This window comes from Brassica napus, chromosome A9, assembly GCF_020379485.1.
Source record: "Brassica napus cultivar Da-Ae chromosome A9, Da-Ae, whole genome shotgun sequence".
NCBI lineage: Eukaryota > Viridiplantae > Streptophyta > Magnoliopsida > Brassicales > Brassicaceae > Brassica > Brassica napus.
The window spans coordinates 12406643-12478731 of NC_063442.1; the positions used below are offsets into that span (position 1 = coordinate 12406643).

General features: G+C 33.2%; 4 protein-coding genes across 5 annotated transcripts; 2 read left to right on the forward strand and 2 right to left on the reverse strand.

Annotated features, from left to right (window-relative positions):
* The first annotated feature begins 5581 nt into the window (after nucleotides 1-5581).
* Nucleotides 5582-7265, forward strand: LOC125577876 (UDP-rhamnose/UDP-galactose transporter 3-like). The gene is made up of 4 exons (XM_048739956.1): nucleotides 5582-5926; nucleotides 6001-6386; nucleotides 6457-6618; nucleotides 6694-7265. The coding sequence occupies exons 1-4, from the start codon at nucleotides 5785-5787 to the stop codon at nucleotides 7060-7062; spliced, it is 1059 nt and encodes a 352-aa protein (XP_048595913.1). The 5' UTR covers nucleotides 5582-5784; the 3' UTR covers nucleotides 7063-7265.
* A 350-nt stretch (nucleotides 7266-7615) lies between these two features.
* On the forward strand, nucleotides 7616-9851 carry LOC125577875 (60S ribosomal protein L3-1-like). The gene is made up of 5 exons (XM_048739955.1): nucleotides 7616-7780; nucleotides 7897-7991; nucleotides 8479-8589; nucleotides 8674-9388; nucleotides 9463-9851. Exons 1-5 carry the CDS (start codon nucleotides 7671-7673, stop codon nucleotides 9725-9727), a joined length of 1296 nt encoding a protein of 431 aa, XP_048595912.1. The 5' UTR covers nucleotides 7616-7670; the 3' UTR covers nucleotides 9728-9851.
* A 268-nt stretch (nucleotides 9852-10119) lies between these two features.
* On the reverse strand, nucleotides 10120-13171 carry LOC125577877 (GDSL esterase/lipase At5g03610-like). Of its 2 annotated transcripts, none has more exons than XM_048739958.1 (6): nucleotides 13018-13171; nucleotides 12724-12927; nucleotides 12037-12323; nucleotides 11573-11706; nucleotides 10573-10739; nucleotides 10120-10491 (listed from the first exon to the last, which is right to left on the reverse strand). In XM_048739958.1, exons 1-6 carry the CDS (start codon nucleotides 13079-13081, stop codon nucleotides 10316-10318), a joined length of 1032 nt encoding a protein of 343 aa, XP_048595915.1. In that variant the 5' UTR covers nucleotides 13082-13171; the 3' UTR covers nucleotides 10120-10315. The 2 variants fall into 2 exon arrangements, with proteins under 2 accessions (XP_048595915.1, XP_048595914.1); XM_048739957.1 differs by having other exon boundaries at nucleotides 10573-10743; nucleotides 11577-11706; nucleotides 13018-13170.
* A 13794-nt stretch (nucleotides 13172-26965) lies between these two features.
* Nucleotides 26966-29505, reverse strand: LOC125578054. Its single transcript, XM_048740338.1, has 4 exons — nucleotides 28957-29505; nucleotides 28660-28905; nucleotides 27987-28508; nucleotides 26966-27733 (listed from the first exon to the last, which is right to left on the reverse strand). Exons 1-4 carry the CDS (start codon nucleotides 29503-29505, stop codon nucleotides 27326-27328), a joined length of 1725 nt encoding a protein of 574 aa, XP_048596295.1. The 3' UTR covers nucleotides 26966-27325.
* Nucleotides 29506-72089: the final 42584 nt, after the last annotated feature.

Here is a 72089-nt window from a genome sequence, read left to right on the forward strand (position 1 = left end):
TTACCAACAATTCAGCTTTCATCCCATGTAATTTATTGTCTAACCAGATATATATTAGATTAGCTGTCCAACAAATTGGCATTTCGACGAGTACATATACATAAACATTATTAGTATGTTCATTTAATCTATACTAATAAAAGGGACCTTTTGAGGCTCCATAGAGCGTCCACATCAGCAAAAAAAACTTCTCTCGAAAGATGACACGTGGCATAAAATATAGTTTTACATTTTAATATTACAAATATTACAAATTTTTGAAAATTATAAATAATATGTAAACATACAACACAAAAAATAGAAAAACTACACTAAACATATGTAAGATTACCATTTTTCACTTAAAAAAAAGACGGCTTATCTCCATAATGTAACATTACCGTTTTATAAAAAAAAAACAAAAAACATTATATATAATTTCAAAAATAATAAATATATGTAAACATACAACATAAAAAAAAGAAATACTACATTAAACATATGTAAGATTACTATTTTACATTTTTATTTAAAAATAATAATATGTAAACATACAACATAAAAAATGGAAAAACTACATTAATTAAACAATGTAAGATTGCCATTTTTCACTAAAAAAAAAGACGGCTTATCTCCATAATGTAATATTACTATTTTGTAAAAAAAATATTATATATAATTTTGAAAATAATAAATAATATGTAAACATACAACATAAAAAATGGAAATACTACATTAAACATATGTAAGATTACCATTTTACATTTAAAAATAACAATAATATGTAAACACACAACATAAAAAAAATAGAAAAATTACATTAAACATATGTAAGATTACAATTTTCACTAAAAAAACGGCTTATCTCCATAATGTAACATTACCATTATATAAAAAAAAGAAAAAAAACATAAATATAACTATTTGACTATTTGTCCAAGTTCTTCTATTAAACATTGCCGCTTTACACTAAAAATGGAAAAATACATTAAGATTTAAACATCTATCTTAAAATATAAAATATATAAATTAACTAAATATAAAGTATAAGAAAGAGAAATACTCAATATATAGAAAAATAAATAATAAGTAAATATTATAAATATACAAATTATATATACAATAATAAGTAAATGCACAATTTATAAAAAATGGAAAGAGTATATTAAATATTAAACATCTATCTTAAAATGTAAAATATAGATATTAAGTAAATAGAAAGTATAAGAAAAAGAAATACACAACTTAAAAACAATGGAAAAAGTATATTAAGATTTAAGCATCCATCTTAAAATGTAAAATATAGATATTACGCAAATAGAAAGTATAAGAAAAGGAAATACACAATTTAAAAAATGGACAAAGTACATTAGTATTTAAACATCTATCTTAAAATGTAAATCTATCTTAAAATATAAAATTATTAGTAAATAGAAAGTATAAGAAATAGAAATACACAATATAAAAAAATAAGTAAATATATAATATAAGTAAATACCCAATTTAAAAAATGGAAAATTACAAAGTTTTAAAAATATATCTTAAAATTTAAAATATAGATATTACATAAATAGAAAGTATAACAAATGAAAATATACAATTTTTAAAAAATGAAAAACGTACATTAAGATTTAAACATCTATATTAAAATGTAAAATAGAGATATTAAGTAAATAAAAAGTACAAGAAATAGAAATACATATACAGGAAAATAAATAATAAGTAAATAATAAGTAAATAATGTAAATATATAATATATGAATTATATATATAATAATAAGTAAATACACAACAACATTTAAAAAATGGAAAAGTTCATTAAGCATTAATCATCTATCTTAAAATGTAAAATATATAATATAAGGAAATACACAATTTAAAAAAATGGAAAATGTACATTAAGATTTAAATATCTATTTTAAAATATAAAATATAGATATTACGTAAAAAAAATAAGAAATGGAAATAAACATTTTAAAAAATGGAAAAAATATATTAAGATTTAAACATCTATCTTAAAATGGTAATAAATTATATAAAAATGGAAATACCACATTAAAAAAAAATATAGTTTTACATCAAGAAAGTCCCTATAAAACTCATTATACCATCAACGTCAACCTCACACTATCAAGGAAAGCTTCAAAACACTCGAGCAAAAAAATGGTTCCACCATTAACCCTTGCCGTCCCAAAAACTTTTAATGACCTTGAAAGAGATTTTTTATAAGAACGAACTTTTTATTAGGTGGATTCATTGTTGGAAACCCCGCAATTTCCAAAGGGCAAACTTATTCAGGGAATTGAATTGTTTTTCATAGACTCAAAGGTATTCTTACAAATTTAAATTAATCTAATCCATAATTTTATTGTTAATATTCATACTAACTCTTTCATGATCAAACCATTACAGTTAATATCCATTCAAGCGTTTATCCCAGAACACTTCCTTCCTCGCCGAATCCGGTATTAGTTCATGTTGGTTTAGTATTGTTTTTGGTTTATTAACCGGTTTAGGATAGTCCTATTGTAAATATAATTTAACTTGATTTAGCATATATTATGCTTAAAATAACTTAAATTAAATAATAGTAATTATGCTTAAAATATAATTGTAGAGAGTTTTCAAATATAGTTTACAGAATATTATAGGTGATGAATTTACTTTATTAAATTCATTTATTACTTCAAACTAAGTTTTTTTTTAAGCATACTGAGTTATAAATATCAATGATGGATTGATGAGTATAACATGAAGACAAAAATATAATTATTTGATTTTCAAGATAAGAAATTCAGCTTTTATTCAGTTACTCAATATATAACATCTTAAATTATTTTTTAAAACATACACATAATTTATATATATAGATTAATCTTCCAAACTTAAACTATTATATTATATATGAATAATGTTTTTAAATAAAAATAATTTCTGATTTAAAAAAAATAAAAACAACAAATGGTTATTTTCAAATAATGGATGTAATTTACATTATACTATCATTTAACAAGTATTAGATACGTTTTGATATATCATTATTTTCTATTTCCAGAAAACAATAAATTGTTAAACATCAATATCATCTAGGTTAAGTATACGAATAAAACAAATTCAAACATCACAAAAAAATATTTACATAAACATTATAATACAATAATTTAATCAAAAAATACAATTCAAAAAGAGAATATTCAAAAGAATAGTTATATACTTAATATTTGAAAATCAAAGATATTTTTGCTAAAATTGTACTTACCTGGCCAAGGAGATCGACCATCTTTTTACGAATCGATCGATTGTTGAGCATGTGATCGATCCGAAAATACTCTGCAGTTTAATTAAATATCTAAAACATTTATTCCAACACTCAACAGATAGTTTTGCTAAATATGATAATTAGATAGCCAAAAAAATTACAAAAAAATATTTAAATAGTAAAAATATGTTAATTGAACGTGTTAAAATTTAAAATAAATTTTAATTATGACATGCATCTTAAGATTTATAAAAATATATATATCATAACCTATATATAAATAATTTAACAACTTAAATTAGAAAAAAAATAAAAATCCCGGGCGTAGCCCGGGTTAATCCCTAGTATGTCATAGCTATGATTTGATTTCTTATGATATCAATTTCAAATCATGAGTTAACTTTGTCGTATATTTAGCATAACCAGCTATCTTATGAAAGTTATATGATATATGCAACAACTTGTACAGTAAAACAATTTCATTACATGGTAATAGATTACATCATTGGTGACAAGAAAGTTTAACAAGCCAAAAGGTAAAGCAAACCATGCTAAACTTTTTTATAACCGGCTTTGTAAAAATCATCCCTTATCTATTACAAGAAAGTTTCATTGCTACAACAAGTTTCCATATTTTCTAAGGCTGATATATGGCTAAAATTTGAGTTTCATCATGCTTTTAAAGTTTGGGAATGCTTATCTTACGAAAGTTAAATGGTATAAGCAACGACTTGACAATAAAACAATTTCATTGCATGATAATATATTACATCATTGGTTACAAGAAAGTTTAACAAGCCAAAAAAAAAGCAAACAATGCTAAAATTTCTTATAACCGGTTCTGTAAAAGTGATCCCTCATCGGTCACAAGAAAATAAAGCTTATCAACCCAAAAATAAACTTAACCAGGCTAAAGTTATCTGTAACCGAAGACTACACACAAAAGATATTCTTGTGTAAACTTAACTATATACATATCACCATAGAAAAGCTAAGTCAATTTTTGGATTTAGAAATCTACACACCCACCATCGGTCCCACTCTCTTCAGAAGACTTCTTTTTGCTCCATCAGTTGGGTTGTTTCCAATGTTTAGCCCAAGGCTATAACAAGTAGTTCGTCCTCTCATCTTCTTAACAGTAGGCGAGGTTACCCCCCTCCGCCGGAGCCACCACCATCTCCATACTCTCCACTAGGTTGGCTAACGGTGAAAGAAGGAGGTCCATGTACAAAAATCAGCGAGGCTTCACAGTTTCCATTCCATATTTCCTCGGTCTACCTCTTCTCTTCTTCACCTGCTCACTTCCATGTTCATGTTCAAGCCGCCAGCTGAGCTTTGTTGGTACTGCTGTGGTGGCGGCGACTCTGATCTTGTGAGCTTGTATGTTACTGATGCAAATCCTATAGTTGGATTCTTTTTTGCTGGGGCACCGAATGTGTCAGATACTGAGTGGAAAAGGTTTCGCTTGCAGGAAAACACAATCCATTCTTTTTCAAAGAAAAATATTTTCAAATCTAATCCAAAATCTTTGCCAAATCTTTATTGTACGTAGACACATTTCTAAAGATACTAATTGTACTTACCCTACACTCTGAAACAGAAAACTGACTATAACAGAGGGGTAGTTTCGACAATTACATTGCCCCACTTCACTAACCTTTTTGCATGTTTCACTGTTTTGGTTAGTTCACTAATTCCACTATTTTTCTTTGTTTTTGAGCAAATTATCCCTATGTTTTAACTATGTAATCTCAAGTTGCTTGAGTAAGAATATTTTAACTCGATCAAAAAAAAAATATTTGTGTGATCGTCACCTGTTCTCCCCTCTTTGAGAGAGAAGAAAAATCAAGAGTAATGACTTATTGGCTGCTTAAACAAAATGTTTGACTTTGACTTTGCGTAATGCCAAATTAACGGTAGCAAAAAAAAAAAAAGTGGTTCCTTAGCTTGTGAGCGCCTGCCTAATAAGTTGCCGGTCAACAAGCACTACTGTTTGTGTCATTTTCTCCTTCATTTCTATTGTGTCATTTTCTACAGAACTAGTAGATTGTTTCATAGTAATCTATTTATTGTTGGTTGTTTTATTTTATTTTAGTTATGCAGACCATCTATTTTGATAGAATAGTTTTGTTCTATGCAAAAAGAAAAAAATGAATAGCCGAAAATTAGCTAAAACATCATTTGTGAAATAATTTTATATAGTTACATATATTTCTCTTCATAAAATGATTTTACCCCTATTACATATACATATATTTCTCTTCATAAAATGATTTTACCCCTGTTACATATTGTACTGTTGATTCCCGTAAAGACGTAGCTATTAATTAAATCTACTTTAAAGAGTTTATTTTTGTAGGGAAGTAAGATGTTTATGGAACGTGAAGAATCGTAGAAAGAGGGAGAGAAAGAAGTTGAGTGTCCTATAAAGCGTGAATCAAAACCGCTTTAACCATCTCTCTCTCGTCTCGGAGGATCTAAAACCTGCATTTGATTTCATTCCACCGACGGAGTCATCTGGATCTGAATCAGGTTTGACTAAAGAGATGGCGGCGGAGAACGAGCAGCAGCGAAAGTCTTCATCGGTCTCCGACATGGGAGCTTGGGCAATGAATGTGATCAGCTCCGTTGGGATCATCATGGCCAATAAGCAGCTCATGTCTTCCTCTGGTTTCTCCTTCAGCTTCGGTTCGTCTCCTCTCCCTCTCTCTCTCTTATTATCATTGATTTGAGATCTGATATTGATTACTCCTCTCACTCAGCAACCACTCTCACCGGATTCCACTTCGCTCTAACCGCATTGGTCGGTTTCGTCTCAAACGCGACGGGGCTCTCCGCATCCAAACACGTCCCTCTCTGGGAGCTCATTTGGTTCTCCGTCGTCGCTAACGTCTCCATAGCCGCCATGAACTTCAGCCTCATGCTCAACTCCGTCGGCTTTTACCAGATCTCGAAGCTGAGCATGATCCCCGTCGTCTGCGTCATGGAGTGGATCCTCCACAGCAAACGCTACTCCAGAGAAGTGAAAGTGGCCGTTGTGGTTGTTGTTGTTGGTGTTGGGATTTGCACTGTCACTGATGTCAAAGTTAACGCCAAAGGCTTTATATGCGCGTGTGTTGCCATTTTCTCCTCGTCTTTGCAGCAGATTGTAAGTGTCATCATCTTCTTGAATTGGTCTTTTAAGATCCGGAATCTGATCTATTGTGTGCTTGTGCCAGTTAATAGGTTCCTTGCAGAAGAAATATTCGATTGGATCTTTCGAGCTGTTGAGTAAAACAGCGCCGATTCAAGCTCTTTCGCTGCTTGTTGCTGGTCCTTTTGTTGATTATCTCCTCAGTGGAAAGTTCATCTTGAACTACAATATGTCTTCTGGCTGCTTTGTAAGCTTCTTCTATCTCTGGTTCGTTTTATTTATTGCTATTCATTTGTCTAATTTATTCTCAACCATTTGCAAGGTATTCATCCTTCTCTCATGTGCCTTAGCTGTGTTCTGCAACATAAGCCAGTACCTTTGCATCGGGCGATTTTCAGCGGTATCGTTCCAGGTTATAGGTCACATGAAGACTGTGTGTATCTTGACACTGGGGTGGCTCCTGTTTGATTCTGCAATGACTTTCAAAAACGTGTCCGGCATGTTCGTTGCGATTGTTGGGATGGTGATCTATAGCTGGGCCATGGAGCTGGAGAAACGGTCTAATCTTGCGGCAAAGGCTTTGAACAGTGTGAAACACAGCTTGACTGAAGAAGAGTTTCAACTTTTGAAGGAAGGTGTAGAAACTACACAGTCCAAAGATGTCGAACTTGGCGGTTACACAAAAGCGTAGTAAGAGATGGATAGTAAAACATAGTTTTCTGGTACACTTTCTTCTGTGTTAATGTTAAAGTTGTATTGTTTTGTGTTATTTAAAACCAAAGGGTGGTGGTCGAATAAAAGCAAAGATCAAATCCTCCCATAAAGGATCATAGGAGATTAGTTCTACGCTTCGAACCAATGGCTCTTTCTTATAAAAAAACATGTTTTGTGTTATTTATATATTTACCCAATTCCATGGAAATTAACTTCAGTCGTCACATGTTATTGTCTTACAGAACACTCAAAGAATTTATTCTACTCTTCCGTCCTCTCATATATTTAGTCTTGCCTTCTAGAAAGTATTTGTAACTCAATGTGAATTGGTCTTTCAAGTTTTGGTGTTTAGCTGGATGGATTACAGTATACTTAAGTGCAATCACAAAAGCATTTAATTCATCATTTCATGACTTCACCAATAAAATTGCAATTCGTGTGATCTTTTATCATACCAATAAATTCTCATCTAACCTCCATAATTCTCCTCAAACACGAAGAAGATGGTTGATATACAGAAGAACAATGATTTACAGGAGATGGGCTTTTGAGGCCCAATAAGAAAAACTGGTTTCATATTTTAAAATGTCCAAAACATTTAGGGTTTTACATCAGACATATAAAAGGATATTAGGGCTTCTCTATTCCACTTCTCTAGCAGTGAGCTTCAGCCGCAGGACTTATCGCATCTTCAGGTTCTTCCCTCTTCTTCTTCTTTCACGTTCTCTCCTCTTTTACGTCAGTTACGATTTGTATTCCGGTAGAATCTACAGTTTGTTCTTTCTGAGTTTGATTTCGAATTTAATGGTAGGAGGAAGAAAATGTCTCACAGGAAGTTTGAGCACCCAAGGCACGGGTCACTTGGTTTCCTTCCTAGGAAGAGAGCTAACCGTCACAGAGGAAAAGGTATTTCATTTTTATTCAAATGCTTACGTTGGTTTCTTTCAGACGAAACATATCATTTGTTTTGTAGTTTTGCGCTTGTGTTTTATTTACAACTTCGATGGTGTAATTAAAATGTATACTTTGGTTATTTTGATGGAACACGTGCTTAGTTTTCTTGAGTTGCGTCTGAGTGTCTTCAAATTTAGATTCAGCATTATTTGAAAATGAAATGCATACTTGGGTATCTATAATATCGAACTTAAGATGCGTTTTTGAGTTACGATTTTATTTTCTCTAGTTTAGACACAATATCATTGAATATGGTAATCTAGAAAATTGAAAGTTTAATCTGGTTATCTAGTTCACATTTGCATGATGTCCGAGTCTGTGTTATAAGAATGATTGCTTGAATATCTTGTGAGAGCAAGATTTGCTCTGTTTTCTAGAGTTACTTTGGAGTTTTCTCTCTTCTTTTAATTATAAACGAATGATGTATTTGAATCAACAGTGAAGGCCTTCCCAAAGGATGACCAAACCAAGCCTTGCAAGTTCACAGCCTTCATGGGATACAAGGCTGGTATGACCCACATTGTTAGAGATGTCGAGAAGCCCGGATCCAGTAAGTGCCTCTCATTCATTTAAATGTTATTCTTCATTTCCATTTTCAATATAGATAATCTAATGATCATCTTTGCTTGTGTAGAGCTTCACAAGAAGGAGACCTGTGAGGCTGTTACCATCATCGAGACCCCCGCTATGGTGGTCGTCGGTGTCGTTGCCTACGTCAAGACTCCCCGAGGCCTAAGATCCTTGAACACCGTCTGGGCACAGCACTTGAGCGAGGAGGTCAGGAGAAGGTTCTACAAGAACTGGGCCAAGTCCAAGAAGAAGGCCTTCACCGGGTACGCCAAGCAGTACGAGACCGAGGAAGGCAAGAAGAGCATCCAGTCCCAGCTCGAGAAGATGAAGAAGTACGGAACCGTCATCCGCGTTCTGGCCCACACTCAGATCAGGAAGATGAAGGGGTTGAAGCAGAAGAAGGCTCACATGATGGAGATCCAGATCAACGGTGGCACCATCGCCCAGAAGGTCGACTTTGCCTACAGCTTCTTCGAGAAGCAGATTCCCATCGACGCTGTTTTCCAGAAGGATGAGATGATTGATGTGATTGGTGTGACCAAGGGTAAGGGGTACGAAGGTGTTGTTACCCGTTGGGGTGTGACTAGGCTTCCACGTAAGACTCACAGGGGTCTGCGTAAGGTTGCTTGTATTGGTGCGTGGCATCCGGCTAGAGTGTCCTACACTGTTGCCAGAGCCGGTCAGAACGGTTACCATCACCGTACCGAGCTGAACAAGAAGATTTACAGGTTGGGCAAGGTTGGTCAGGAGACGCACACTGCCATGACTGAATACGACAGGTCAGTAGAGTTTCTCTCTCTTATATCCTGTTTAGGTTTTATGTAACTGATGACGTTTGTTGTGGCTATGATAGGACTGAGAAGGATGTGACTCCAATGGGTGGATTCGCGCACTATGGTGTGGTGAAGGATGACTACTTGATGATTAAGGGATGCTGCATGGGTCCAAAGAAGAGGGTTGTGACTCTTAGACAGTCGTTGCTCACTCAGACTTCCCGTCTTGCCATGGAGCAGATCAACCTCAAGTTTATCGACACTTCCTCTAAGATGGGACATGGCAAGTTCCAGACTACCCAGGAGAAGAACAAGTTTTACGGTCGTGCCTCTGCCAAGGCTTAAACAATTTGTCTTTCTTTTTTCTCTTTCCAGTTTGTATTCGCTCTTTCTTCAGAAAAGTCTTGAAAAGTACTCTTTTGAACAATTCGTTGCAATTTTGTGTTTTAGTTATTTTGAGAGTTTGAAAAATGATGTTTCTTCCCCTATTTTTTTTTAATTCTCATTTTATAGTTTTGATAGTGAGTTCGGATAAGTTTGATTCTGCAAATTGAGGATCATATGAATGAACCAATCTATATCATTGAATTAAGAAATACTGAACGTATTTTTTTTGTCTGCTATTGGTAGGTGTTGGACGTATTTTTTGGTCTGCATAATTTTCTTTGGTTGTACTATATTATTAGCCAAAGGTCTTTTATTCGTTCACACAAGAGACCGAGAGATGCCACACAATGCATTACAAATCTGTACGTTTTATTAGCCAAAGGTCTTTTTTTTCGTTCACACAAGACACCGAGAGATGCCACACAATACATTACAAATACGTTTTATAGTCAAAGGTCTTTATTCGTTCATACAATAGACCTAGAGTTGCTGGCACACAATACAATTTAAAATACGTTTTATTATTTTCGATCCCGAGAAGTGTTTTTACGCTTTAGGCATCAAAGCTGCGGTGATGTTGTGTCTTAAAACCTTGTAAACCGATTTCCATCCTTCTTGGGTAGGGTGAATTCCGTCCCAGAAGAAAGCAGACTTACGATCATCACATACTTTACCATCATCCCCGAGACATGGTATGGAAATGTTTTGAAACGTCGGAATCCCTGCATTTCCATTATATATATTAAAGATGAAAATGTTAAACTTTGGGGGAGTATGAAACTGCTTTTGTTGACTTTTGTTACCTGGGATTCCTCCTGTGTTGTTGAAGATAGCCAAGAAGGTATTGTAGTAATCTATGATGGTAAAAGCCGAATGATTGTTCTCCTTATTAAGCTTGGCGACTGATTTCTGCAACAAAGCGTTGTGGTATTCTACCAGATCCTGTACAATGCCTGCGACACTGGTGTAGTTTGTGTTGGAACTCGTTTTTGACAAAGTGGTGTGGACCATTTTTTCGATGGGTTTTTCGACGGAGACGTCTGTCGGAAAGACCGGAATTTGGGCACGATGCAATCGTCACCGTGAACACTATGCGTTAGTGTATTTGTTGGTCAAAATCGGAGTTGTGTTGAATGAGAAATGGAGGTCCAAAGTGAGTGATGTATAAAGTTTTAAATTTGGCTAAGTATAAAAGATTTAGCAAATGGATCACTTTGGATATTTGGGTTAGAGTTTAAATTTAAATTTGTTAATGAGACATTATGTCAATTAACTTATTTAGTTAATTTTATTCTTGATAAACCCAAGCAAAGTATTTTTAAGTTTGATGACTTGGTCAAAGTCACAATATTACTTTGCAAACTAACGTACGAGATCTTGGAAATCAATTCCATAATAATAATTGATATGTACGTTAGTTGACTCCTTTTATTTGCATAACGTGTACTTTCTCTTCAAGTTATAAAAAGAGATCACTTGTGCAGTTTTCATTACACGGCAAAATAACAATTCTCCATTTTTTTTTTTCTCTGATTTGTTCTTTTGAGTCTGAGAGTATACACAAAACTAGTTTCGCCAGGCTTCTGATAGAGTGACGCAAATCAGAAGATTTTTGCAGTTGTATCTTGGGACTCATTACGTTATCAAACCGTCGCACTACGGGACGTATTTTGAGTTAAGGAAAGAGATAATATCTCGCCTCTGCAGTTGTATCATTCTTTTCTTAATCTTTGGTATACTTTTATCAATTTTATTCTTTACAATATTCAGCTCTCCGTAGTTTATGTAATACGGTCTTATCAGTTTGCTAACGCGGGGATGTACCAGAGTGGTGTCAATGATGGTATTGCTATCTTCTTCACTCCCAAGGTGTGGATTCTCCTCAAATTCACCTCGGTTTGATTCACAACTTTCCTGATGAATGGTTTGAACGCCCCCTGAGAAATGCAATAGAGTTAAAAATTTAAATAACTATACCACCCAGACTGATCATGGTGCACTGGTTAAAGCTATTAGCCAAGGACGAAGACCAGTTTTCAGTTTAATTCTCATACTAAACCAGTACAAAATTGATATATCGACTGCATTCTAGCTTTTTTTTTTGTTCAAAGTCATTCGGTTATAAAAATAATTGTATAACTAAAAATCGAACAAGAAGTATATATAATTATAACTGTATTTTTAATACTGTTTGCTATATTTTTTTTTTTGGAGAAAAACTGTTTACTAATCTTACTAGATAGCTTTTTTGTTCAAGTTAATCTTACATATAATCCGATAGGATCATTAGGATATGCGCGAACGAGAGTAATGTAGTCGTTGCCAGCAACGCTAACGAGAGCGACGGACGAAGAAAGGTCGGACGGAGGAGAGTAGACATTGCCGAGGAGTTGCTCGAAGTAATTGATCTGAGCGGTCATGTTAGGATAATTAACATAAGTATCGAACACTCCTGTTCCTCCATAAGCAAAACTCATTCCGTATTGTAACCTTGTCTTATCCACGTCATCTTTCTTGGCGTAGGTCACAGGTAATTTTATCCTTAGCAATTGGGCTGTATGGAGGAAACATGAGTCTCATTACAAATATGGAATAACGATGATCAGTCAAATTAACACATTAATGAATTTTAAAAGAGAAATAGGAAATCGTGTTGTCAAACAAATTCAACATGTATCTAACTCATTAAAAATATAAATATGCATGGAAGACAGTAAGAGGCTTGAATAAGAAAATTGTTATTCGGGAAACCTCCAAACACACATTTAAATTTGAAACAAAGTATGTATTTTCGCTTGACAAGTTTTTCATACGCCGTTGAAGTGGATTTCCTAACTAAAACTAGAGTCTTCAACTGTCAATAATATTTTTCATCTGAAGTTAATGAAGACAATGTTTAAGTGTTACGCTCCAAATTGAAAAAAAATAAAGAAGCTTAAATAATAGAGAGGTACCTAGAAAATCGGTGGAGATGTGGCCGTCTGAGAACCTGCCAGAGGGTTTACCCGGATAAGTGATACCGTAAGGGAATGCCCATGCCCCCTTATCAGTAGTCTTTGTGTTTCCAGTATCGACGTAAGAATCTCCAAACACAAACAATTTATTTCGACCGGAAAACGGATCTTTCTGATTTAAACTCTCAGCTACAACGACATCTCCTGCAAAAAAAAGAGTGATATATAAGAAAATGTAGTCATATGGATTTTAAAGAATCAGTTGCAATGATAACTATATACAATTTTAGTTACCAAAGAGAAGAGAAGAAAAAATAAACAGTAACAGCGAGGCCAAGAGTTTCATTATGGAATTCATTTTATTGTTTAGAGAGACAATGTGGGTGAGATGGGGGATAAAGGAGTGAAACTTGGATGACTGAAATTGAAGTGTGGTCTTTCTTATTTATAGACCTGCAAACCCGATAATATATTACCAATTTACCATATCCAAATATGTATCCATAGTTCCCTAATATCTTTTAAAATGAAGGGTGGATTGAGGAAATTGCAATAATTTGATCCAAAATTAATAATCTTAATTGGAATTACAAAACAGTACGAATGGTTTGATGATATAAAATTTTAACCATAAGGTATATTACTAATAATTTACATCAGTTTTTTTTGCTAAATCTGATAACTAGACCGACATAAATATTTTAATCAGACAAAAAGTTATGAAATTTAATAGTTAAATCAATATTTAATTTATTCGATCTAATTAAATGGTGGTACAGATTAAAGTTAATGATTTATAACTTGCATTTTTAGAGATTGTTCTATCAAATATTTAAAACGTGTGAGAGTAGAGAGAATATGGTCAAAATGACATATTAGTCCATTAGAATATGAAAAGTTGAAAATATTAAAAACGAACCTCAACTATTGTGAGACGGGTTACAAAATGGATTCAGTCTATTTCAAAAACGAACTAAGAACAATGCGAGACCGAAACCTAATAGACGGATTACACCAAAGTTCTAAAAATCGTTCTAGTGTCATAGACAAACCAATTTTCCTAATTTTCAATGTGTACCGATTTAGACGATTCAAATCGGTTAAAACTGTTCTAATTCAGTTAGAAGCAATCTAAATCAATCTAAATATGTTAAATTAAGAAATAGTGTCAGTATAAATCCACAAAATTGTTTGATTTGTTTTGTATATATAGTTTTGATAATTTATCACAATAATTTTATAATTAAACTCAAAGACTAAAATAGCTCATATAAATATAAAATGTATATAAAATAAATCAATCTCATTAACGCATACACCCCGAATTATCCACCTAGTTGGTAGTTTTCTATAAAACGCCTAGTTACTGCCTAATGATTTCTTGAACATTGGATTACACTATTTTCTTAATATCATTAACCTTTAGGTACATTTAAAGCTTTGTTTGTAAATTCTATTACGAAAACATTAAAGAAAACCAGAAATCATATAATTAAATGGACATATAATTCAATAGATTATATATTTATCAGTATAAAACAAATAAATGTGCAGTACAAACCCTTATGAAAAACCGTTCTTCTAAATTTAAACATCAAAAATTATTTTTAAATTATAACTCAGTTTGAACCTAGTAATACAATTAGCAACAGTATGATTAGGCCACATGATATAAACTAACCAAAAACTGAACCAGAACTGAATCGAAGAAAAATCCGAGCCGATGTTCACAAATATCTGAACGGTTCATATATCTGTTGAACCAAAAAAAGAAAAATAAATTGAAACATAACAAAAAAACGAATGGATATTAAAATATCTAGAATACAGTTCATATATGTTAAAATATTAATTATATTCAGCATTAAAATTATCAAATATTATACAATATATACTTTTAAACCAAACTAAATGAAATACTGAATTACTAACTTTTTTTTAACTGGAATATTTAAAATTATCTCTATTACCCAAAAGAACCGAATTATCTGAATAATTTGTATGCAAAATTAATGTTAACCGAAATATCCGATAAATTCGGCCAAATCCAAGAAGAAACCGTTCTTCATATTGGTATTTGTTTTTATTATTATATATCTCTTTATATAAATTTTAATTTGAGTATATAATAATAAAAACAAATAAAAAATTATATGAACATATGTTATTTCATAAAATAAAATTATTATAATTCAACTCAACACATATTAAACTTCCTGTGATTATTTTATTATGAGTGAAATATTATTTTGTAAATTATGATATTGCATTATTATTCGAGTTACTTTGTACAAAAATATATAATATTTTTGGAAATTTGTATTAGAAATTATTAAAAAAACACTCTTCGCAAATCTAAAATATGTATTTATTAACATCTCTAATTAACCCTCTCACAAAAATTAATATATGTTGCACATGTCATTGAGATTTATCGTGAGTTATCTAAAAAAATTAGTTCAACATAAAAAGTTTACAAATTGTGCATGTCATTGAGATACAATTTTTTCCATTTTTCATATATATATATAATAGCTATAAACATTGATCTGTCATATTGGTTGTTTTTTCATCAATTTGTATTGATTTGATAGAAAAGACAATATTGAACTTGAAAACACATATTCCACAACACATCTATCACTAATAAAACTAATTTTTTGCTCTTATATGGCTTCTACAACCAATTAAAAAACGTGGCTACGTGGATTAAAAAGACAAGGACGTGTTTGTCAAGTTCTTTGAGAAAAAAATCATTTCATTAATTAATACATGAAAAAGTAGAATAATACAAGAAATTAATTTTAATGGATTCAAAATATATATTAAATAAAATTATAAAATATATTTTTAGTTTACATCTATACTATTAAAATATAAGTCATAACTTCTTCCACTTGTGATATTTTAAAATGAACAATCCTCAATCTTAATCAAATTTTATATAATTTAATCTACATATATTTTATTTAAAATACAAATAAACATTATTTAAGAAAAATCTAATAAAATCTTTTCTGGATCATTTTAAATTTTATTTCCACAAATTGGTTAATTTAAAGTTTAATTATAAAAAATATAATTAGAATTTCAAATTAAAGTAAATTTTTTTATGAACGAATTTTTTTTAGAAATACATTTTATAAAGATCTTAAAAATATTTTTTCAGAAAGAAATATCCATTTCAAATAAAATAAAACTAGGTATTATGCGGGCGTAGTGTTCTTATAAATATTTATCTATTTATAACTATTAAATCAAAACCAACATAATAAATTATTATTTATGTTTTAAAAAACATAAATCAAACACTAAAATTTATATTTTATGATAAAAATGAATATTTTCAGATAAAAACACAACATATTTAGGAATTATCTTATATTTTAAAAATATATTTTATTTTTGAGATTTTTCGTATAGTTACTTATAGTCAATTATCTAATATAACATATAAATAAAATACTATTAATATATATTCATTAGTTTTTATCAAAATATATAAATGGTTATTGTTGTGTTAAATTTTAAAAACATTCACATATTAGAATTATTTTAGAAAATCATTAGCATTTAATTATAAATTGTTTTATATCTAACTATAAATTTTATAATAAAATATTATTTTCAGATAACAACATAATATATCTAAGAATTATCTTATTGTTTTAAAACGTGTTTTTATTTTTGAAAATTTTATTATATTTATTTATAGTCAGTTATCTAATATAATATATAAATATAATATTAATAATAGAAATTCATTTATAATTATTTATATTTTAGATAATTGTTATTGTTATTAATTTTTAGATAATTCTTATTCTTATTGTTATTAATTTTAATCACTTATTTAATCAGATAATTTGTTTTTATTTTTAACTAATTTATTTAATTTATTTATTAAGGGTATAAACTATTTATTATTAATTTTAAACACTTTTTCAGATAGATTTGAAATTCATTTTTATTTTTTGATTAATTTAAATAGTTTATTCATTAAGGTATAAACGATATTAACCGCTTTAACTTTTAACGTGAGAGCTCCATTGTAAAAATTTACTTCACAAATAATAGTATAGATAATTTTTTTATTTAACTTTGTGTATTTCAAGCAATTTTTCAAATAAGATTTTTACTACAAAATTATTTTGCATGTACAATATATTTTAGTTTTTTTTTTGTTGTTTTTAACAATATCTCAAAATATTTCTTCTCTATTATGTATGTCCAATTTAATTTGACTTCCATATACATCTAAAACTTAAAATAAAATTAAAAATTATGTACAATAGTATTGTTACATAATAATGTTCATAAAATAAATTGTGTTACAAAATTTATTGTAATAACAATATAAGCTAACTTAAATATAAGCATTATAGAATTATATAATACATATAAATTTCATTAATCTAGTGATAAATTTTGTTATATCACATTAAAATATTTTAGTATAAGAAGAAAAAACCTGCACGGATGTGCGGTCAGGATCTAGTTTTGATTTTTTTTTTTTTTTTTTTTTTTTTTTTTTTTTTTTTTTTGACATCGAACGACCATTCTATTATTCAAGCTTGAGGTGGTCTGGGTAACCAGACCGGAATAGAACAACCAATGAAAAGTAACTCCCTATGGAAGGATCTAGCATTCTTAGCTAAAAAGTCTGAAAATTGATTTCTCGCTCGTGGAACATGAGTGATGCTAAACTCCGGGAAGCATATCCGTAGCGTCTCTATCTTCTCCAATTCCGTCGCAAAGCTAGGCCACGCATGAGGATCATCTAACATTGCGATCAGCTCCTTATAATCCGTCCCAAAGCGCTGGCATGTTGAGTGCTGTAGCATATTCTCCATTGCCCACCGTAGCGCTTATACTTCCGAATGCAAGGCTGATTCACGTCGAGGAAGATTCTTCATCCCCATGAGCTGAGTATTTCCCGTATTGTCCATCCAAACCCATCCAAGTCCACTGAAGTTGGCAGATGTTGTCCAAGATCCATCCAGCAAGCAAATATTACTCAAGCTTATGACTTGAGGGTTCGCTATATTAGTCTCTTGTACCATAGGTTGTGCCACATCGTTCGCATCAAACCAGGCCTGACATTCACTCTCTGCATAGCGGACTAACATAGTTTACAAATCCCCATTTCGTCGACCATACCTTTCTGATTGGCAATAAGTAAATTATATCTTATGATTTCTTACCTATAAAAGAAGAATCACAACCTATGGTACAACTTATGAAACCAGATCTAGTTTTGATTAAAAGAGAATTATTGAAAATGTTTACATTGGATTATTTATCTCAGAGTTAAATAATACATGAATTTTATCTTTTCACATGAGATTAGTAATATGTGAATGATACAATTATTATGTTACTGTTAATTAAAGTTTTGTCCATGTTATGCTTGAATGCGGTGGACTAAGTTTCCGTGACTTTCACGATTTCAATCTGGCCTTACTCGCGAAACAGATGTGGAGATTTCTCAAATATCCACACTCTCTCCTAGCAAGAATTCTAAAGGGCAGCTACTATAGACATTCGAGTCCAATGATGATTAATTCGGTAAGTAACCCATCGTATGGGTGGAGAAGTATAATCGCAGCCCGGCTGGTCTTACAGCAAGGCCTCAGAAAAAAAAATTGGGAACGGACACGCCACAAAAGTATGGGAAGATCCATGGCTTCCAGTAACTCCAGCGAGACCGGCGAGAGCAAAAATTTACACTGTGATCCGGAACTACGAGTCCACCATCTGATTGACTTCGACTCTAAGACATGGAACTTAGAGATTCTAAACGTGTTTGTCGACGCAACAGACATACCGATGATCACTTCACTAAGGATTAGTAGGACTGGTCGACCTGATAGCTTCTGTTGGGACTTCACAAGTCCGGGTTATACACAGTAAAATCAGGACACGAAGTGGCACATGAGATCAGAACGAGGTCCGCAGTTCCTCTCATCCTCGAACCAAGCACAACAGTACTCATGAAAGCGATCTGGAAGGTGAAAGCTCCACGGAAACTTAAACACTTTCTATGGCAAGCCATTTCGGGATTCCTTGCGACAGCATACCAACTCAAACAACGCCACTGCAGCCAAGACAGCTCGTGCCCCCGCTGCGGAGCCGATGAAGAAACTATCAACCATAATCTGTTCCTCTGCCCTCCTGCACTACAATGCTGGGCATTATCTGCTGTTCCATCCCCTCCGGGAATCTTCCCGTGTCAATCTTTATATGAGAATATAAACTACTTACTACATAGAGCAAAAGAACGAAGAATGGACTCAACGATGCTGGAAGCCTTTCCATGGACAGCTTGGTACATATGGAAGGCACGTAACGAAAAAACTTTCAATGGCAAGGACATAGCACCCGCCGACACCATCCAAGTTGCACAAAAAGAAGCCGAGAGCTGGAAGCTAGCCCAAATAATCACAGAGATTACAGAGACCCAAACAGAAGATCAGCCAGTACAAGCCAAGACACCGCAAACTAGTACTATACAAAAGTGGAGATGCCAAGTAGATGCATCGTGGAAAAGCACAAACGAAGGGACGGGACTGGGCTTTGTGCTCCTGGAGGATGACACACCGACTCTGTTTGGAATGAAAGGAAATATAAAAACAGCATCACCTCTTCACGCAGAAGCAGAAGGTATGTTATGGGCAATGTAAGAACTGCTAACGGCAGGACGGCGTGAGATCCACTTGGAAACAGACTGCGAACAATTGGTGAAACTTGTGCATTTGGAGGAAGAATGGCCGGCTCTGGCCGCTGAACTTGACGAAATCAAAGCTCTCTTCAACGATTTTCTTTGCTGTTCGATTTCATTTATTCCTAGATAAAAAAATGTCTGTGCGGATCACTTCACAAAGGGTGCCCGATCACGTGAAATCAACTCAGATTTTGTAAGTGGTTTTGCTCCCAGTTGGCTAGCTATTGAGGCTGGCCTAGCAGGAGCATGATAAACTAATCTACTCTTTCGTTGCCAAAAAAAAATTGTTTAATTTTCTGTTTTCAATGTTTCAGAATTCTAGAGTTTGATGTCAAGCAAATATTCTTAATATATATCATAGATGGTCAGAATTTTGGGTTGATTAGAAAAAAGGGTAGCCAAATATGATGACGAGTGCTAATCAACCATTACCATTCTTTTGTTTTTCATTTATTCATATAGTTTCCATTGCTTTGAAAGGAAGAAAAACATCTTAGTCATGGTCTACACTTAACATAAGCCCTTATGAACTCTCTAATATTCATTCATTTACGATATTGATTTTTATTCTTATTACTCTTGATATGTTTTCATCTGTTATGTGTAAGGAATCATTTGTTAAATTAACGGTAGTCCCGAGAGGGATTCATGGCTTGTGAAACAGCAATGGTAGAATGGAGATACTTGTGTTTTCTCCATCTAAATTTCTGCTACTTCTAGATCTATAGTAGCTAACAAGAAATTGTGTTTATCTTTGCTTGAACATCCCTTGACTGATCAATTTAAGCTAGTTTATATGAGTTTGAATTCTTAAGGGCAATGAGAATTGAGTTAAGAACTAAAGTGAACGTATCATATAAGTAAAGTATATTTAATCTATTAGTTTATCATTGAGAATCGATTACTTGAATGATTTATGATAGTAAGTCATAACTACTAGCCTATCCTTCGTATATTAATTAAGAAACATTACAACATTGTTTTGTAGCCACGTGTCACTATGAAAATAAAATTTAGAATTTTTAGAAAAATAGGTTGGTCCATCTTAACTTATATTATACTTTTTATTAAACTAACAATTAAATTGATAAATAGTGTAAAAAAAAATTCTCGCATTTTACTTGTCTAATATGATTAACGTATATATGACAATCAATGATTATGAATAATAAATATTTGATAATAATTTTTATATCTTAGCTCTTTTTTATTTAATTTTATATTATTAAAAGATATTAAACAACCACATTAATTATATAATAAAAAAATAATTTTTTTCTTATATGTTATATTTTGAATTTTTAAAACGACTATAAATTGCTAAAACGTTAAATGTCTCATACTAGAACTTTGTGATCAGTAGTTTAACTTTTTTTGGTAATAAAAATATACAAATGATCAGAAATTATATGAATATGAAGTCTCATTTACTAGAATTCATATTATATATTACTATAGCTTAAAATTAAACTATATAACATAGAAAATAATACTTAAATATGATAATTTCTAAATTTGTATCGAAAATGTATTGAAACCTTAATATTTTACTATTGAAATTTGCATTAAAAAAACCGCACATTAGAAATTTTGTGTTTATGTTATGAATATGAATTCTCAATTATAAATATTTATATTAAAATATGATGTATATCTATGTCCATGTCATTGAAATTAAGTTATATACCATATAAAACAAATAAAATATTATTTTGATTTATTTACCAAAAAAATATCATAAATAAACAAGATGTATTGTTTTAATTTATGTTTTTACTCTAATTTAATTATATACATAATATAATACGTAAATAAATACAAATAAATAATAATAGATAAAAATTAGTTTTGTATATAACATTCATCCCGCACAATTAATAACTATTTGTGAATTCCTCCCGTAATCCAACACTTAGTTAACTTATTTTATTGCAATTCATATTTCGGATTCCAAGCAAACCTATCGTACTTATTCTTAGCTTCGTCTTTAGTCGTACAAAGTTGGTGGGTAATACTGGGTTTTATGGATTCGATCCTCAGTGACTACCATTGTCTACTGTATTAGTGCACCATATCCTTGAAATTATTTTGGGTTAGGGAATAAAAAGTAATATCATTCCACACCCATCAATATGCAAAGTGATGCTTTGAATGGCTTCATGCTTTACAAACATGAGATGTTATTTAATTGGGGTTTTTGCAAAATTGACCTACAACTTAAAGTCAAACACAAAACTAACCTCTTTTTTTTTTGAAAATTGGTTTTGCCCTATTCAACCCACAAGTTCATATAATTTACGAAAATGCCATCAATTTTTTTCTTTTTTCGAAAATGACATTTGTACTCTCTCACCCTCATCATCTTCAAGTAATTACAAGATTGCCATTGTCATCAATACCACAACCACCATGAACAACCAATTTGAAGCTCTTAATGCTCCCAAAATCGATTTACCCTTGTTATTTTTTCATTCTTGTGAACTAAACACAACATATCTCTCACTTTCTCTCCACAATGAGCTAAAAAACCCAAGATTTTGATTCTAAAATTTTTATGGTTCATAGAGTCATAGAAGCTAACGATTCTGGGTGGGTTACTTTCGTTTGTGATTCTGTGTGCTTGGAGAAGCCTTATGTATGCTAAGGAACTTATCTCACCAATTTAAGGTATGACATCGAGTTTTTTTCCAGATCTGTTCGTCAGACGACTTACTTGAAAAAAATTAAGTCGTCTACTATTGTAACCTGAGACGACTGAAAGTTAAGTCGTCTACTATTGTTTGGTTTCAAAAAAATTTCCAAAGAACCTAGACGACTTACATTTCAGTCGTCATAGGCTAGTTTTGCATTTGACTGGATAATTTCAGAAGTTTGACTTCCCCAGACGACTTACATTTCAGTCGTCTGGCGAAAATTAAAATAATAATATTTTTTTAAAAGTAAACGACTTACAATTAAGTAGTCATAGGTTAGTTTTGCAATTGAAAAAAAAACTTCAAGATTTAATTATACACAGACGACTTATAATTCAGTCGTCCAGGATTTTTTTCCGAGATTCTGGTCAAACCTGGTAAATACTGGACGACTTACATTTCAGTCGTCTCGTGGACGACTGAATTATAAGTCGTCTGTACATAGTTAAATCTTGAAGTTTTTTTTTTCAATTGCAAAACTAACCTATGACGACTTAACTGTAAGTCGTCTACTTTTTTAAAAATATTATTATTTTAATTTTCACTAGACGACTGAAATGTAAGTCGTCCAAAAAGTCAAACTTCTGAAATAATCCAGTCAAATACAAAACTAACCTCTGACGACTGAAAGTTAAGTCGTCTAGCTTTTTTGGAGTTTTTTTTAACCAAACAATAGTAGACGACTTAACTTTCAGTCGTCCAAAATAACAGATTTCAAAGTCAATTGCAAAAATAACCTCTGCGTTGACCAGACGACGTATAGTTTAGTCGTCTAGACAACTTAGATTGAAGTAATCCGCTTCGATCTTTAATAAACTTTCGTTTTCTATGTTCTAAGTTTGCTAATGTGTTTTATTTTGACTTTTTCAGATGATGTGTCAGTTACATGCAGTGTATGGAGAATGGTTGTTGAAAGTTGGATGTTGGAATTTTGTGGTTGATCATTTCAAAGGAGCGAGAATGTTATTTTTGAATGAAAGTTCGACACATGCTGATCTTGTTGCAATGGCTCAAGAAGATTATAACCTGGACATGAACACAGAGTCTGTGGAGCTAACCTACTCATTATAACAGATGGCTCCAGACCTTCCTCCTATTCATGTTACAAGTGATAGACAAGTTCGGAACTTGCTCGAGATAACTAAAACGCATGAAGTACGTCTTTGTGTATCAAGCTTTAGCAAGATGAGAACGGTTTCAGAGGAAAGGGATGAAGATCATGTGGGGGATGAAGCTGAGGAGGGGGATGAAGCTGAGGACGGGGATGAAGCTGATGTGAGCGATGAAGATGAAGAGGGGGATGAAGCTGAGGAGGGGGATGAAGCTGAGGAGGGGCATGAAGCTGAAGGGGGATAAAGCTGAGGATCATGATGGGGAGGAGGATGCTGACATCCCTGTTGTTGCTGATGCTGAGGATTATAGTGAGTATGGAAAGGTTAAAGATGAGGATGAGGAAGAAGATGATGAAATCTGTTTTGATGATTACAAAGGGGCATATGGTTGTGAAGGAGAAGGATCATCTGCAGACAGAATCTATGTCAACCAGAGTTTTGCTAGTAAGGATGCACTGCTTTCAGAGTTGCGGTTGACAGCGGTGAGGCGTAGGTTCTCCTTCAGAATATTCAAGTCAACGAAAACTCTGTTTGTGGCAACATGTCGTGTTAGTGGTTGTCAATGGAAGGTCCGAGCAAGTGTGAAACATGGGACTAAAACGTTTTGGGTAACCAAGTATTTGGCAACTCATACATGTTCCATCCCAGACAGAATCGCTCAGCGGAAACGTTGTACTCCGAAGTACATTGGTCGACTTTTCATAGATCGAGTTGGAATCATTGATGGGTTGAATCCGCAGCATATCAAAGATGCAATGAAGAACATGTTTGGCATGACACTTGATTACACCACTTCATACAGAGCATTGTTATATGCGCAAGAAATGGTGAGAGGATCAGCGGAAGACGGGTATGAGCGACTGCCTTCATATTTGGAGCAAATCAAGGCAGCAAATCCGGGTTCTATCACAGCTATAGAACTTGATTCTCTGAATAGATTTAAGTATCTATTTCTTGCTTTTGGAGCTTCGATCAGAGGATTTAAGTATCAGAGAAGGGTCATTGTGGTAGATGGGACTCACCTAAGTGGGAAGTATGGGGGTACTATGTTGGTTGCAGCCGCACAAGACGGTAATTTTCAGATATATCCATTGGCTTTTGGGATCGTAGATGGTGAGAATGATGAATCTTGGGAATGGTTTTTCACAAAATTGGCGAGCTGTGTATCTGATGAGTATCCTCTGGTGATAGTCTCCGACAGGCACGCCTCCATTATAAATGCGTGTGAAAAGGTGTTTCCTTGGGCAACCCGAGGAATATGTTATTATCACCTTCAAGAGAATATTGTCAAAAAGTATAAAGGGAAGCATCTCTTGTACTTGGTGAAAGGTGCTGCTTATGCTCATACACTTTACGATTTTGATCGGTACATGGATGAGATACGGAGTGCAAATCCGGATCTTGCTGAGTATCTGGAGGAAGCCGATGTGACCCTATGGTCTAGGGTTCATTGTCAGGGAGACAGGTACAACTTAAAAACGAGCAATATCGCTGAATCAATTAACTCCGCACTGAAGCGAGCAAGAGGATTTCCTATTCAGTTCCTGCTGGAGTTCATAAGGGAGAAGCTAGGAAGGTGGTACTGGAAAAGGAGAGGAGATGCTTTGAGTCTTACAACTCAACATAGTCGGGGTGTTGAACACTTGCTTGCTGTCCGAGAGGAGAACGCGTATACTCTGAGAGTCCAACAAATTGATGGATGGAAGTTCTTTGTGAAAGGTGGCAATAGGGACTGTAATGTTGATCTGGAACTTCAAAAGTGTGATTGTGGTGTCTATCAAGTCGAGAAAATACCTTGCTCTCATGCTATAGCAGCTGGAACAGCAGCTGGTGTGCATATCTCCACACTTGTGTGGCCGGTCTACTCAAAGGATACTTTGTTTGCAGGATACTCAGAGAATATATATCCTTGTGTTGGACAACTTGTTGAGGCACGCACATGCTTTCCTCCGGAAGTAAAGCGTGGTCCGGGGAGACAGAAGAAATCAAGATGGCAATCTTGGTTGGAGCTATCCAGGATGAGAGGACGCAAACCCCGGAAGCAACACAGGGTTTATAGGTGCTCAGTCTGCAAAGAAACTGGCCATAAGCGTCCACAATGTAAGAACTGACGTGGAGACCTTTAAGTAAGTCGTCCAGAAGACCTTTAAGTAAGTCGTCCAACGTCTTAACTAGAATTTTCTTCTGGTTAGTCGTCTAGAAGACCTTTAAGTAAGTCGTCCATAAGAACTTCTGGTTAGTCGTCCAGAAGACCTTTAAGTAAGTCGTCCAGAAGACCTTCTGGTTAGTCGTCCAACGTCTTAACTAGAATTTTCTTCTGGTTAGTCGTCCAGAAGACCTTTAAGTAAGTCGTCCACAATGATTTTCTATGTTTTATGAACTTCTCTGTAGTCGTCCACAATGATTTTCTATGTTTTATGAACTTCTCTGTAGTCGTCCACAATGATTTTCTATGTTTTATGAACTTCTCTGTAGACTCTATGTTATGAATTTATATGTTTTATGAACTTTTCTTTGTAGACCTTCTATGTTAAATCGTCCAAACTAATTCCAACAGTGCATTTAAAAAAGACAAGTTAAACATTACATATTCCGAAAGGTTACTGCACTACGGAATTCTAGTTTGGTACGAGGATAGGTTACAAAAAACATCATCCTATCCTGACCCTGTTAACATCCCCTAATCTACCTAACAACAGTACACAAAAGCATCAAGTTCAAATACAATCGCAACAACACACAATAACACATCCAATATCTAATCATACGTTGCCAGGTTCTCATCATTGTCTTGGTTTTCCCATTCATGGCACATAGGAAGCTCTCGAAATATATCCAGCGCCATCTTCTCCCTGATGGTCTTCCCGTGTTTTTTGTCAAACGCGGTGGAAAATTCTATCCCAAGAGCATGACATTCGATGTACTTCAGAGTGAAGGTGCCACAATCACCAGCTCGGCACTGAGGTACTCCAACGGTTTGTCTCGCATATGTGTATGGCTCCAATGTGTATTGAACCTTTTGTTCGTCAGAGAGCGCGCACTCAACAAGCAGATAAGAGACCATTGTGACAAAATGCTCCATTACCTCATCGAGTTCTTCAGGGCTAATATGAGAGACAATGCTGTCCCAGACGACGATGTGCCTCTTAGGGATCGATATCCATATAGCAATCCAATGCTGGTTCTTGAAGTTCACAGGTGCATAGATATCATCTACATCCACCCCCCAAACCTTCTTAGATTGGCAAAAAGAAGGTATCAAGCCTGCATGATAATTCCACGCCCCACCAGGGAGTCTTCTTCCTAAACCGTTGGCATCAGGAGCGTCGCTCTTAAAATCAGGGTAGGAGGCCCTCCACTGCCGAGAAAATACATGATCAAGAAAGCACATTCTGACGCTCCTGAAATGTTCTGGATGGTTTTGGTACTGTTGCCTCAGTAGATTAATAAAAGCATCCATTTGCTGCATATAAAACAATACAAGTCAAAAAACTACCAGACGACTTACAAACGACTTACAGACGACTTAGAGACGACTTAGAGACGACTTACGTAAGATAACTACCAGACGACTTACAGACGACTTACATACGACTTAGAGACGACTTAGAGACGACTTAGAGAAGACTTAGAGAAGACTTAGAGACGACTTACGTAAGATAACTACCAGACGACTTACAGACGATTTAGAGACGACTTAGAGAAGACTTAGAGACGAGTTACAGACGACTTACGTAAGATAACTACCAGACGACTTACAGACGACTTAGAGACGACTTAGAGAAGACTTAGAGACGAGTTACAGACGACTTACGTAAGATAACTACCAGACGACTTATAGACGACTCACAGACGACTCACAGACGACTTATATAAGAGTAAGAAAATAGCAGAAGACTTACATGGTCGGTCAGCCATTCTAAGGGGGTTCGGAAGACCTGATAAAATCGACTTGGACATCTACGTGGTTTTTTTTTCAGAGGCAGTTTATGAGAACTGCAAACACAAAATGTAAATAATCAAATGGAAGCTTTTTTTAATCAAATATAAATAAGCATATTTTTAACAGCAACTTACGGATCTTTTTGCACCCATGCAGTGAGCTCCTTCGACTTCATCTTGTCATAGGGTGCAAAAGGATCATAGCCTCCGCCAACCTGTTTGTTTGGAATGATCTGTTTGGCAGTGCTGTTTCCCTTAAAAGGAGTTTGCTGTGTGGGAGCAAGCTTCCTTTCTCGCACACTTTTTTTACGGAGATTCACCAAAGCAGTCTCCTTCTTTGTCTGCCTTCTAGCTTCTTCAACGAGTAAATCTGAAGCGGTGGAAACTTGTTTGTCCAATATAAGAAGGCTAGGATCATCACTCGGTAAGTCGTCTGCAGGACTCACAAGACAGAGCTCTCTCGAGGAACTCGGTTCTGTAGTAAGACTCGGTTCTTTGGCTTCCTTCTGTCCTGCTTTCGCCCCATTCACACTTTCACTCTGCAATTTCGAGTTCACAGTGTGTTTAAAAACTATTAACAAAAGCCCTTACAGCAAAGATCAAATTCACACTAGAAACAAAGCACACATGTTCAGAATCAAGGCATACAGTGGTTCATCAAAGTACACTAAAAACAAAGCACACATGTTCATCAAAGCACACAAGAAACAAAGCACATCAGTCCTGACTCTTCCTAACACTTTGCCTAGTGACTCTCTTCTCTGAAATTTTGGGAGAGGTTTTGGTACTAACCCCGGGTTCTTCAACAGGTTTTGGTGGATTTGAAGTGGTTGTAAGTTGACGATCATCAGATGAACCCCCTCTGTTGGTGATTCCCACCTTCTTCTCCACAGCTACCATCCTATCCGCCAGTAACTTGAGCTCCTTAAAGCACGTCCCAAAGCGAAGATTAATGGCATCAGATATGTCCTTCAAGGACTTTTCAATCTGCTGATGCGTCATCCCTTCACTACCCGCCGCAGGTGTCTCAGCAGAAACAGAAGACCTTTTACGAGCTTTCTTCCGAGGTCTGCTACTTTCTTCCTTCACAACACTCTCTGACTTCACGGGACTCACTTCATTCTTCACTGGACTCACTTCCATCTTCACAACCTTGCGAGTACCGGTGACTGGCCAGCATTCCATGGTCCACTCCCATCCAGGATCATTAAACATGACTTTAATTATGTTATCCGCGGCAGGGTCATCTACGTCTCCGTCCCATTTTGGAAACATTTCATCAAAAGCCTTCTGAACGAAGTTCTTCACGATAGTCTGCAATAAATAAAAGATATAAACTTAGTTAAGTTGTCTGAGAAGTATTTTGTTCTCAGACTACTTAAAGTTAAGTCGTCTGAGAAGTATTTTGTTCACAGACGACTTAAAGTTAAGTCGTCTGAGAAGTCTTATGAGTGAAGTTAAGTACCTGTTTATTGATAGCAGCCTTAAAAAAATTGCGTTTTCTTTTGCCACCCTTGTAAGCCAGCAACAGTGGAGACGGTCTGTTTGGTATGGGAGACCCATAATTAGCACCCAATTCTGGCAGAGCATAGTACGCCCACACTTGGAGCACTTGTATGAACCCATCAACAGTGTAACCAGTTTGCGTCAAGTCTTTTGCCTTCAGAGAATCCATCAGCACCTTAAACGCCACTCTCCCCCATGGATAATTCTCAAAATTTTCTAAATCCATCACTAGCCTTGCAAGACTACCTGATGTAGCGGATGAGAACTTTTTCCCTTCGATGTACCCTGCGTAGATGGCAAGGTATCCCAGCCGCATGCGATCAGCCCGAGACCACTCGTCGCAGTTGTAAAATGCTTCTGTTATCTGTTCAATACTTGGCCCAGTATCGATATCAACACGCATCTTCTCCCAGAAAGCAGCCATCTCCGTCGTAACCTCACACCTTGGATTTTCCAGGTCCTTGATGTAATCGCAGTTCAGCCCAGTGAGGTGTTCAAACTCTATCAGTGAAAACCTCACAGGTTGTGAAACGACAAGACTCCAGAGCTCAAACTTCTTCTTGATGTCTAGCTGGAAAGAGAGCATAAAATGTACCAGCCTTGAAGTCCAACCAAAGTCAAGCTCCTTGAATTTGATGAACACTCCTAACTTCGACGCCTTCAGATCCTCATATTCGTCAGCTGTGAGACAATCACATAGAGCTTTAAACAACTTCGTGTCATCAGAATGATACGAAATGCTCCTGATTGCATCAGGCTCTTCTCCTAATGTAAACATCCTCGGCAGGAATTCTGGTAAATCCATTTTAAGGCCTGCAAATAATCACAAACAACCATCTCAAACAACCATCTCAAACACATAGGTTGCGCACTATGCTAAATGCTATAGAAGACTTGCAGACGACTTCCAAGAAGTGAGAAGACTACTCAGACGACTTCCAGGAAGTCGTCTGAGTAGTCTTCTCACTTCCTGGAAGTCGCCTGAGTAATCTTTCAGCAAAAGACTACAACAATCTCAAAATCTTTTAAACAAAAGACGAATGACTTACAGTTGGAGAATATATTGTCCGAGAAGATATGGTCGGAGAAGATGTGGCCCCAAGCCGTTACAGATCTGCAAATCGAAGGGAAAAGAAGAATCAATACTAAAATATTTAGGGTTTTTTCTGGCGGCTAAACGCCTTAATACATGAGAAATAACATACCAGCGGCGGAGTTTGGCAAACGAGATTTCAGATCTGAAAAAAGAAGCGGACGGTCAGTTTAAACTACGAAAATACTCTACGGCATGAAGGAGAAACGAGATTCGTCGTAATCGGAGAGATTACCGGCGAAGATAACGGCGGAACACGACCACGGTAGGGTTTTCGTCTTATCGCCTTCGAAATCGCCGTTGGAGAGAAACAGCGCTAGGGTTTCGTAAAGTTGTGAAATAGTGAAAAAATAGCTTTTATATGTCCGGTAAATGATCCGGTTAGGTTAAAACGTACATTGGTAAAATTAAAGGTTCGGTACGATGTGGACGACTGAAATATACGTCGTCCGTGTAAATTATTCAACAGACGACTGAAATATAAGTCGTCCACACTCTAAACATAACCCCTAAACTTATTTATCTAATTAAACACTTCATAAAATCAAATCAAACTTGAAAAGTGTTTACTATACACAAAAATAAACACATATTGGTGAAAACTAATTTTTGAAAAAAAACATTTTAGTTTTCCAAGATCTAACCCTAACAATACATACAATACTACAACATATGTTTGCCAAACTCCCAAACCAAAGAATATAATGATTCACTACTTCCACTCATCTATCTTCAAAACAAATCAATTTTATCATATCTTAATTTATATCACTTAAAACTGTTTATAATTACTTGATTTTTATTTTTCACGCATCAAAATATTTTTTACAAGATTTATAAATTATTTTTAAAATAAGCTGCTACCAGACGACGGAAACTTCAGTCGTCCAGACGACTGAAACTTCAGTCGTCCAGACGACTTCCAACAATTCAGACGACTCAAACGATTTACTGGGGCTATATTCGTAAAAATGGCTTCTGTTTTTTTTGTTTGGTCACAAGGGGCTGAGCTGTAATTTCACTAAGCTTTTAGGTTAGTTTTGCATTTGATTCAAGTTTGGGTATAGGTTTGAGATTAAAATCAAGTTGTGGGTTAGTTTTGGCAAAAATCCCTATTTAATATCTCTCCAGTCTAGGAATTTTTTCAACGTCATTGCTCTGTTCAAATTTGGATTATTTATATTGAGAGAAGGCTTCCTATAGATAACTGAAATATGTATGTTTCATGGACAATTGAATATTTATATTCCATAGATAATTTTGTACCTATGGAGGTTGACAAAAAAAAAAAAACAATTTGTACCTATGGAAGATATGATATGAATCTCCCGGAATCCTTAAAGTTACGGATAAATAATACATGGTAGAGGAGACGCTCAATTAGCTAAGTCTGATATCGCACCACAACCAGATTCACATCCATGTAATTTGGTTTCAGAGAGATGTTAGTGTCATAATGATGGTTCTTAGAGAAAAAATTGATATTTTCTGGTCTAGGTTGGTTATTGCAGCCAAGAAAGGGCCTATTTCAACCTTATGTGTTGTGAACTTTGTAGTGGTGTGTATTTCATACTAAATTAACCAAAATTGTAAAAATATTACATGAACTTTACGCATTGTGCAGGTTAGAGAGACGTTCCTAGGCGATGTGTGGTGAGGAGCTCAAGCCCAGATTTGGCGTCGAAGGCGAGAATGTACATGGGCATGGGTCCTCTCTTATGGTTAATACCTCATACCCTCTCTCTTTTGCCGTGTGCGCGTTAATGGCGGTGACGAGTACAAACTAAGACATTATCATTGGGAGCCAGATACTCTGGAGGAATCATAGAAAGTTCCAGCATTCGAGGCGACGTGATGAATCTCACCTTCACAAACAATACTTCATGATTTGGGTTTTGATTGGGTGGAACACGCCGAGGACGAAGCAACGGGTTGAGCGAAACTGGATTGTAAGCCTTTAAATTTGATTAATTTTGTTAGAGTCGGTTTGTAATCGTAAACTTTATTCCCATTCCTCGGGTGATATAAATATTATTATATTATATTAAATACAAAAAAAAAATAAAAAAAGGATAAACTATTATGTGTGTTCATATTCTTATTTCTTCTATTATTTATATTAATTATGCATTTCAAGTTTTGATATGAAACCATTTTGGGTGTTACTGATCATGTTAGAAAAAATAATAAAAACTTAATATTTATTAGATACAAATTAGATGCAAATAAAAATACGTCTAAACTACTTACATAATTTAATATTATTTTTATGTGTTGTTAAAAAAAGAATTAATACTATTTTCTAACATTAAAAATTATAGTGTTTTTAATATTTATTAAAAATTACTAAATTTATAAATGTGATAATTACTCCATATGCGTAAATATTTTCAAATATATTACAATATATATTTTAGTTTTGTTATCAACACTTAAAATAATAATGATTTTATAGTAATTTTAGAATAAGATATCTCTCAGTATCTATTTCAAATATATTTATCAACACTTAAAATAAGTAAATAACAAGATCTATTTCTCAACACTTCAAATAACAATATCTATTTTCAAATAATTATTTCAAATGTAGTACAATATATTTTTAATTTTGCTATCAACACTTAAAATAATAATGATTTTATAGTACTTTTTTTGATAAGATAATGGAATTTCAGTGACATGTTTTATTCTAGTATCATATCATCAAATTCATAAATGTTTTTTTATATAGTGCATATTCTCAGATGATTTGATATGATTTTCTTACTAAACATTGTAACGCTAAAAATAATTATTATTTTACTTTAGTAAAAGTAAATATCAAAATTAATTTTGACAACTTTCTTCTTATTAATAAATAATAACCTTATTTATTCTTAAATTATTATAAAGTTACTGACTTTTAATTGGTAGCATGGTCCAATTGTAAGATGCCAAATATGTATATTTCATAATAGTGATATGCCATATGCGAAATGGTCCTATATTGTAAGGATTCAACAAATAACAGTAACCTCATATAGCTATGCAGAAAAAACAGCAAGCACGTGCGTTAGTTGGTAAACAATAATCACATGTTTTATTTAGAAGAGATAAGTATAACTACATGCGTCTTTATATAAAACAAAAAAGGTAATCACAAGTGGACTGAGAAAAATATCCGTAAAATTTCTTTGTTTGTTATCATTTAAATTCGAACAAAAAAATATTTGTATATATGTAACTTTACGAATCAAAAAAAATACTAATATGCAATATTGCATATTCGTAAAAATAAATCAATTAATAAATACTAAAAAGTTAAGAACAAATATCTGATCCGATCTATTACATACACATATATATATATATATATACATATAGTTAAAGTATTATATATAAAATATAATTATTATATTTTATATAAGTTACAATATTTTGATTAAATTAATTATTTTAGTTATTAGAGTTTTTAAAGGTAAATATATTTTTATTTTTCGTATTACAATATTATTTTATTATATTACTATTAACGTTAACGATCAGCCATAAGACGATAATGAATCCTCAGAAAAGTAAACCTAACCTAGATTCAACTACGAAACCAAGCCTCACAGCTCATCAAGAAGGATACCCATCTCTGTTGGGATTGTTAAATCCCATGTCCAACTTTGTATTCTCCGATTAGTACGATATTGTTCACTTTGGGCCTTAGAGGCTGGCCCGCATGAATTTGCTTTTGGTTTCCATCCCAAAAGGCCTCGTACTATTAGAGTTGGACATCTATTTATATATTAGACACTCCTTGTCTAATTTTCCAATGTGGGACTTAGTTTGTCATTTCACATTCTCCCTTTCAAATTAAGGATCACATTCATCTCGTGTCCCACAACTGACTTCCAAGATCTTCTGACTTGATTTCTGCCATACACCTTTCATTCCTAACTCATAGGATACACATTCATCACTCGTTCATCATTCAAAGGGTATTTTGGTCTTCTTGCAGATTTCTCGTCAACCACTCTGATACCAATTGTTGAGATTGTTAAATCCCATGTCCAACTCTATATTCTCCGATTAGTACGATATTGTCCACTTTGGACCTTAGAGGCTGGCCCGCATGGATTTGCTTTTGGTTTCCATCCCAAAAGGCCTCGTACTATTAGAGTTGGACATCTCTTGATATATTAGACATTAGAGTTGGACATCTCTTGATATATTAGACATTCTTTGTCTAATTTTCCAATGTGGGACTTAGTTTGTCATCTCACAATCTCCACCTTCTCGGAAGGTTTAACGCCTCCTTCACCAACCTATCTCCTTCGGACTATATTGGGCGTAACACAACTATGATTACAGAAAACACATTTATCATAAATAACAAAAGAAATGGCCCAACGACCCAGCTCGGAAAACTTGCATAAACAACGCTTAAAACAAAAGGAAACCAGAAGCATCACCGATCTTCATGAACATATACATCTTGTTCCAGTGTCTACTGAACGGAATACTGGGATTAAACCTTCAACGGCTCCTCAACAATTGGATGGCCTTCCCGGAAACGAATATGATAAAACACATTCTTGTTAGCCAAGGGAGTGAAATAATACACATATAATATCTTGTGTATGCCGAGATGTATGCTATGAAACTCGCCCAACACCTGGATGGCAATCAAAGTTTTCCAAGTCAATGTATTAAACTGAAAACAAAAAATAAATAAACAACTTTGACTACCAGACTACCAGAGCAAGCATCTCGTTCGGAATCCTACCTCCAACATAATGATCTAAGATGTCTGCCCTGAAGTAGTCGCTGACGTAGTTGCTGAAGCAGACGTCGTAGTGAGTGGTGAAGACCATGTGGAGTCAAGATGCTGAGCTGGAGTCGTGTAGACTTGGAGAGCAAGGAAGTATCTTGGAGATATGGAAAGAGGAATAAACTTGAGGAGCAAGTTTATGACTTAAAGAAAGAGGAATAAGTGCATTCCAAGAAAAGGAAAGTTGCACTTATTGTTATGGAAGATGTCCATACATGTTGCCTTGGAGACTAGGGTTTCGGGAACATGGAGAATAAGTATAAGATAGCAATAGGGTCGTCTGTAGAGAGATAGAGACACGGAGGCTGATCTTATAGAGAGAGAGAAGCTCTTGGAAGTGTTCTTGGGTCGTGCTGAAGCAGGGACTGAAGTACTTGACGGAGAAGAGACATAAGTGGGTAGCTTAGGAATCTTTCAGTAGCGTGTGTTAGGGTGTTAACACTGACGTGTAAAAGCTGAATTAAGCAGATCTTGTAATAGATTGTTTAAAGGAGATTCTAATAAAAGCTTTGGTGTGCTTGTGTGATTTGTCTCTTGAGTTATCTTCTGCATTACCTATTGTTGTGTCATCTTGCACTAACAAGTGGTATCAGAGCGGGGCACCTAAGTTATCGGTGTAATCCTGAAGGTGAAGATGGACACGATTATTTCTGTGCAGAAGGCGATCGTGTTGAATGCGGACCAGTATGGTCATTGGAAGGCTCGCATGAAGCAAATGATTCGAGCAATCAATGAAGATGTGTGGACAGCTGTGGAGATTGGTTGGGAGGAGCCTACCATACTCACAGGAGGTGAGAAGAAGCCTAAGCCAAAAGAGGATTGGCCAGAGGCAGAACGCAATGCATCAAAATTTAATGCAAAGGCGTTGTCGGTAATTTTTGGAGCTGTTGAAGCAGAGCAGTTTCAGGTAATTCAGGGGAGTACTTCGGCTAAAGAGGCGTGGGAGATCCTGCTGAATTCGTTTGAAGGAGATGAGAGTGTCAAGAGGAGACGTCTAGATCATCTTGGGTCGCAGTTTAAGAATCTCAGGTGGTCTGATAATGATTCTATGGCGAGCTTCAGTGCCAAACTCAGTACTATGGCGCATGAAGCATTTGTACTTGGGAAGAAGTACAAGGAGAAGAAGCTGGTAAAGAAATTACTACGTTGTCTTCCAACAAAGTTTGGAGCTCACAAGGCAGTCTTGCAGATGACTACAAACATGGATGAGCTCAAGTTTGACAAGCTTGTGGGTATGCTGAAGGCACAAGAGATAGAGACAGACAGTAGTTCAGTCTCTACATCAAGCAGTGCGCCAAGGAGTGTGGCGCTTGTAGCTGACAAAGATACTGATAGGTTTCAAAAAATTGAAGAGGACATTGGGATGCTGGTCAGGAATTTTGGTAAGATGAATTCTTCTGGTGGGAGGAATCAGTATGGTCGCCAGGGAGGTGATCGTGACAATGGCAGAAGGAGAGAAAGTCTCAAGTACTATGAGTGTGGAGGCGTTGGTCATATAAGGGCTGACTGTACTGTAGCACATCAAAGAGAACTTAAGTGTTCTGAATGCAGAGGTGTTGGACACACACGGCGTGAATGTCCAAACTCAAAGAAGGGAAAAGGAGTTCCATTGCAGTCGTCTGATGATTCAGACTCTAAAGAAGATGGAAAGGCGATGAAGAATATGGTTGCATTTGGTGCACGCAGGGAGAAATCCAGTGAATCCTCGGATTCAGATGTCAGTACAGACTCTGAGGATTATCAAGTAATGCACAACAAGTGGTTGAATCTCAAGAATGAGAATCTGAGGTTGCAACACGATCTGGTGCAGAGCCGTGAGCAGTATGAAGATCTTGCTGAAGAACTTGCTGCTGTAAATGAGAATTATGAGTCTCTGGAGAAGGAGGTTAGCAAACTGATGGAGGTTGCTACTGATGAACGTGAGAGAGCAATGAGGCTGGAACGTGATTTGGCTGAGAATCGCAAACAGATCAGGATGCTCAACAGTGGATCCAAAGAGTTGGATAAGATACTCTCGATGGGTCAACCAGCCAAGGTGAAGTGGGGCCTGGGATATCGAGGAGCTGAGAGTACTAAGGAAGTACAACATAAGGGGTTGCCACGTTTCGTGCATGGGAGCACATCAGAAAGTGGAGCCAAAGGAGCTTGTCAGGAAGTACGTCGGGACGTACGACAGGGAGTAAGGCAGAAAGTTCTACAGCGCGTAGCTGTGAGTAACAAGCCGAAAGTAGTACATCAGTGCAACAACATGAAGGTCAGACAGGAGGTTCTGAAGCATGGTTGTGCAGCTGGTACAAGGAAGGAGACTGATCGGTGCATCAGCAGCTGTGTCAGGCCAAGCAAGAAGCAGCATCGGATGTGCTGTTGGTTCTGTGGAAAAGTTGGACACAAGAAGGTGGAGTGTTTTGCTCGTGAGAAGAGCAGAAACATGGTCAAGAAGGTGAACAAGACGTTCACTAAGCCCAGGAGGGTTGAAAAGGTGTCTTTAGCCAAAAGTGGCTTACTTGATGAGATCAAGAATGAGACATCAGAAGATGGATGCAGCTCTGTTAGGAGTGATCTTCAAGAAGATCAAGAAGCATCAAGCGTGGAGTCAGGACACGGAATTGTCTGTGACACAAAGGGGAAGGAGATCGAAGTGCGTTAGGAAGTGGTGCGAGATGATCTTCAGGGGTGTGAAATCACTCCAAGACAATAGCAACGAGTGCAGAGGGCACTCGGTGCGGATGGGGAAGGGCTCATGGTCAAGGAGACGACACATGAAGGAAGCCTGGTCCTCAACAGAAGCTGGTCGAAGGGTAGTTCGACAGGTGCGTCAGATCGTGATGCAGTACTTGTTATTCCGCTACAGCAGGGGTTGTGTCATGATTATACATGAAGAAACAGACGGTGGGTCTGTAAGGCTTGACATCTAAGCATCTGTTTTAGCTTAGTATGCAATCAAGCAGGGGGAGAATGGTGATGTTCTGGTATTTAGTATGCATATCTCATGGGGGAGAAAAGCATGGTGTGGTGCACATCTCGTGGGGGAGAAAAGCACATTTGGTGTGGAAGTTTCCAGGTGGGGAACGTGGTTGCAACGTGGTTGCTGAACCAGAAGATTGTTGTGCTTGATCGGCACACAAAGCTAAAAGGGGGAGATTGAAGATGTAAGATGTCTGCCCTGAAGTAGTCGCTGACGTAGTTGCTGAAGCAGACGTCGTAGTGAGTGGTGAAGACCATGTGGAGTCAAGATGCTGAGCTGGAGTCGTGTAGACTTGGAGGGCAAGGGAGTATCTTGGAGATATGGAAAGAGGAATAAACTTGAGGAGCAAGTTTATGACTTAAAGAAAGAGGAATAAGTGCATTCCAAGAAAAGGAAAGTTGCACTTATTGTTATGGAAGATGTCCATACATGTTGCCTTGGAGACTAGGGTTTTGGAAACATGGAGAATAAGTATAAGATAGCTATAGGGTCGTCTGTAGAGAGATAGAGACACGGAGGCTGATCTTATAGAGAGAGAGAAGCTCTTGGAAGTGTTCTTGGGTCGTGCTGAAGCAGGGGCTGAAGTACTTGACGGAGAAGAGACATAAGCGGGTAGCTTAGGAATCTTTCAGTAGCGTGTGTTAGGGTGTTAACACTGACGTGTAAAAGCTGAATTAAGCAGATCTTGTAATAGATTGTTTAAAGGAGATTCTAATAAAAGCTTTGGTGTGCTTGTGTGATTTGTCTCTTGAGTTATCTTCTGCATTACCTATTGTTTTGTCATCTTGCACTAACACAACAAAACCACAAAACAGCGATCTCGTTCGTTCCTCTGTCGGAAGCACGCTCCGACATGGTGGGACTCCGCAAGTCCATCGAAAGAGAGTACTTCCTCTTAATGTTGAGGATCTCATTCTCCCTTATCTCGGAACAGGGACTGATCCCCACGCAAGACAGAGTATGATAGTATATTGGATCTTCTCTCCAACCTTAAACAAGCTGCTGACTATCCACTTGATCAGTCTCTGGGGCATTATCCCATGCCGGGATAGGAGAATTGAAAGAGACTCCCAAAGAGGCGCTTGTGTCTCAAACGGCCACCCACAAAATAAGCAGGCAAGAAGAAAAGCTCGGATATTCTTTCATCTCCACATTTACAAAAATTTATAAAAGAGACTCCTAAATCCTAGAAGAGTGGGATAGACTATTATCCATTTTTGACTATAGAAGCAAGAAGCTAAAATTAGGGTTTACAAACGAATATGTTGTACTTTCTTGTTTGATCAATAAAACACTATCTTTGTTCTATTCTTCTAGCTTTGATACTTTACTTTCTATTTTCACAGTATCACGAAAAATCCTAGTTTATTTTAGCTAAGCGATACCACTTCTAGTGAACTCATTTTCCACATTTATCATTTGACAATATTGTAGTGGTGTTGTTATATTTGTAGTAGCTTTGCTGGAACATATAACAAATCATTCCACTTTGCTCTTGACATATGTACATTGTGAAATAAAGACGATTATTTAACTTGTAGTCCCAAAATATCGGTTCTCTAACCTTAATAATTTTGAAAAAATTGTTTTTTTAGAGCTAAAAAATGATAACTATGTCCATTTAAACTAATCACATATACTTTATGTCTCATTAGGCTAATTATTTTCAAAATGGCAATAATGCCCTTAAAATTGTAATTTTTTGTTTTTTTTTTTGATTTTTTATAAAAAAAATATCGATTTTTTCAAAATATGAAAGTGAATATTCTCAAATATTTTGTTTCCATATTTTTAGGAACTGATTTCTTATCCGTAGAATACAACTAATCTGTAGAAATCAATTTCTACAGGTTTTTAGAATTATAGTAGTATGTAGATTTTGATTTCTACATGTTTTAGATTTACAGTAAATCTGTAGAAGTCGGTTTCTACGTGTTGTAGATTTATATTAATGTGTAGATTTTGATTTCTAAATATTTTAGATCGGTAGGTTAAGCGCGGAATGTGTATTCTAAATATTTTTAGAATAGTTTTATTTACGTAGATCACGTATTCTAAACATTGTAGATTCAATGAAAAAAGTGGATTTTGTTTTCTACTTCATAGAATGTCATTTCTACTTTATTTAGAACATAATCTGAAATTTATGATTTAAACATTTTTGGAGCTGAAGAAAATACTACTAAGTTCATATTTGTATTTTATCAAAAGTTATTATTTTTCCAATTTTTTTTGTTTGTAAAATTATTTATTAAATTTATTTTCAAAAATATTAAAGGGTGTTATAGAAAAAAATGACAAAAAATAGACATTAGTCTAAAGGGACATACTTATCATTTTTTTGCTCTAAAAAAACAATAATTTTTAACTCAATTTTCACCATTATCACAAATTTCTCTACCAACTCATGTGAAGTCCCATCAAATAATGTTATCAACCTTTTACGTTGAACATAAATCAAGAGACATGATACTCTTAGGTTTCGAATGGGAAAAGCAGATCTAGCGTTGCGGATCTAGCGGATCAAGTGGATCGAGTGGAACAAGAGCGGATCTAGCGGTACAAGTGTGGATCGAGCAGATCTAGCGGTACAAGTGTGGATCGAGCAGATCTAGCGGTCAAAAACATATGTTTGAATGGTGAAAGTGGATAAAAAGCTGTCCAAAATACTGTACAAATTTAAAATAATTATTATAAAGTTATTAATACAATTATTTTCATAGTTAAAATAGTTATTTTCTAAATAATTTATAAATGCAATAATATGATTTTTATTTAAAATATAATAGAAATTAACTTAAACATAAATAAAATAATAATTTACGTTGAAACTGTTAAAGCATTGTAGAATATATTGATATTATTATAGTTTATTAAATTATATACTTATCTAAAAGTTTAATATAAAATTATCTGATAAGTTATTACTATAGTAATACTAGTTAGGTATTTGTAAGAAAAACGTTAACTTATATAATGGAATTGATATATATATATATATATATATATATATATATATATATATATATATATATATATATATATATATATATATGATACATTATATGCATTTTATTTCTAATATCGAAAAATTAATAATATTTTAAAATATCTTCAAGATAAACTAATGTAAACATAAATTTTTCAAGTTTATTAAAATAGATATAAAAAAAATATTTCTAATAACTAGTATATATTTAATAAAAAGGAAAACATGAGAAAGAATATATACTTATTATATAAGTATTTTTAAACTATGATAAACTATTTATTTTTTTATAAATAAAATAAATTTAAAATATATGTTGTTAGAGCAGATAATTAATTAAAAGTATTTTATAACTATAACAAATTAAACATATATTTTGTAATTTATGATTTTAAAGGTAGATCCACCTTGTACACTTCAAATGTGAAATGGGATTTACTGTTACTAACGGATCATGTTTTTCTTTCACAAAACTGGACCACCTATGCAACTATTTGAACTGCTTTATTATTTGTCTTATTTTATTAAGAAACACAAGTAAACTGTTTTTATTTTGTGAATGAAAATGAAATTGCGGACGTACCACTTAAGGTGTAGGAACCGTCTTTGGTCTGTTTCCCATTCATAACCTTAGGGTATGAATGAGAGACGAATATAAAAGGGGTTCGTACACCAAGTGGATCTCACGCTCATGAATTCCCATTCATGCAAATTATATAATTTTAGTAAGTGGTTCAAATCTATGCTATTAAAAAGGAATCAGTATTTAAAAATCTAATTATGAAAAGTTGTTGAAATCTTTCATTAGAATGTTATATTTTATATCACTTTAATTAATCAACTCCACATAATATGTTTAATATTTGTGCCAAACTAAAAGATTCTGTGACTAGATTTTGTGCTTATTAACATAAAATAATTATAGTAGCATTTATTTTCAAATACCAGAAAGATAGTGTTTAGATTTAGTTTTTATTGTCAGTTATGATGATCATTTATCCGACCCACATAAAGGCTGATTTACAACATTTATTAACATATTATATGAACCAAACTTTTGTATACACAGAATGTATAACTTTTATGTAAAACATAAAATATAGAAAAATGACAATACTTTAAAGTTTTTTAACTATATTCAAAATATTATGCGTATACACGAAATTGTTTCTAAAAATCTAACATTTTATTTGAAATCTGAAACTTAACCGAAAACCGAACCTGAAACACAAAAGAATAGTTGTGATACCGAAGACATATTCGAAACAGAAAAATATATTTAATATACACAAAACATTTTAGATACTCAGGGTACCGGTTCAGATCTCTGTAAAATCCAAACCTAAACCAACACTGCGGGTCTGAAATGTACCCAATAGATACTTTGCCGTAGACTTGGATCTGAACTGAACATGTATATTCGGATCGGTTTTTATTCGAACTAGAAAAAAATGTTTGGACCTAGGAGAGAGTTACATAACAATATACATACAAAATTTTAAATAAATTAATTCATAAATCATATAATTTTATAAAATTCTATGCTTTGATATAATTCAATATTGTAACATAATAACATACAACAATCATTAACATAATTAAACTTTTGATTGTAAAAAATCCGCGCTTTTGAAGTGCGGATCAATATCTAGTTAAATATTAAATTAATCACAACACTAGTTATGGTTCAAGTGGATCAAAATTTACAAAGAAATTTCCGTGTTCCACTTTGTACAGTATAACCACCAGATATTTGACTTGTTTGCTGTGGTTCTTTTTATTTTATTTTACTATTCCTTTTGGATATTCTTTAGTTTGGAAAAAGTCTGAATATTTAATATCTATTATGTATGTTAGGTTTAAAACTTACAACATAATCCAAATTATAAATTAAAATTGTAATATGCTATATTATTTGTCTCATAATTTTTAACATTTTAAAAAAACTTTTGAATACTTGATAATTGATGTGTTAGTTAATATAAAAAATTAAACACTATTTTAGTAAAATAATAGTCATTTTTATAACCACTCTTAATTATTAAAAATAGCAATATAAATTTTATATAATTAATTAAATTTATATAGTATTTTGAACCGCTTTTTATTCACTTTCACCATTCAAACATATATTTTAGATCGTTAGATCCGCTTGAAGCACACTTGTGTCGCTGGATCCGCTAGATCCACTCTTATTACACAAGATCCGCACACTTGATCCGCTTTTCCCATTCGGAGCTTTAATTAATATTGCTAACTGGACAAGAATTAAGGCTACATTTAGTGATGTCAAAACGATGCAGAGTTACTTAAGTCAGGTTCAGGGAAAATGTTTGTTTTTGTATTTTACCATCGGCTTATTCCTTCTTGCCACATAGAAGTGAAATTTGCTGTTTGTTACATGAGCCTTTGAGTTATGGGTTTCAACGGAACCTTTTTTTGTGGAGACCGGAGATCATAACAAGATGTTGAACTCGATACGAGTTTTTTTTTGGGTAAAATGTTAAAATTATTATACCAAGATTTTAATTTTTGACAGACATTACATGAGATAACTAGTAGCAGAGATAGAGATTCATAAAATAAATTAAACACCAATGCAATTCACAATAACTCTAAAATCTGAAGCAAAGACAAGCAGCCGTAAGCTAAGCAGCGGAGGCCAGCGAGACGTGTTCGGACCAGGGAATGGAAAGGACCGCTAGAATAGACCGGTTGCCATGAGCTACCGAGAGAAAGGCGCCCTCAAACCTTGATGCTACGGCTCCTGCAGCTTCGGGGCGCCAATGAAACACAAACCACTCCAAGAATCGTAAACACAAACTTACAAACAAACCCGAGATTGGTGTACACCGGCGGCACGAGGCAGTGATAACATCTGACGATACCGTCGTTCGGTAAATTGAATCAGAGATTGCCACCTCCAAACCTCAAGACCATGACCGTATACACCCGTTGAACCGAGAGCCCATATAGAGCTAGCGGACCGGACGTCGTCACCACCTCCGGAGCATCCTCCACCGAGAGAGAGAGAGAGAGAGAGAGAGAGAGAGAGAGAGAGAGAGAGAGAGAGAAGAGAGAGAGAGAGAGAGAGAGAGAGAGAGAGAGAGAGAGAGAGAGAGAGAGAGAGAGAGAGAGAGAGAGAGAGAGAGAGAGAGAGAGAGAGAGAGGACTGAATGCCTAACTTTAAACCTGCCTCGAAACAGACTAACCACGCCGCCTCGCATCAGAAAGAGAGTCGTAGTGAGGAAGCACAAAGGAGAACATCAGGGGGCCGTGAGTGCCACACCGCCGGAAACCTCAACTTTGAGGTGAGTTGAGCACACGGCCAAACACACCACCATGCGCCGTCACTGGAGACTCAGAAGAGGAGGAGCACGCCCCACCCTTTGAAGAGACTCCAAATACGAGTTATTATTTCTGAACCTTCTGATGTCTACTTTCTAAATGGCTGCGATGAAGAATCATCGACAATTAAAGCTGAAAGAGAACATGTTGTGCTCCCTTTTTTTAGATCTGTGGTGATTTAGAACATCTCCAATAAAAAATATATAGGTGAATATCTCATTTTAAAATAAATAAATTATCTTTTACAAAATAGAAAATAGAGTGTATAGCAAAATTTTCAAATGAGAACTTATGAAAACCTCATTAAAACCTCTAATGTCATATGTCCATTTATTGCTGACTTATTGATCAAGCCAGAGGATGATATTACCTTAAAGAAGCTGCTGGAATATCCACTTGATCAGTCTCCGGGGCATTATCCCATGTCGGGATAGGAGAATTGAAAGAGACTCCTAAAGAGCCGCTTGTATCTCAAACGGCCACCCACAAAAGAAGCATGGCAAGAAGAAAAGCTCAGATGTTCCTCCATCTCTTCAGGAGCCAAAAGTAAAAACCCGAAGGTGTGTAGCAGGAATCCGACAAGAGACTATATACTGTATGACCCATATAATCGAGCCTAGGATTTGCTGAAGTATCTCCGCCATCCAAAACGGGAAGAGCTGCTCGATATATGCCGCCAAATTAAAGAAAAGATGACAAATTCAAAAATCGAGAATTTAATTCTCAGAATCTAATCTATTAAAACAGAGTCCTATTTTTTATCTACTGGTAACAAGTCATACTAGGACCATCTAAAAAATTACTTAATATGACATATTTCATTATTTATATTAATAATAAAACAAATATAAATATAAATTTATTTTTAAGTATAACAAATTCTGTTGAGAAATAATCTAACAAAATCTTACCAACCTTCTAAATATTTTTATAAAATAACACTTAATTAATTTCGTAAATACTAATATAACTTTATAATTCAATGTTAATTAAAAATTTATTATAAGAAAAGAAAATAAAATTCTATACTATTTTTTATATATTTTAATTATATTATGTATCTAATCTATTAAAACAGAGTCCTATTTTTTATCTACTGGTAACAAGTCATACTAGGACCATCTAAACAATTACTTAATATGACATATTTCATTATTTATATTAATAATAAAACAAATATAAATATAAATTTATTTTTAAGTATAACAAATTCTGTTGAGAAATAATCTAACAAAATCTTACCAACCTTCTAAATATTTTTATAAAATAACACTTAATTAATTTCGTAAATACTAATATAACTTTATAATTCAATGTTAATTAAACATTTATTATAAGAAAAGAAAATAAAATTCTATACTATTTTTTATATATTTTAATTATATTATGTATTATATTAAAATAGAAGTACTATATGAATTAAATATGGGTAAATTTATCTATTTTATTTTTAAAATAGTTTCATTTAAATAAATTATCACTCATCATCAAAATGTATTAAAATTCGTAAACTATATTATATTTTTTAGAAAAATAAACTTATAAACATAAATTCATTAACATAGGTTAAAATTTTATATCTACAACTACATATTATTTTATTTTATTTTTATTTTGAGACTCTCAACAATATATTGTTTAAAAAATAATAATATACAAAAATATAATAGTTTATAACTAACCTTTAGTTCATATACTATTTAAAAATACGTTATTAGAAAACTATGAAATTTTAATTATTCATTCAAAATATTAATGATAAATCAAATTTTAATTATAAATTTAATATTTATATTAATTATAAACATATTCTGAGAGGTGTATAAAAATCTTACCAAAATTTAAATTATTTATATAAAATAATGTATTAATTTAGTAACAAAAAAAATTCGAAAATCATATAATCTCTCACCTCAAATATAGTTGTGTAATTTTTTAAACAATTTTGACAAAATATAAAATTTAAAAAATAAGTATGCAAACTTAAAATGATAATGTTTTAATTTTTTCAAAAGGTTTAATCATAGATAATAAAGAATAACTTCTTGAAATGTAACACGGAAAAATAAACTATGTTATAAAAATTAAAATAATCTAATATTTTGAAGTCTTAATTTAATAAAAAAAAACTTAATATCATAACATCCAAAAAATATTCTAAATCAATAAAATTTACTAAAATAATATGATAGATGCTACCATGTATACAATTTACTAAAATAATAGGTTTATATTCACAAATATAATACTAAAATTAAAATTATATACTTAAAATGTTTATAATAAATCAAAAGTATACATTCATAAAATGAAAAATATCCGCACGAATGTGCGGGTCAAAATCTAGTTTGAATTCACTTCGGCATTGAAATCAGGATTTGCTAATCCCAATGGTAAGATATCGACTACAAAGATTTATAAAAGAGATTCCTAAATCTTAGAAGAGTGGGATATAATATTATCCAACTTTGACTAGAAGCAAGAAGCTAAAATTAGGGTTTACAAATGAATATGTTGTATTATTGTTCGATCAATAAAATACTATCTTTGTTCTATTCTTCTGACTTTGATACTTTACTTTATATTTCCATAGTATCACGAAAAACCCTAGTTTATTTTACCTAAGAGATACCACTTCTAATGAATTCATTTTCCACATTTATCATTTGACAATTTTGTAGTGGTGTTGTTTGTTGACCTAAGCTAAACTTGAGTTATAAGTTAACTCCTAATGAGGTTAGGAGTAAAATAGATTGAGAGTTATCTACAAGATATATTACCTAATGAGTTTAGGATCTTATATGTGCTATATAAGGAGATGCTAATCTTGTGGCATAACTTGTGAGATTACAAGCTTTAGTTTTGAGAATTGTTTCTAGAGCTTTGAGATTAATAAAAGAGTTTGAGTTTGAGTTCTTGATTGTTGAGTTACAATATCAACTTTGGTTTCAAAACGTGGTATCAGAGCTTCTATATTGAAATCAAACCGTTCAAGAAATATAAGAGAGAAACATGGGAGATTTAACGGTGACTACGTTCAAACCAAAGACGAGTGGTCCCTCAGCCATCCAATGTCCTATGCTTACCACCACCAATTACACAGTATGGAGTATGCGTATGAATGTCCTGCTCAAGGTGCATAAGGTTTGGGAATCGATTGATCCAGGAACTGATGATAACGACAAGAGCGATATAGCTCGAGCGTTTCTGTTTCAGTCAATTCCTGAAACCCTAATCCTACAAGTTGGTAACTTAAAGACTGCAAAAGAAGTATGGGATGCGATAAAATCAAGAAACATAGGAGCTGATAGGGTCCAGGAGGCAAGACTTCAAACACTGATGGATGAGTTCAATCGTATGAAGATGAAGGATACAGAAACCATATATGAGTTCTCTGGTAAACTTGCGGAAATATCCTCAAAATCTGAAGCCTTAGGTGAAGTTATTGAAGAATCAAAACTTGTGAATAAGTTTCTAAGCAGTCTTCCAAAGAAGAATTACATTCATATCATAGCTGCGTTAGAAAAAGTCCTTAACCTCAACACAACAAGCTTTGAGGATATTGTGGGAAGGTTAAAGGCTTATGAAGAGAGAACTAAGGTTGAAGAGGAACCAGAGGATCAAGGAAAACTTCTATATGCTAATAGTGAAAATAAAGGACCACAAGATAGCTATGGAAGAGGAAGAGGAGGTCAAGGTGGTCGTTATAACGGAAGAGGAAGAGGACGCTATAATGGTCGTGGTAACTGGACACAAGGAAGAGATGCATCTCGCGTCGTGTGTTATCGTTGCGACAAGACCGGTCATTATGTCTACGATTGTCCCAATAGGTTACTTAAGCTTCAAGAAATACAGGAGAATGAGAGTGATAGCACACACGAAGCTGAGGAGCTGATGATGCATGAGCTAATCTATCTTAATGAGGATAAAGTGATGCCAAGCAAGTTTGAGACACAATCCGGAGCTGATAATATCTGGTACTTAGACAATGGGGCTAGCAATCACATGACTGGTAATGGAAGATACTTTACGAAACTGAACGAGAAGATAAGTGGAAAGGTATGGTTTGGTGATGACTCAAAGATCGACATCACAGGAAAGGGTTCAATTCTAGTCATCGGAAAAGACGGGAAACGGAAAACATTGGCTGATGTTTACTTTATACCGGAATTAAGAAGTAATATAATCAGTCTTGGTCAGGCTACGGAATCAGGTTGTGATGTCAGGATGAGAGACGACTATCTAACCATTCGTGATAAAGAAGGGAATCTGTTAGTCAAGTCTGTAAGATCAAGAAACCGCTTATATAAAATCACAATGGAGGTTGAGAGTACAGAGTGTCTTCAAGTAGAGAAGGTGAGCGACTCGAGCTTATGGCACTCCCGTCTTGGACATGTTGGAATAGACTCTATGAAGGCAATGATGAACAAAGAGATGTTTACTGGTATGCCAAATTCTGGCGTTGAGAAACAAACATGTGCGTCGTGCCTTATGGGGAAACAAACGAGAGCTTCTTTTCCAAAATCAACAGCTTATCACGCCACGAATGTTCTTGAACTACTTCATGGTGATCTCTGTGGACCTATCTCACCATCAACTGCTGGAGGAAGCAGGTATATATTTGTTTTGATTGATGATCATTCGAGATACATGTGGACGATTCTTTTAAAGGAAAAGAGCGAAGCCTTTGATCGTTTTAGACGTTTAAAACGGTTGATTGAGCAAGAGACCAAGGTCTCAATACAGACTCTACGCACAGACAGGGGAGGAGAGTTCACGTCTCAAGAGTTTCAAACTTTTTGTGATGATAATGGAGTAAAACGTCACTTAACAGCTCCATACTCACCACAACAGAATGGGGTTGTGGAGAGATGAAATAGGACGCTAATGGAGATGACCAGGAGTATCATGAAGCATATGAAAATACCAAACTATATGTGTGGAGAAGCTGTGAGACACTCAACCTATTTGATAAATAGGGTTGCTACACGAACGCTGAAAGATATTAGTCCATATGAATGCTTTAAGAAGAAGTAGCCTAATGTGGGACACTTAAGAGTGTTTGGTTGTGTTTGTTATGCAAAGAAGGATACACCACATCTCAAGAAGCTAGAAGATAGGTCACGGGAACTAGTACATCTCGGAGTCGAACCAGGCTCTAAAGCCTACCGCTTATATGATCCTGAGAAACGTAGAATAGTGATCAGCCGAGATGTTATCTTCACTGAGGACAAAGCTTGGAGATGGAATAAAACCAGAGATAATATGTCTGAGGTAAGCTTTGATGTCACGTTACCTGATTTTGGTAAAGAAATAGAGGCTAAGGCTAAAGAAGAGGAAAGCGATGAAGATAAGAAGGAAGAAGATAGTGAAACAGAGGAAACATAGGAGGAAACAGAGGAAGAAACAGAGAGCTTACCGAGAAGATCGACTAGAGTCAGTTCAAAACCGAGCTACTTGGATGATTATGTCCTAATGTCTGAAGTTGTTGAGACAGAGAGACTTCTACTAGCTATTAATGAAGAGCCTTGGGACTGGAGTGAGGCAAAAGGAGAGAAAGTGTGGAGAGATGCGTGTGAGGATGAGATCATATCCATAAAGAAAAATAAGACATGGACGCTTGTAGAGCTTCCTATAGGATGTAAAGCTATAGGATTGAAATGGGTGTTCAAAATAAAGCGCAATGCAGATGGGAGTATAAGTAAATACGAGGCTAGACTTGTAGCCAAGGGTTATGTGCAACGATATGGTGTGGATTTTGAAGAGGTATTTGCTCCGGTTGCAAGAATAGAAACCGTGCGTGTAATCATAGCTTTGGCAGCATCAAATGGTTGGGAGATTCATCATCTTGATGTAAAAACGGCTTTTCTTCATGGAGACTTGGTTGAAGAAGTTTATGTTTCACAACCTGAGGGCTTCAAAGTAAAGGGAAGTGAAGAGAAGGTTTATAGGTTACATAAAGCTCTCTACAGTTTGAAACAAGCACCAAGGGCTTGGAATATTAAGCTAAAGACGATATTAAGGGAGCTAAACTTCAGTAAATGTTCTAAGGAGCCGTCATTGTTTAGGAAAGAAACAAACGCACATCAACTTCTGGTAGCAGTGTATGTGGACGATCTCTTAGTCACTGGTTCGAGTATGGATGTTATACAAGACTTCAAAGCAGAGATGGCGACTAAGTTTGAGATGACTGATCTTGGCCAACTCTCCTACTATCTCGGGATTGAAGTGATTCAATCCAGTGACGGGATTATGTTGAAACAAGAGAGATATGCGGCCAATATCTTAGAGGAGGCAGGGATGCATGAGTGCAATGCAGTTCAGATACCAATGGATCCAGGCTTAAAGCTATCTAAAGCAGAAGAAGAAAAGGATGCTAATGAGAAAGAGTTTAGAAGAAACATCGGGTGTCTATGGTATTTAATTCATACACACCCTGATCTTGCTTATTGCGTAGGTGTTCTGAGTCGATATATGCATCAACCTAAGGAGACACATGCGTTGGCGTTAAAACAAGTACTCAGGTACTTGCGAGGAAGCTGCTCGTTTGGCCTATACTACCGTAAGAATGAGAGAGGTCTTGTGGGATACAGTGACAGCAGCTACAATGTATATCCTGATGATGGTAGAAGCACAACGGGTCACATTTTTTATCTCAATGAGTGTCCGGTCTCTTGGTGTTCGACAAAACAAGAGATTGTAGCTCTCTCGTCTTGTGAGGCCGAGTTCATGGCAGCGACAGAGGCTGCAAAGCAAGCCATCTGGTTACAAGAGCTCCTAGGCGAGATAACAAGTGATTCGAAGAAGGCATTGATCCGTATTGATAACAAGTCAGCAATTGCTTTGACAAAGAATCCGGTCTTTCATGGGAGAAGCAAGCATATACACAAACGATTTCATTTCATTAGAGAATGTGTAGAAGAAGGACTTGTAGCCGTGAATCATGTAGCCAGCAAGGAGCAGAAGGCTGATATCTTAACCAAAGCGCTTGGGAGGTTAAAGTTTAAGGAGATGAGAAGCTTCATTGGAGTTCATGATATGAGAGATAGAGATGTCAAGCTTAAGGGGGAGATTGTTGACCTAAGCTTAACTTGAGTTATAAGTTAACTCCTAATAAGGTTAGGAGTAAAATAGATTGAGAGTTATCTACAAGATATATTACCTAATGAGGGGGAGATTGTTGTACTTTTAGTAGTTTTGTTGGAACATATAACAAATCATTCCACTTTGCTCTTGACATATGTACATTCAGGGGCAAAGCTACACTATAGACTATGGGGCCTGTGCACACTTTCCAATAGATGTTTCTGATTTGAACTCTTAGAGCACATGCAACGCAGGGTCCATAGAAGAAATCCTTAAAAAAAATATTAAAAAATTGATTTTTTTGGTTTTCGTGTCGGATCGGAGCCGAAAACTCCCAAGCTAAGGATTGATCTCAGCTGAGTTTTGTTACTGTATCGCGGGCCCCACGACACGTGGCGGCCTACAATTAATTTTTTTTTAACTAGACGAAAAAATAAAAATAAAATTAATAAAAAATAAAAAAAAAGCATTAGAAATTGAGCCTGGTGAGACTCAGCGTTGCATGTGCTCTTCGCTACAACGATATCTTCTGCCAAAAAAGATATATATAAGAAACTATATTTGTATATAAAAATTATTATATGGGTTTTAAAGATTCAGTTGCAATGATAACAAATATATAATTAGAGTTACCAAAGAGGAGAGAAGAAAAAACAAACAGTAACAGCAAGGCCAAAAGTTTCATTAAGGAATTCATTTTATTGTTTAGAGAGACAATGTGGATGAGATGGGATAAAGGAGTGAAACTTGGATGACTGAAACTGAAGTGTGATCATTCTTATTTATAAACCAGCAAAGTCGATAATTTGAAGATAATCAATTTTAAAGTATATACATTTTAATTCATTGTTATTTATAAAAACCATTGTGCAATATTACCATATCCAGATATGTACCCCTAGATAAAATGAAGGGTGAATTGAGGAAATGACCATAATTTGATCCAAATTAATGATTTTTATTGGAATTACAAAACAGTACGAATTGTTTGATGATATAAATTTTCAATCATATGATATATTACTAATAATGTTACTAATAATTTACATCAGTTTTTTTGACAAATCTGATAACTTTGACTGACATAAATATTTTAATCAGACAAAAGTTATGAATTTAATAAATAATCAAGATTTGATTAATTCGATCAAATGGTGGTACAGATTAAAGTTGTTGGCTTTCACTTGGAAACTGAAATGTTCTCCAAAATTGCGACTTTTTGTTTAGCAAGTAATATCGGGTACTGTATCGGTTGCAAAAAATTTAAAAACACAGGGTATTGACTGTGATATTTGATGTAGTCTTTGTGGGAGAGAACAAAAAATTAATCATGTTCTCTTTGAAAATGGAAGGTACTGTACCAACCTTGTCTTGAAGTTTCGAGTACCATTAAAACCTTGTCATACGAAGTTTTGAAAATAATTCCTTAATTTTCTATGAATCATCCGTGAAACACTATCTACATGGAATAGACGGTACCGTTGCTACCACTTGTGATCGAGTTTGTTCGATTCCCTGTGTTAGTGAATTCTGCGTCTCAGCCAAAAGTAATGACTATGTTTCCGCCAATTGAAGTGTATCTCTGGGATCAATATCTAAGTTGCTGAAAACCTTGGCGTTTTGAGCTTTCCATATGTACCATAGAATCCATACAAATTGATGATCCTCTAATTCCGGAATAACCCTCCAAAACAAATGGTCTATATTTGCAAAAAGTGAGCTAGTAGGAATATAGACCATTTGTTTTGGAGGGTTATTCCGGAATTAGAGGATCATCAATTTGTATGGATTCTATGGTACATATGGAAAGCTCAAAACGCCAAGGTTTTCAGCAACTTAGATATTGATCCCAGAGATACACTTCAATTGGCGGAAACATAGTCATTACTTTTGGCTGAGACGCAGAATTCACTAACACAGGGAATCGAACAAACTCGATCACAAGTGGTGCTCCACAACGGGCACAAATTATATTCCCTTGCAATCCTCTTGCTCTCAAATTTTTCTTTACTGCTATATATCCCGATACCAATTGCTATAAGAAATGTTTCATCTTAGGTGGACATCATACTTTCCAACAAAAAGCTTTTAATGAAACTATTGTTTGTCCAAATTCGGGTACTGTTCTTTTTCTATTTGGATACACTCGTTCTAGTTGATATCCAAATTTAACTGTATATCTTTCATTTTTAGTAAAATGCCATCATCGCGATCCGCTGTCGGAAATCTACTCAACGGAATGCTTTCAATACTTTTTACATCTTCAGGATTCACAGATTCTGAATTACTTGTAAATTACAAGTTCTCGATTTTGCGTTGATGAGTGAATCCACTGTAAGGTCCGGAAGAAGTTTATTATGATTTTTGTTTGCTGGTCTCGGGGCGAGTGGATATGAGTCAATGATCATTCCATACTGAGATAGAAGATCATGATCCCACCCTTTTGATTAGTCTTTTTTCTAACCAGAGATCTAGCAGAGACAATATTACGCCGACCGTACGACGACGAGTATCGGTTCCAGGGGAAGTATCGGTTAATGATGATATATAAGTTTTTTTTTTGTAAGCTACATATCTAAGGTAGATTAAGTGATGGTCAGACAATGATGATATATAAGTTATTACCATATTTTAGAAAACTTACTAAAAACATAAATGTACGCAGATTAAATTGTTCATGTCACAATTAGTTTGATATCATGTTATTTTTAAAAAAAGAATATGTTATTTTCGTGAGAATAAATGTGGTGATAACAAATAAACAATCACTTTAAAAATAATGTATAGGCAATCTATCCAATCTAGGAATCTTTTTAACGTCATTGATATTTTCAAATATTTATATTGAGAAGGTTTCCTATAGATAAATGAATACTGTATGTATATTTCATGGATAATTGAAATAATTATATTCCATAGATAATTTTTTAACTGTGGAAAATAAGATATGAATAGCCTGAAAACGTAAAATATGGGATACATAATACATGATAGGTAGGGGTGAGCAAGGAGAAAATAATAGCATAATTTTAAGTATTTTTGATTTGTTTTGAATTTTATGGATATTCATTTTTGATTTGATTTACTTCAAAATATGGATATCCGGTTTTCCAGACATTTGTAAGAATTTACAGATAATTTGTTCAAAAAAAAAACGAATTTACAGATATTTGTGAATTACCGATATTTATGCATATCTCATAAAATATTTTTCAGTACAAGTAAATTTAGAAAAATATACAAGTTTGTAATCAAAAAATAATATAAAACAAAATTTTAAAAATATATTTATATTTTTTCTTAATTAAATACTTTTATCAGTGTTTTATAAATAAAATTATATGTTAAAATAATAATTCTATAAAACTATATCTTCAAAACTCTATATTTAATTTTATATATGCTCCTATTTGTTTAAAAGTCAGACTGGAACGGATATCCGGCTTTTAAACTTTTAATATTTGTTATTTGCTTAGTTTTATTGATTTTGAATATTTGCTTTGCTCCAAAAATTTACGGTTATCCAAATTTTTTAGATCGAATCGTAACTAATAATGAATCAAATTTAAAAGATAAAATTTCCCGCTCTAATGGTATGTGTATTCCTATTATTATTTCTTCGATTATTTACATTAATAATGTATTTCAAGTTTTACTATTCAAACCATTTTGGTTGTTACTCATGTTAGAAAAAATAATAACAAAATTTTAAATGTAGATATATATGATTCTATTAGTATAAAAACTTAATATTTATTAGTTAAAAATAAAATATACTTCTAAAACAGTAGTAGTGTTTTATATATATATTAAAAATTACTTATAAATGTGATAATTACTCCTTTTTTTATAGCCTGATAATTACTCCATTATTGTACATGTTTTTGAAATATTCCAAAATAATCTATTTTAGTTTTGTTATCAACACTTAAAAGATAATAATTTGATAATACTTTATATAATAAAATATCTATCACTATCTATTTTAGTTTTGTTATCAACACTTAAATAATAAAGATTTTATAATTATTTTTGGTATAATATAATGGAAATTTTAGTGACATGTGTTCTATTCTAGTACATCAAATTCATAAATGTTATTTAAATAGTGTATTATTTTCAGATTATTCGATATGATATTTTTACTAAACATTGTAACGCTAAAAATAATTATTGTTTTACTAAGTACATATCAAAATTATTTTGATAAATGTTATTTGTATTAATAAATTAATAACCTTATTTACTCGTAAAATATTAAATATTTACTGAAATTTTTATGGGTAGCATGGTCCAGTTGTAATATGTCAAATATGTTTGTTTCATAAATTGTGATATGACAGACATCATGCTCCCATATTTTGTGTAGATTCAACAAATAATAGTCACCACATGTAGCTAGTCAGAAAAAAAAACAGCAAGCACATCTGCACATGTTTTATTAAGACGAAAAAAAAAACAAAAAAGTAACGACATGCAAGCACATAAGCACATGTGTCTTTTCCATCGACAAATAAGTTATTTAACTATTCTATCTATACTATTAAAAGAGAAACATTCTGAAAAAATTTACTTATGAAAGGTTGTTTGACCATTTTATTAGAATTAAAAAAATTTTGGTCATAAACTAATTACTCTAATTATACACAATTAATAACTCTAACAACCCGTTTATCTTTTTGTGTTACCATGAAAAATTAATAAAATCTCCTAATATCGTGGGATCACAATCATTTGTTGTGCATGGATATTAAAGTCACTAAAATCACAATCATATGAAAGATAAAGTAATATTTCATATTCCATACATCAACTAATAATATCACTAAACATATTGTACAATAACATCTTACATTATATAGTTTCAAATATTTTCAAAATAAAATTTAATAAAACCACTTTCACAAATCATATGTTAAAACAAAATTATATGTATATATATATATATATTACGTTAACTTAATTTTTATAATAAGCATTATAATTAAAAAACATTATTAAGAAAATTTTGTAACTATTAATAACCTTACAAATATGTTCTATTGAATTATTTTAAAACAAAAACTACCAAGTAAACCTTAGGTCATATCAATTTAACAAATGTAACTCTTATAAAATACACACAAAATATAATGAGAGAGTAGGTTTAAGTATCCGGGTCGGTTCTTTTCTATCTGGGTTTTTTTGGGTCCAAATGTTATTTGAATTTTTTTTCATGTCAGAATTGGTTTGTAATCATAATTCAAATACATATTAAATATATGCAATATTTGAATACATAGCAGGTCTACGTTGGTTCAGATATTTAAAGTCTAAAAAAGAATAAGTACCTGAAAACCTACATAATGATCTGAAACTTGAAAAATATTAGAAAACCTAACAAATACTCAAAATATATTAAAATATCCGAAAAAGATCTAAACTTTTTCCTGAGATATAACCCGAGAAACTAAAAATATCCAAACTTTTATCTGAATATCCAAAATATTTTTTTTTATTTAGAATTTTATCTGAAACCTGAAAGTATAACTGAAAACTCAAACCCAAAACAAACAAAAAAAATATCTATAATACCAAAAATATATTCGAAATACTCAATATACTAATATACTCAAAACATTTCATGTACTTTGGGTATCCGAGTCTTGACTAGGATCCGTACTAAACCAAGATATGTTGGTCCGAAAAAATACCCAATATATACATTTCCTTGGACCCGGATATCATCAGTTTTTTTTTTGGATTTGAATAAATGCCTAGACTTAAGAGAGAGAGAGAGTTATATAAAAATGTATATACAAAATCTCAAATAAACTAATTGATAAGTCATATAATTTTAAACTAATTGTTCTCGATATAATACGATTTTGTAACATAATAATGTACAATAAACCCAAAATACTAATTCATATTAAACTTTATCTATAATCTAAAATCCGCGCTTTCGAAGCGCGGGTCAAAATCTAGTTTTCTGTTTAAAAAAACATTCTTTATTCAAAATATTATAACTAACTCAACAAATAACAGTGTTTTTGTACTTTTATTCATTTTGTCGACAAATAACTATCTTCTATATATTAAACATGAAATATCTAATCTATTAAAAGAGAAGTACAAATTAAGATTAACCCTTAAACTTGCACAATATTTACAGTTTAATGCCACTGAAATAATTAAATGAACCTACTTTTAAGTAATCTTTGTCTTTTCCAAAATTAATGAAGTAATAATTACTCATAATTTTATGTTTTCCATGTCTTTTTAAAAATTAATAAAAACATTTCTTAAATTAAATTTACAATCAATTCAATATAAATATTTTAACTTATGTCATATTAATATTATAAACATTCATGAATATCAATAATATACACAAAATATTTATATAACAATATAAATTATATTTTGTCTCATTCTCCCCCACATTTCACGTTACTCTTCTTTTTTTTTTCTGAACATATTCTGCTTCTTACCAATATAAATATGTTACATGCACCACTATAATTATTTACCATGTATATAAAATAATTTATTAGACATTCTCATAAAATTTTGATCCACAAAAAAACAAAATAAAACATTTTTATATATGCAAGGATCATATTCTAAAAATAGTGGTAATACAATTGACGGTTTACAAGATAAAATAAAATTAAAAAAAAATAAACTCTAAAATTATTATGCTTATAAATGTTATTAAATAATTATTTAACACATGTAAAATTTTTAAAAATACATATTATCACTTAGACAAAATAAATATCTAATCTATTAAAAGAGAAGTACAAATTAAGATTAACCCTTAAACTTGCACAATATTTACAGTTTAATGCCACTGAAATAATTAAATGAACCTACTTTTAAGTAATCTTTGTCTTTTCCAAAATTAATGAAGTAATAATTACTCATAATTTTATGTTTTCCATGTCTTTTTAAAAATTAATAAAAACATTTCTTAAATTAAATTTACAATCAATTCAATATAAATATTTTAACTTATGTCATATTAATATTATAAACATTCATGAATATCAATAATATACACAAAATATTTATATAACAATCTAAATTATATTTTGTCTCATTCTCCCCCACATTTCACGTTACTCTTCTTTTTTTTTCTGAACATATTCTGCTTCTTACCAATATAAATATGTTACATGCACCACTATAATTATTTACCATGTATATAAAATAATTTATTAGACATTCTCATAAAATTTTGATCCACAAAAAAACAAAATAAAACATTTTTATATATGCAAGGATCATATTCTAAAAATAGTGGTAATACAATTGACGGTTTACAAGATAAAATAAAATTAAAAAAAAATAAACTCTAAAATTATTATGCTTATAAATGTTATTAAATAATTATTTAACACATGTAAAATTTTTAAAAATACATATTATCACTTAGACAAAATAAATATTTATTTACAAAAATAAAAGCAAACATCTGTAAAGTCGTGGTTTAAATGTACACAAATTTAAACCCATTTATCATTTTTTATCAGTCACTTCAAATTTATATTTTCATTTTATTTTCAATCTTAATTTGTATATGTTCCAAATTTCATATAAGTTTAACAAACATTTTATTTTCTTACAAAGATTATAGCTAATGGTTTCATTTATAAATAGCATGCTAATTGACAATTGTCTTTTGTACATTATATTTAAAAAAATTTGTTAGCTATATATCTTAGACATGGATCTTATTATATAGATGTTAGATTTTTTATATAATACCTAATATCGGTGATACATTTTACGCTAAAATGATAAAATATAAAATCAAGTACAAATATAACATTTATATTTACAAATATGACTACATTAACAAATATATCATTAAATACAAACACAAATTAAATACTCGCGCAGTCGCGCGGATCAAGATCTTGTTACAACATGTTTTCGTAGTCACGTGTCATCACTATGATAATTTTTAAAATCCTTAGAAAAATAAATCGGTTCATATATATATATATATTATCAAACTAACTATTAAATTGATTAATAGTGTACAAAAGAATATTTTTAATTATTTCTTAAATAAAAGCTACAAAATTATTTAATATGGTTAACATATATATATATATATATATATGAAAACAACTAATTATGAATAATACATATTTGATAACAATTTTTTTCCTCTCTCTTTTTGTTTAATTTTATATTATTAAAAAAACTTAAACAACCACATTAAGAATATAATAAAAAAATTAATATTTCTTATATGTTATATTTTAAATTTTTTTAAAACGACTATAAATTACTAAAAATGGTGAAAATCCTACATTGAAAATTTTGTAATCAGTGGTCTAACTTTGTTTTTGTTCAAGCAAGATACAAATGATCATAAATCATATGAATATGAAATCTCATTAATAGAAATTATATAGAAAAATTTCCTACGATAGCTCTTTTTAGTTTATTTTCACAAAAAATAGCTCTGAAGGAAGAAAATGACCAAAATAATTTTTATTAAAAGGTAAGAAAACCTTTTACCCAAAGTTAACTAATCCAGAGTTAGAGATTAGAGTTAAGGGGTGGAGTTTTGGAGATAGGGTTTCAATTTTTTTTTTTTAAATTAAAATTTTCAAAATAAAAAAGGGACTAATTTGGTCTTCTTTTTAGGGCTATTTTTGTGACAAAAACATAAAAATGACCATTTCAGAAAATTGACCTATTATATATTTATATATATATATATATTCATATATATATATATATATAAATATAATTTAAATTAAATTATATACTATATAAAAATATAATATATGTTAATTTCGAGCTTGCACTTATATTTTATAATAGCTTGATATATCAGATTTGAACACTAACATGTGAATAGAGTTTGCTGGTGATTTTTAAAAACATTTGACTCTTAGATATGTATCTCGAGTAGAACTAATTTTTACAGATGTGCAAATTTTAAACTGACACTTATGTAACTCACTAAATTCATAGAAAAAGTCTAAAAAATAAACAAAACTCATATCAGTGAAATAGAAACGAGAACGAAAACACAATTTTCTAGAAGTAGAAAATGAAATCATTTATGGAGAGTCAATAATAAACAAATCGAGAGCAGAAAACCTAATCCCCTTTCGTCATTTTAAAATTGATGTTCCTATCTGGTTTTTGTGATTTGTGTCAGCCACAAAACTTTTTTTGTGCATATGAAGTCTTAAAATAACTAAAATAAGCTGTAATACATTAACTCTTCAACAACGATGAATACATTTAAGAGACCAACATTTTTATTCCTCATTTTACAACCGATAAAGATTGTAGTGTTGCAAAATGTTAAAACCATTTAATGAACAAAAACATTAGTATAAAATACTCACCCGCGCGCATTATCATCTAGTTTATATATAGCACTGTATCTTGAGAGACATTAATTCAAGTTTCACAGTGGAAGTTTAAATAAATAATTTTTAATATTTAATAAGATATTCAACTCTAATTGGTAACAGAGCTTAAGTTGAAGACTAGATCTAGGAGACGGAGGAGATATCACATAAACAAGCATGGCAGACCTGACTAGAACATGCTGCCACGAAGGACTATACGATTTGGTCAATGAAGATGAAAGTTCTATTGAGAGTTCATGAAGTATGGGAGACAGTAGAACCGGGTTCGGATGATCAAAAGAAGAATGATGTGGCGACGACATCACTTCTATTCCAATCTCTTCTTGAAACCTTGATTCTCCAAGTGGGAGAACAACTCGTATTTAAAGACATCTGGGAGGCCATTAAGTCACGACGACACCTAGAGCTGATCGTGAATGAGAGGCAAGACTTTAGACGTTGATGATAGAGTTTAGCAGGTTAAAGATGGATGATACGAATACGGTTGATGACTTTGCGGGAAATATATCAGGCCTATCATATAAAGCAGCCTTGTTAGGAGAAAACATAGAAGAATCCAAGATGGTGAAGAAGTTCTTGAAGGGACTTCCTAGATACAAATAAATTCAAATTGTAGCGTCTCTTGAGAAATTACTAGACCTAAAATCTATGGGTTTAAAGGACATAGGTTGAAGGCTAAGGTATATGAAGAACATGTAGGGGAAGAAACGCATAAAGAAGACCAAGGGAAGCTTATGTTTTCAAATATTGACCAAATTAGTCATGGAAACTATGGAGTTTTTCGTCAAAGAGTTAGAGGATGGAAAAGAAGAGCTATAGGACGAGGATGTATAAATAATCAACATCAAGTAGGAAACACTGAAGATAAGAATCAATACACAAATAAAGATCGTTCAAAGGTAATATGCTGTAGATGTGTTTGATGCAGCTCGTATAACTAATAAGTCTTGTGTAACTAATAAGGCTTGACATTCGATGGACCAATCGGGGTTTGGTTCGGGTTTAATCGGGTTTCGGTTTGGGTTCAATCGGGTATCGGTTTTTATGTTTATGAATTTCAGCCCCCTTTAGATATTGTAAAATTTCAGTTTATATTTTGTTCGGATTTAGTCGGTTCGGTTTGGGTTTAGTAATATTTCCAAAACCGGTTGAACCAAATATAATTTTGGGTTACAAATCGTAGTTGGATTTTCGGTTCCAGAGTATTGTTCTGTATTTAGTTAAAACCAAAAACCAGATAAAGATCCAGCGGAACAAAGACCATAAATCAAATTTCGAAATGAGAAATGCGCTTGGGATGATTTTTTTAAAATTCTAGTGTAATTTTCGACAAGTAAAATTAAAGAATAAAGACAATGAAATTAGAGAACACAACTCAAAAACTATGTGCAAACACTTCATATCCGATAAATCTGAAGCGAAACACATCGTCGAATCCAAATAAACTCAGCTATAGAGAAGAAGAAGAGCACCAAATACCAAAATATATTTTAGTTAATTATTCATGTAATAAATACTTATTTTAAGTATTCAATAAAATCTTAGAGTTTCTTATAATAATTTGGGATTGCACTCGGATTTGGTATGAATATTGATACACTAAAATTGGATCTTTGCTATTGTGAAGTTAACAGGGGTTGTTGAAATATTTTCGATTCAATTCCAGAAAGCCATGAGTTCGATATCAAGCTAAGACAAATCATTTAAGAGAAACTGGCGTGAATGTACCCAAACACACACATATTTTGCCATCTACCCTTATAAAAGGGAAACTGTTTTGTGTGACCATTTTACCTCTACAGGCTAAGGTGTTTCTCTCTCTCTCTCTCTCTTCTCTTCCCTATCTTCTAATCCTTTTATCTCTCGCACATGTTGTTTTTATGCTCTCATTCTTCATCATAAATCTCTATTTTTTTACTCTGATTTTTTTGACACACATAATGCTAATGTTATTATCTCACATAATTCTATTGTTTCCAATTTCAAATCTTTAAATCTACATTCTTTTATTTAGATAACATGTACGTTAGCAGCTATTTTATTACTTACCTGCTATTATTTTATATTTTAATGGATTCGCAATCGATACATAGAGTGTTAGCTGTTACAAATAGATTTAGGGCTATTTGATAGATAACTGATTAGATGTTAATTGTTTCATTAACCGATATATGATTTGTTAGTCGTTTGTAATCTGATATATATAAATATTTAGCTGATAAATATCTCTTAGTGTTCAGTTAACATAATGTATACCCGCTAAATTTAGAGTTACATGTTTTCGATAAAGCTGAAGGGATTTTTCGTCCGCACAGTGTCAAAAGGCTACTCCTTTTTGAATTATCCACATTTATGGGTAGTTTGCCAATTTGGTCCATTTTTGGATATATTTGACACATTGTCCCATCATTTAATGCAAATAAAATAAAATAATTAAAATACAGCAAGTAGCATAGTTGGTTTGGCTTCAGATTATTAAAAAACTAGGTTCAAGGTGATTCATCAGGATACTTAGGATCATGAGCCACACAACTTTGTAGGGAAGACAATACGAGCCAATCTAGAACTTGAACAACAAGATGAGATAAATCCACTATCGTGGTGTCTACCAACTTATCAAGCAATCCTAATACCTAAATTGTCATTTGGATTAGAGAATGATGACAAGCATTAAGCTCGGATTCAATTGGTTCACAATTTGTCTTAACATCACCTTTCGTTGGCTAAGGACAAATCACATATCTATGCTTTTTCTAGAAACCTAAAACACTTTTAGTGATTAGATTAAACCTATATTCTTTTTTTTTTTGAATTATACAGGGGTATCATGGCCCCACATAAGTGGTCCAGACTAGTCATGTGTTGCCACGTGTCAATCTATTATCCATGGCGATGCCGAAATCTTAATTTCCCAGTGACCGGGACTCGAACCCTCGTAGCTTCTCCATATTAGACTTTTGTCCTCAAGTTAATCACCACCAGGCCACAAGCCCTGGTTTAAACCTATATTCAGATGCTAAATGACCAGTTTAACACAAGCAGTAAGTTCAACAATAGATAGAGATATCAAAGAATAACAATCCTATTTGTGTCTAATCCCTGACACTGTAAACCTAACAAATCAACTACTCAATCATAATCACATAAATAGTAGAGAAGACATATGAAGAAGACATAAAAAAAACTATTGCAGTAAAAATAACAAAAGGTTCATGATTCTTCTTAAGAGTGTAGAGATCATTCTCCCTTCCATCTCACGAAAGTTTCCAAATCTTTCTCCCTCAGAACCTCTCTCTCAAAAGTATATGTAGAAAAGTTATGTTCCTGATTCAAAATAATAAAAATAGATATATTGCAGGTCTCTGGCGGTTGTAGGAATAAAAATGGGGATTCCTAGGTAAAATTATGAAAAATTGGAAACTTCCTTAAATATTTCTGCCTCCGGAGTACGCACTCGGGTGCTTTGTTCGGCTGCTCCATGTGAAAGTCTCAAATTTGAACTTTTTTCTGCATGCCTTTCCAAAACTCTACAACCTACTCCAGACTTAAAATGATTCAAGAAGACTTAAAAAGATTTGATAAATACGTAAAAACCAATTGGAAAACATATATACAAGATATCAAAAATACCATATATCAAATATTTTCTGTAATTTTGAAATTTTTGGGGTTTTTCCAATTCGTGTTTGGTTCGGATAAAACACATAATCCAAAATAACATAAAACAAGTTTCATTCAGTTATGTCGGATTTAGTTCAGTTCAGATTCATTTTATTAGGTCAAGTTCTATTCGGAGTTTTGGATTCCATTTATTTACCTACTCCAAATGACTAATTCAAAAAATAGTAACCAGTGCCCGATACGTGGTAGCAAAGAACAGAAATCCCATGTGCGAGATGCATAAATGACAAGAAGATTAAGATGTTAAATTTACTTCAAACTTTTTACTTTTTATATAAAATTTATTTACCCATTAAATAATTCCATAATTATTATTTTATTAGATGGAGTTTGATTATAAATTTTATATTTAACACTTTTAACAGTTTGAAAATTTGAGAAATTGTTTAAAAATTCTAAGTTGAATACAACTTTTCAAATATACACTCAATCAAAAATACCATGATATTTGGCTTTAGGGTTTATTGTTTATTGTTTAGTATTTAGGTAGTGGGATTGAGTTTATAAACACCTATAAATAATTTTTAAATATTTATAAATGTTTTAGAATGGTTAATTTTATCTTATTCATATTAAAATTAAGATATTTATGAAAATAGTTATATTTAAAAGTAAATTTGAAAAGTAATATCATATTATAGAGCTTAAAGTTTATATCAAATCAAATAATTTATTGTAAAATCAATATTAATTTTGGTATGCTTTATTAAGAGAGAATAGTTCAAGAACTTAAATTTTTCTTCTTATTAACTTAAGGAAAATGTAAATGTGATAATGTATTATCCTCTATATATTATTTGACAAACATTTTTAAGTTGTACATTGAGTATACTGCTAAGGTTTCAACACCATAGCTCTTCTAACATTACATATTAAAAAGACTTAATTAGTAGAAATATTACAAAACTGTCATTGTATATGATATAGTGGACCACCCATTAATCATATATCAATAACTAAATATTTTTTCCATAAATATAAACTAATATGATCTACAACAAAAATGATAATTAATGATACTAGATAATAAAGTTTTTCTAACAATTCATATATCTCTATCATATTTATTAAATAAATTAAAAATCATATAAATGATATAATATAAATTAAAAAAAACTCATATGCTATATTTAAAATTTTTAAAAACGAAATTACTAAAACTATTAAAAATTTTACATTAAAAAATTTGTAATCAATGGTTTGAACTCTTTTATAAAACAGATGCAAATCATAAATGTACGATCTTGATCATTACTATATTTATGATCATTTTGTTGAATTGAAATACTCTAAATTATCATAGAAAAAAAAAACTAATCATCTTTTATGTTTATCTGGACGGTGATACTATGCTCAGTTTAATGCTTTTTGACCAAAAATATTAAAATCAACTGGTCACATTTTAGTGGACCTTTAACAATTGTTATATGTCCATAAAAATGAAACTTTATAAACTTAATTGATTCAATGATGTTAAAGAGAAAAATACATATGTACAACTTATTCAATTATAAATGATCATCTAAATATTCTTAAACATCAAATTTCACCTCATGCAGGGCAGGAATCTCATCCTAGTATACAAGTATAAGGCGGCTAACTATATATGTATGTCTATATGTCTAATACACCCTTTATACCTCTAAAACTTAATTTAGAGCTGGAGTGAAGAGACTTGATACTAATATACGGCTGAGAATCGAATAAAATATACTAGGATGGAAAGGTTTAGTGAGTATATCCGCAAGTTGGCCAACATTAGGAATATGATTTAGCTTCAGAGAACCATTTTTTACCTGATCATAGACAATATAGCAGTCTATCTCTATATGTTTGGTTTGTTCATGGAAAATTGGATTCATAACTAGCATTTTGTTTATCACAGTACAACTTGGTGATGTTATTTACTTCAATCTTCAAATCACGCAGAAGTTGTAGCCAAATCAGCTCAAAAGTAACTTGATCCAAACTTCTATACCCTGCTTCAGTACTGCTATGATTTACTGTTTGTTGTTTCTTGCATTTCCACCTGATCAAGGAGGTACCAAATAGACACAAAACCATTTCCAGCATCCGCAAAAACATTGAGACAGAGGTAGCTGAATAGAAAATACACTGACCACTGGAGTTCAAATTAATATTGTAAGAATGCCATGGGCAGTAATAGTTTAGCCTTGGTGTTTTACTTCTTGCTTCTTTAGTATAATCCCTTAGACATTATTTGAGAAGTGATTTGACATATGTCCTTATCACAATTATTTTGAAAGAAAAATGATGACATGGCACACTAACAATGATGACATTGCTTGAAGCTAATTGTGACATATATACTCTTTTTTTGATGAAATATCAAATTTATTGATCAAGCAAATAATGTTATTTACATAAGTAAGGCTACTCTACTATCCTTATGTATGAACCACATCTTGTTCACATGTTGTTCAAAGCAAAGAATGTTATTTACGTGACATGTATACTTACACGTATTATTGATTTATATTTTTGGTATTTCTTAAAATAAGGTAATCACTAATAGATCATCATTAATATACTAGTAAATAATATAATAGTAGAAATAAAAACTTAATAATATTTTACAATTTTTGAAACATTATTTAATTCATTTTTATAATTATATTTTTATTACCAAAACAATTCTTCAAAATTTATGCAGCTTTTGAAAAATCATAATTTTTAATCCCAATACCATTAGTTTTTTTAAGAAAAATCTAAAAATTTTAGAAATATTATTGATTTTACATTTTGATAATTATATACCTAACAATTTTTCTCTTAATTTTATAGAATTCGATTTAATATGTCTTAACCAAAAGAAAGTAGATAAAAATATTTCCAAGATTATAATTTTAAATATATACATATATATTCTTAAATTTTAAATTAACAAAAAAAAATTTTTAAATATAATTTAAATTTTAAAACTTCTATTTTGCACATGGTGCAGAAAAACACCTAGTTTATTTAGTATAATGAAGAATCCTATTTTATTTGATTTTACCCTAACATATACCACTTCTAGTGAGTTCATTTTCCACCTTTTATCATTTGACAATTTTAGTAGTGGTCTTATTGTATTTTTAGTAGCTTTGCTGGGACACACATAACAAACCATTTCACTTTGCTCTTGGCAAATGTAAATTGTGAAATAAAGATCCATTCTACAGATTATTTAACTTGTAATCCCAAAATATAGCTTAACTCTCTGACCTTCGTAATCCCAAATTTCTCTACCAACTCATGTGAAGTCCAACAAAGAATGTCATCAACCTTCTATGTTTAACAAAAATCAGGAGCCATGCTACTCTTAATTAATATTGCAAATTGGCCAAGAATTAAGGCCACATTTAGTGAAGTCAAAATGAGGCAAAGTTAGGTTCAGGGAAAGGCATGTTTTTTTTTTCTCTTTTACCAATGGCTTATTTCTTCTTCTTTTTTTGACAACAAAGGCTCCATATATTATTAAATTACCTCCTAGAGGTTGGTCTCTGGAACCATCCTGCTTAGGGGAAGAGTGTTTACATGGGAGAAGATTATTAGATATAGAGAAGTGTACATAATACACGTGTACATACTTGTATATATATACTCACATGTACATTCATTCATTAATTAATAAGAGATATACTTTAAGTTTGTTACACTCTTGATATGGTATCAGAGCAAATACAATAGCTTCCGCCATTTTCAACGGCTTCTTGACCTTGCGAGCTTCGATTCTTCCTCATGAGTGCTTCGATTCGTCAGATTCTCGTTGATTCCTTGCTTCTCTGGATATCTCTTGTTCGTGACTTTCTTGATTTCATCTCGGTGGTGGTTTTCATTCGGATTCTTGTTTCGTTAACGATCTGAGCTCCGATGACTTCGACGGAAGCTAATCAAGCTCCGGTAACTACTCCGATCGATCACTACAACAATCCTTTCTTCCTCCACAACTCCGATCATGCTGGATTGGCTCTTGTTTCCGATCGCCTCTCTTCTGGTGCTGAGTTTCACTCTTGGCGACGATCGGTTAGAATGGCGCTCAACGTCCGTAACAAATTGGGGTTTATTGATGGTACGATTCCTCAACCTTCTTCTGATCACCGTGATTCGGGTGCTTGGTCTCGCTGTAACGACATGGTCTCGACTTGGTTGATTAACTCTGTATCAAAGAAGATAGGTCAGAGTTTACTGTTTATGTCTACTGCTGAATCGATATGGAAGAACTTGATGACTAGGTTTAAGCAAGATGATGCACCTAGGATCTTTGAGATTGAGCAAAGATTGAGTAATATTCAGCAGGGATCTTCTGATGTGAGCACATACTACACGGAATTGGTAACATTGTGGGAAGAATATCAGAATTACGTTGATCTTCCTCTCTGTACGTGTGGAAAGTGTGAATGTAATGCAGCTCTATCTTGGGAGAAGCTTCAACAAAGGAGTCGAGTTACCAAGTTCTTGATGGGGCTTAATGAAGCGTATGATTCTACAAGAAGACACATCTTGATGCTTAAACCAATACCTTCCATTGAAGAAGCTTTCAACATGGTTGCTCAAGATGAGCGACAGAAGTTGCTCAGGCCTTCCTTGAAGCCTGATAGTGTTGTCTTTCAAGCATCTGCTCAAGCTCAACCTCAGTATTCAGAGTCGATGGACAGTGCTTCTTTTGCTGCAGCCGTTGCTTACCGTCAGAAACAACGTCCTGTATGCACTCATTGTGGTTTGGCAGGTCACATTGTTCAAAAGTGTTTTAAGCTGCATGGTTATCCACCAGGTCATAAGCTGTATCACACCAACTCTTCTCGTGGTAACAACTCAGGACAGAGTGGACAATATTCCCGTGGTAATCAGTCTACTCAGCAGCAGTCTAATCCTTCTCAGCATTCGACTCAAGGAAACACTGTTGCTCATATTCAGAACAATGTGCCAGCTTCAACCCTCAATCTTTCTCAGTTCAATCAAGATCAGGTTAATCAGTTGATTCAACAACTTCAGCAACATGTACGTCCTACAGATTCTGCTGTTAACTTTGCTTCTTTGCATCCGACTATCAGTGCTCATGGTGTGATGCCTGTTAATTCAACTTCTGGTATTGTCCCTTTTCCTTCCACAAGTTTACGTTTTGAGAACCATGCTCTCACATTTCAACATCAAACACTTTCATCTCTTACACATACTATTCCTAATGGTGCTTGGATAATTGACAGTGGAGCTACAACTCATGTATGCTCTGATTTGTCACTTTTTGGTGCTACTTATCATGTTACTGGTATGACGGTCTCATTACCAAATGGCACTAGGGAAAACATAACGCATACTGGCACTGTTTACTTGTCTGATAAGCTTGTTTTGCATGATGTTCTTTATGTTCCTTCTTTTTGCTTCAATCTTCTGAGTGTGAGTACCTTATTGAATCGTGATAATTGCTCTGCTCATTTTTATCCTGATTCTTGCTTCATACAGGACCATACTCAGGTCTTGAAGATTGGTGAAGGTTCTCTTATTCGCAATCTTTACATATTGAACGTTGCTGTTACTGCTTCTATTGCATTCTGTGGAACATTCCGTACTGATGAAGATATATGGCATATGCGTTTAGGACATCCTTCTCAAGACAAGTTGAAACTTTTATCTGGTACTATTCCTTTGCTTAAGTCTAGTTCTCTTGAGTCATGTCCTGTATGCCCTTTAGCTAAACAGAAAAGATTACCATACGTTTCTCATAACAACTTGTCTTCTTCGCCTTTTGATCTCATTCACATAGATATTTGGGGTCCCTTTTCTGTTGAATCTATTGATGGTTTTAGGTACTTTCTTACCATTGTTGATGATTGTACCCGGGTTACTTGGACTTATATGTTACGTAATAAAAGTGATGTTTCCACTATAATGTCTTCTTTTATCAAACTTGTTAAAACTCAATACCAAATTAATATCAAATCTATTCGAAGTGATAATGCTCCTGAACTGCATTTTGGTCCTTTGCTTCGTGAACATGGTATTACTCATCAGTTTTCTTGTGCTTATACTCCGCAGCAAAACTCGGTAGTTGAAAGAAAACATCAACACATTTTGAATGTAGCTAGAGCTTTGTTGTTTCAAAGTCATTTACCTTTGGTTTATTGGGTTGAGTGTATTCAAACTGCGGTTTTTCTTATCAATAGTTTTCCGTCTCCTTTGTTGAATAACAAATCACCCTATGAACTATTGTTAAAGAAACAACCTGATTACTCTGGTCTTAAGGTCTTTGGATGCCTCTGTTATGTTTCCACTCAACTAAAGGATAGACATAAGTTTTCAAAACGTGCAGACTCTTGTGTTTTCCTTGGATATGCAACTGGTTATAAAGGTTACAGAGTCTTAGACTTAGACACAAATATCATCTCCATTTCTCGAAATGTAGTTTTTCATGAAACTGAGTTTCCTTATAAAACTACGACTTCAATACCTGATGATTTGTTTGCTAAAGTCATTCTTCCTGTCTCAACTCCTGTTGTTTTAGATGACATGATTCCTTTACCTTCTCATTCTAGTACTGCATCATCTGTCCCTAGTGCCACACATTCTTCAGTGCCTGTCATACCAGGAACATCATCAGTGGCTCCTTCAGGTGACAGACCTAGACGTACAGGTAAAGCTCCTAGTTACTTATCCGATTACCATTGTTCCCTTGCTCGTCATTCACCAGAAAAAGCCAGCTCTTATGCTACTCCTCTATATCCCATTTCCTCTGTTCTTTCCTATTCAAAACTTTCACCTGCTTTTCAATCTATTGTTCTTTCTGTTTCTACTGAGACAATACCAAGTAACTTTAGACAGGCTATCACATCTGACATGTGGAAAGATGCAATGGGAGTAGAGTTTGCTGGTATGAATACTAATAAGACGTATACTATTGTTTCTTTGCCTCATGGTAAGAACGTAGTTGGGTGTCGTTGGGTATATGCTCTTAAGTATAACGCCGATGGGACGTTTGAAAGACCACGAGCTCGCTTAGTGGCTCAGGGCTTTACTCAACAAGAAGGTGTCGACTATACAGATACCTTCTCACCAGTTGCAAAGATGACTAGTGTCAAGCTGTTGTTAGCTCTTGCTGCAAGACATGGATGGTCTTTATCTCAAATGGATGTCACAAATGCATTTTTGCATAGTGATCTTGAAGAAGAGATATATATGAGCTTGCCTTTGGGATATACTCCTGCTCCAGGTGAAGTTCTTCCTCCAAATCCTGTCTGCCGCCTTCATAAATCCATTTATGGATTGAAGCAAGCTTCCCGTCAATGGTATACTTGTTTCTCCTCGGTTCTGTTGAAGGCTGGTTATGAGCAATCTCCTGGTGATCATTCTTTGTTTGTCAAGAAGGTGGAATCTTCTTTTACTGCAGTCCTTGTTTATGTGGATGATATCTTGATTGCTAGCAATGATGATGAAGCTGTGAAGTCTCTCAAGAGTGCTCTTCATCAAGCTTTCAAGATCAAGGACTTAGGACAAGCACGTTTCTTTCTTGGATTGGAAATAGCACGCAACTCTACGGGTATCTCTGTTTCTCAACGCAAATATGCTCTGGATCTTCTTGCGGATACTGGGTTTCTTGCTTCAAAACCATGTGCTGTTCCACTTGATCCGGCCTTGCCTATGAGTTCTGATACAGGGAAACCTTTGGAGGACATCACTTCTTATAGAGAACTCAGAGGGCGTTTGCTTTATCTCACAATCACTCCACCGGATATAACCTTTGCTGTCCATCGTCTTAGCCAATTCCTTTCTGCACCAACTGATGTTCATCTTAAAGCTGCTCATCATGTTCTGCGATACCTAAAGTCTAATCCAGGCCAAGGTCTCTTCTATGCTGCAGATACTGATCTATGCTTGAATGCATTCTCTGATGCAGATTGGGCTACTTGTCCGGATACTCGACGTTCGATGACTGGTTTTTGCGTCTACCTTGGTTCTTCTCTCATCAGTTGGAAGTCCAAGAAGCAATGTACGGTTAGTCGAAGCAGCACTGAAGCAGAGTATAGAAGCATGGCGTTGACG

Coding starts and splice junctions, on each gene's coding strand:
- LOC125577875 (XM_048739955.1), top strand. CDS start 7,671: ATGTCCAAAACATTTAGGGTTTTACATCAGACATATAAAAGGATATTA. Junction 7,992..8,478: donor TAACCGTCACAGAGGAAAAG/GTATTTCATTTT, acceptor TTGAATCAACAG/TGAAGGCCTTCCCAAAGGAT. Junction 9,389..9,462: donor GCCATGACTGAATACGACAG/GTCAGTAGAGTT, acceptor TGGCTATGATAG/GACTGAGAAGGATGTGACTC.
- LOC125577877 (XM_048739958.1), bottom strand. CDS start 13,081: ATGAATTCCATAATGAAACTCTTGGCCTCGCTGTTACTGTTTATTTTT. Junction 12,324..12,723: donor CATCTCCACCGATTTTCTAG/GTACCTCTCTAT, acceptor TCCTCCATACAG/CCCAATTGCTAAGGATAAAA. Junction 10,492..10,572: donor CAACACAGGAGGAATCCCAG/GTAACAAAAGTC, acceptor ATGGAAATGCAG/GGATTCCGACGTTTCAAAAC.
- LOC125578054 (XM_048740338.1), bottom strand. CDS start 29,505: ATGGATTTACCAGAATTCCTGCCGAGGATGTTTACATTAGGAGAAGAG. Junction 28,509..28,659: donor AGGCTGCTATCAATAAACAG/GTACTTAACTTC, acceptor TATTTATTGCAG/ACTATCGTGAAGAACTTCGT. Junction 27,734..27,986: donor AACCTGTTGAAGAACCCGGG/GTTAGTACCAAA, acceptor TCGAAATTGCAG/AGTGAAAGTGTGAATGGGGC.
- LOC125577876 (XM_048739956.1), top strand. CDS start 5,785: ATGGCGGCGGAGAACGAGCAGCAGCGAAAGTCTTCATCGGTCTCCGAC. Junction 5,927..6,000: donor TGGTTTCTCCTTCAGCTTCG/GTTCGTCTCCTC, acceptor CCTCTCACTCAG/CAACCACTCTCACCGGATTC. Junction 6,387..6,456: donor CCTCGTCTTTGCAGCAGATT/GTAAGTGTCATC, acceptor TGCTTGTGCCAG/TTAATAGGTTCCTTGCAGAA.